This window comes from Peromyscus eremicus, chromosome 3 (assembly GCF_949786415.1).
Source record: "Peromyscus eremicus chromosome 3, PerEre_H2_v1, whole genome shotgun sequence".
In the NCBI taxonomy this organism is placed as follows: Eukaryota; Metazoa; Chordata; class Mammalia; order Rodentia; family Cricetidae; genus Peromyscus; species Peromyscus eremicus.
Genome location: NC_081418.1, coordinates 95593764 through 95664157, shown reverse-complemented (window position 1 = coordinate 95664157; position 70394 = coordinate 95593764). Strand labels below are relative to the sequence as shown.

At 46.3% G+C, this 70394-nt stretch overlaps 5 protein-coding genes and 1 pseudogene across 9 annotated transcripts in view; 2 read left to right on the top strand and 4 right to left on the bottom strand.

Moving 5' to 3' along the window:
* Window positions 1–18063: 18063 nt before the first annotated feature.
* On the bottom strand, window positions 18064–20141 carry LOC131905962 (N-acetyltransferase family 8 member 2-like). Its single transcript, XM_059256754.1, has 3 exons — window positions 19996–20141; window positions 19739–19883; window positions 18064–19340 (listed from the first exon to the last, which is right to left on the bottom strand). The coding sequence occupies exon 3, from the start codon at window positions 19264–19266 to the stop codon at window positions 18586–18588; it is 681 nt and encodes a 226-aa protein (XP_059112737.1). The 5' UTR covers window positions 19267–19340; window positions 19739–19883; window positions 19996–20141; the 3' UTR covers window positions 18064–18585.
* A 1445-nt stretch (window positions 20142–21586) lies between these two features.
* Window positions 21587–23358, top strand: LOC131906439 (small ribosomal subunit protein eS7-like; annotated as a pseudogene).
* A 7260-nt stretch (window positions 23359–30618) lies between these two features.
* LOC131905961 (probable N-acetyltransferase CML1) lies at window positions 30619–34191 on the bottom strand. Its single transcript, XM_059256752.1, is given in 2 exon segments — window positions 30619–31476; window positions 31478–34191. Coding segments are annotated over 2 exon segments (702 nt in total). The 5' UTR covers window positions 31499–34191; the 3' UTR covers window positions 30619–30795.
* Window positions 34192–36801: 2610 nt separating this feature from the next.
* Tprkb (TP53RK binding protein) lies at window positions 36802–49608 on the top strand. Of its 4 annotated transcripts, none has more exons than XM_059258064.1 (5): window positions 36802–36892; window positions 43361–43523; window positions 46586–46708; window positions 48283–48459; window positions 49291–49608. In XM_059258064.1, exons 2-5 carry the CDS (start codon window positions 43383–43385, stop codon window positions 49375–49377), a joined length of 528 nt encoding a protein of 175 aa, XP_059114047.1. In that variant the 5' UTR covers window positions 36802–36892; window positions 43361–43382; the 3' UTR covers window positions 49378–49608. The 4 variants fall into 4 exon arrangements, with proteins under 4 accessions (XP_059114047.1, XP_059114048.1, XP_059114049.1 ...); XM_059258065.1 differs by having other exon boundaries at window positions 36829–36892; window positions 43364–43523; XM_059258066.1 differs by lacking the exon at window positions 36802–36892 and adding an exon at window positions 37138–37408 and having other exon boundaries at window positions 43364–43523.
* Window positions 49609–52186: 2578 nt separating this feature from the next.
* Window positions 52187–53128, bottom strand: LOC131905960 (probable N-acetyltransferase CML1). Its single transcript, XM_059256751.1, has one exon. It carries the CDS (start codon window positions 52975–52977, stop codon window positions 52309–52311), a length of 669 nt encoding a protein of 222 aa, XP_059112734.1. The 5' UTR covers window positions 52978–53128; the 3' UTR covers window positions 52187–52308.
* Window positions 53129–66927: 13799 nt separating this feature from the next.
* Dusp11 (dual specificity phosphatase 11) overlaps window positions 66928–70394 on the bottom strand; it is a 14498-nt gene continuing 11031 nt past the window's right edge. For both annotated transcript variants that reach the window (XM_059258061.1, XM_059258062.1), the window contains exons 6-9: window positions 70181–70227; window positions 69680–69755; window positions 69280–69459; window positions 66928–67384 (exon numbers count right to left, since the gene is read on the bottom strand). In XM_059258061.1, coding sequence (XP_059114044.1) covers window positions 67189–67384; window positions 69280–69459; window positions 69680–69755; window positions 70181–70227 — 499 coding nt within the window. In that variant the 3' untranslated portion in view covers window positions 66928–67188. The remainder of the gene's footprint in view (window positions 67385–69279; window positions 69460–69679; window positions 69756–70180; window positions 70228–70394) is intronic.

Sequence of the window (70394 nt, the reverse complement as noted above, 5' to 3'; positions counted from 1 at the left end):
AGGCACCTTGGGAAAGGATGGTCCGCGAGTGAAGGAGTGGCTGGTGCTAGTAGAGACCTGGTTATACAGGACCCACATCCCATCCAAGTAGTAGACATCACATTCCAGGTGCATGTGAGGCTATGAATATGCTTTTAGCTGGGATGCTAAATGACAGCCGTGGTGGGGAAACCATATTTGTCTTTGTTCACTTGAAACATGAGTCAGTCATGGCAGAAAGAGGAGCTGTGTATAGAGACCTGTGGATGGTCTTAGCAAAACAAGGGTCCTCCGTGTGCAGGCTGCATGCTGCAGAAGTCTGTGGTCAACCAGATGTCCTAGAAATTAACACTCAGTGCTGGTTCCCAAGAGGAACCCTGACATATAGCTGAGCTAGGGACAGGTTCAAAAGATATATATATTTTTTTAATTACTAAGGGGTCTTGTTTGCCCACAATGTTGTGGACCTAGTGGCCTTGTGCAGTATTGGCTGAGGAGACATCAGCAAGAGCAGCGTGCCTTATGGCCTGTCCAGTAAGACAAAGGCCAGACAGTGAAATCTGCACCACTTTGAGGTGCACTGGGGGCAGGAGTGACCAGGGTCAGCACTACTCAGACAGCAATGAGCAGGAGGTCGGCCTCAGAGATGCAGAGAGGGCACAGCACAACATCTAAGCTCATGTAGGGACAGGCTAGTCTTGGAAGCTCAGGGGTGGTCTGTAAGTGCTGCCTGCAGATTCTTCATGGCAAACCAGAGGCTGCAACCCAGGTCCTGGTGGAGGCTGTGATGTTTCGGGATGTTTATCTTCAAGCTAGGGTTCCAGGTTAACCATTCTCATGATGCTTGGGAGAAAATGGGTGTTACATAGCAGTTTCCAAAACAGGATGTTTATAGAGAGGCAAAACAATGAAATGCTGCAAGGAGAGGAGAAATACTCCGCTTGCTGGAAGCTTCTTAAACTCAAGAATTAAGCAACTCAAGAACTTCAGGAAGTCCCTGAAACTGACTAGATTGACTATGCTTCCTCCTCAAGCATATAAGTAAATATGAGCAATAAGCAGACTGTTGGGAGACTCTAGGACAAGTTGAACTACCTGAAAGAAATGGAGATCAGCCAAATTACCTAGAAGAGATTCAGACCTACTGAGCCATTTGGAAAGAATACTCTCCAACCTGTTGAAGTATTGGTATGCAATTCACTCAGGTTTTCCTGTTTTTGTGATCTGTCACCCACGATGGGGTAGGTTTTGATGATGCAGCTGTTTTTGAATCATTCCTGCTCCTGTAAGTAACCATTCACCAATATTTCTGTACGTGACCCAATAAAACTCATTGGTTCACTAAGCTGGACTTTGAATGGTGTCTGTACTTTGGCCTGTCACCAGCTCTGTCTGTGGTAAGTAGGCATGTGTGTGTGTGTGTGTGTGTGTGTGTGTGTGTGTGTGTGTGTATTTGAAGGGACTCTAGCCAGTCTGAGCATGACAAACATGGCTCTGGAAGGCCTTGCCCTTCCCCCATTCCCTCTGCCTTGCTAAAAACCATTCGATTACATTCTAAAGCTAGCAACCAAGTCTATTCCCTTCTTTGGCCACTTCTCCTCAGGCTGACTACCAAGGCCCAGCTATCAAAATATTGAAGTCCAGCAATCAGAAGCCCCCTTTGGCTCACCTAATTAACATGCCCAATTAAAACGAAACACCTCATCCTAATTTGGGGTTCCCCCTGGTACCTTTGTAAATGCCATTTTCCTATGTGCCATGTCTGTCTCCTCTCTACCCAGAGGCAGTCCTTTGTCCCCCTCTGAGACAGATATCCCTGCCCCCTTTCCCTTGTTTCCTTCCCCTTCTCCCTCATCCTCTCTCTCCTGTCTTTGTCTCTTATTCCCTGCTCTCTGTCCCTCTGGGGCAAATAAATCTCCTTTGTGCTGAGAACTTGGTCTTGGCGGTCCTGAGCCAACACAATTCCCTTACAGTATTGTGTCTTCCCAGGAATATTATCACACAACAATGGCTCACCCTGTCTCAGGACATTTTGATATTGTCTCTGACATGTGAATGCTAAGCAAAGTTAAACTAGGGGCCTGAAGTGGGGAGCAGAGGCTGTGATTGTGGCCATGCAGATTCTGGGTCATATCACCTCCAGAAGAAACAGAAGTTAAACTGAAGGGCTCATGGGTTTTACTGACCCTCTGTGCCCTCATATCCTTGGTGGCTTCTTCCAAACTCAGTGGCCTCAGTCACAATACATCTTGAAGGCATGTTGGACCTTGTGGTTCTTCTGATACTCTGTGCCCAGTGTCCTCTTCCTCCCACCACTGGCCTCATGGGTCCTAGGCTGCTCTCTAGCCATAATGGCAGCTGCACTTGCTTTGTTTGCCACCAGCTGAAAGATGAGAGGTCATGCCCCACAATTCCTAGTATCAGAATGTCTTAGTTAGGCTTTTATTGCTGTGAAGAGACACCATGACCATGGCAACTTTCTTCTAAAGGAAAATATTTAATTGGGGCTGGCTTAACAGTTCAGAGGTTCAGTCCATTATCACCATGGAGGGAAGCATGGCAGCACACAGGCAGACATGGTGCTGGAGAGGTAGCTGAGAGTTCTACATCTTGATCTGCAATCAGCAGGAGGAGATAGTGAGTCACTGGGCCTGGCTTGAGCCCACCTCCAGGGACATACTTCTTCCAATGAGACCACACCTCCTCCAGCAAGGTCACACCTCCTAATAGTCCCACTCCCTGTGAGCCTGTGGGGGCCATTTTCATTCAAACCACCACACAAAGCATGGTTAGGTGGTCAGTATCAGTGTTATGCACCCTAAAATAAAAGTGAGTGTGTGAATGTGTGCTTGTGTGTTGTAACAGGCTGCAGTTGTAACAAGGCCCCAGACCTTGGTAGGCACCAAAACCTTAGCACAACTGACTCCATGATAGAAGTGCCATTTAGGCCGTAAAATTTAACACATATACGCACCACCTGCCAAAAATAAAACGAAGGCCTAATCCATTAGTAGAGTTCTGAGAGTCTCAAAATGTACTGACCCTGCTTTTTAGCTTCTGTTCTGCTTCTGGATAACTGTTCTTGTTAACCAAATGATGTCAACCCAGGACATGGTTTTCATGGTTTTTGTGCTTAGAAGCTCATCCCGAGGAAGGCTTGGGGCTACTGTAGGATCCCGAGCATCTAGTATAGTCGGCAACTGACTAATGAAGACTTCCTGTTGGTTCAAACCATGTCTGAGCAGTCTCCTCTGGTGGGCACCCACAACACAGTGACAGCCAGTCTCTAAAGCTCACTGGCTCATTACAGCCAAAAGAAAACCCACAGCAGTGCCTCAGGAGCCCTGTCTGGTGGGGGCCTCTTAGCGCAGTTCCTGGGTCAAAACCTCACAAGTGACAGAAGCTCTGGGGACGGTGGCAGAGCGGACATGACAGATACTGTTCACCTGTCTCCTTCACGCCCACAGTGGAGAACAGACAGTGGTATATGATAAAGAGTGCAGAGGTAAACCCTCGGGACCCAGCGCCTCGTTTGCTTTCTTGACGGCTTCCGGTGGTCCATGCTTTGTGTGCACTGTTTAGTTTTCACTATAGCACAAGAAACTAGGATGGAGGAAACCCACTCATTCTGTTTACTTAAAAAAAAAAAATCAAGTCAGAGGATGATGGCATATGCCTTTAATCCCAGCACTGTGGAGACAGAGGCAGGTGGATCTCTGTGAGTGCAAGGCCAGCCTGGTCTACAGAGTTCTAGGATAGCCAGGGCTACACAGAGAAACGCTGTCTCAAAAAAAAAATTCAAACTAGGCATGGTGGAAGACACCTGTTGCTGTGGGATGGTCTGTATGTCAAATGTGTTGCTGATTGGTCAATAAATAAATCACTGATTGGCTAGTGGCCAGGCAGGAAGTATATGCGGGACTAACAGAGAGGAGAATTGAGAGAACAGGAAGCTGGGTGAGGGAGACACTGCCAGCCGCCACCATGACAAGCCGCATGTGAAGATGCCAATAAGCCACGAGCCATGTGGCAAGGTATAGATTAATAGAAATGGATTAATTTAAGCTGTAAGAACAGTTAGCAAGAAGCCTGCCACGGCCATACAGTTTGTAACCAATATAAGTCTCTGTGTTTACTTGGTTGGGTCTGAGTGGCTGTGGGACTGGCAGGTGAGAGAGATTTGGGCCAGGCAGGAAAACTCTAGCTACACCTGTAATCCAGTGTTCAGGAGGCTGAGGCAAGAGAGGATTGAGAGTGTGAGGCCAGTCTGGGCTATGTAGCAAGAAATGGTCTAAAAAAAAAAAGATTTTTTTTTTCAAACCTACAGATTAAACATAATTGATATGGCAATTCTGTGGTGGTGGTGGTGTTGAGAACAATAGAGACTTTCTTAGCTTGGGGGACTAGGGTCCTGGAAAACTTGATAGTCACAAAAACACCTCTGGCCAGTGGCTTTGGGGTACTTGTCTCGAGAATTCCAAGACTGAAATGTGTGGAGCACAGAGGGTGAGTTTTAGAGACAAGATCATTATAGCTTTGTAGTTAGAAGCTTAAGAGGAAGACAGACATGCCATTTGAGTTAACCTGGTGTGGAGGTCAGCCAGAGGGCAGAGAAGCAGACATATGAGGGGAACTGGGGCATCACAGAAAGAGTAAGGAAGCCCAGGGTACCAGCAAATGTATACTTAGGCGCTGGTCAGTACCATAAGGGGACAGAGGGGCAGACCCAAGGCAACCTCATTGCTGTCATAGAGACTGCACTAAGGGCTGAGGATTCTGGGGAAGAAAGGTACACTACCGTATTAAAGGGCTAATTAATTACTCCTCTTATCTCATCAGTGAGCACTAAGGTAAATCCACCATCCTGAGGGATGGTCCCTTGGACAGGTAATTGACAGGTACAACTGGATTAACTCTATTTTAAGAAAATTATTTTATTTTTAGTACAAGTTTGTGGATAGGTGTTTTGCCTTCACGCGTGTCTGTGTATCTGATTTTCCAGAGGTCAGATTGCAGAGTCAGATTGTCCAGGCTATTGCATTCTCTGGAACTAAAGTTACAGATAGTTGTGAGCTGCTGTGTAAGACTTGGAATTGAACCTGGGTCCTCTGGATCACCAGCCAGTACAGTTAACCACTGAACCATTTCTCTGGGCCCTGGATTAACCCTCAAGCTAGCAAATGATGGCACATGTCCATTCTTTTCTTCAGGAGGCAATGGCTTTCCCTTAGTGGCCCTCAGATCTACTGGAACGCTGCCTCTTCCCAAAGCAGCACCCTCCAAACAATCAAGTGTGGGATTATCGGCACTAGCCACCACACCCAGATTCACTTCCATTTTATCTTATTTGGGGGGGGGGGGGGGGAGGTAGAGAACAAGTGTGCCACAGTGTGCATGTGAAGTCAGAGGACAATTTTCCATAACTAGTTCTTTACTTTCACTGTAGCTGCGGGATCCTGGCATTGAACTTGGCTTCCCCATAACGGAAAGAGTGGGACTGAGAAAAGGCACAAACTCCCTAGTGGTTTTTAATACCAGAATGCTGCTGTCTGTACCCCTAATGCCAGAGCAGGGCAAGGCTGCCCCCCAGCAAGCTTGTAAGCAATGCCAGTTTCTAAACACGTTCTCCACTTTGGACTGCCACACTGCTGTGCAGTTGATATGTACATATATTAATATGAGTGTTATAAAGATGATCTGTGAAGTGTTTACTTCTCTCCTGGGGATGTGTTCAATCCTTGTGAGCCTCTGACCAAGAAAATGAATAAACTGTTGCTATTTCCCAGGAAGAAGTTAGCAGAAGCGCCCATGTCTCTCAAGGGGGGTAGTTTTAAGCCCATTTAGGAGTGTTCTCCACATGAACCAGGTAAGTCCAGAGCCTGTGTTGGTTTTCAAACACTGCCCATTTCTAGCTGGAATGTAGTGCTGGCAAAGGGTATGTAGGGGCTGGGGATATGGCTCAGTCAGAAAAGCACTCGCCACACAAGCATTAGGACCCGAGTTGGATCCCCAGCATTCATGGTAAAAAGCCAGGCATGGTGGCCTGCCCTTGTAATCCTGGCTCTGAGGAGGCAGAGACAAGAGGATCCCTAGGACTCTCTGGCCAGCCAGTGTAGCCTAGTAGATGAGTCCCAGGTCCCAGTGAGAGACTCTGTCACCACAAGAAGGTAGATGGCTCCTGAGAAATGACATCTGAGATTGACCTCTAACCTCTGTACCTATATGGGTGTGTACCTACACTGGAACAGCAACCTACACATACACACACACACACACACACACACACACACACACACACACAGACAAAGACAGAGAGAGAGAGAGAGAGAGAGAGAGAGAGAGAGAGAGAGAGAGAGAGAGAGAGAGAGAGAGAGAGAGAGAGAGAGAGAGAGAGAGAGAGAGAGGAGGGAAGAGAAAGACAGAAAAGACAGAAAAGACAGAAAAAACAGAGTTGTTCCATGGGTCACATGTATTTGACCTTGGATGAAAAGCCAGCAGGGGTAGTGTGGAGGAGGGGCTGTGTAAAGCAGGGGTCACTGTTGCTCCCAGGCTTGGGAAGGACAAGGAAGGCTGTGAGTCAGTATGGAGGAGGTGTCTTTGGCACAGCCCACCCACCATTCAGAACCCAGCTTCATTTGAGAATCCCATGGCTCACAGGCTCTGTCTGTGGCCTCCTGCTGCCACCCTCCACTTCACCCCATGCCAGCCTGTGCCTGCTCAGCAGCCTGGAGCTGTGCTGACTCATGGCCACTCCTGGCTCTGGGTTGTTTTTCTGGCTTCCCTGCATCTCCATTCAGTCACCATGGAGAGGGAAGCATGGCTTTCTGGGTCAGTTGCTTTGGGGACAAAATGTAGATGCATCACAACTGCCTGTCCTAGATGCCTTCACAGCCCTTTGTACCTGGGCCAGCACCTTCCCCTCCCTCCCTCCCTCCCTCCCTCCCTCCCTCCCTCCCTCCCTTCCTCCCTCCCTTCCTGTGTCCTAGAGACTGGCCTTCTGTACTGCCAGGGCCAGAGCAGCAAGAGGCCACTTTTCAGCCTTCACTTGGGTTTGGCGTGTTGGGGATGGGGTGGGAGGCCTGGAAGAGATTGTGGGGGGGGAGGGAAAATAAGCTGGTGCTCTGCCCAGGACCTCCTTGAGGACAGGGTTTATTCCCAGCTGTCAGGGTTCCCCAAACCTTCCCTCCCTTCCTGTCATCAGACTTCAAACTTGTGCTCATCCTGTTCAGGCCTGTAGCCACAGCATGCTGGCTTCGGAGCAACCCGGGTGTAGGTCCTGCCTCTCACTGTGGTGGTTAGCTCCTCATCAGTCATTCAGTTCCTGAGACAAGTCACCTGCAAAGTGAAAGGTTTGTTTTGGCTCAGAGTTTTGGAGGTTCTTCCAGGACTAGACCCTGCTGCCCCCAGGGCTTTAAAGGAGGGACACAGATGGCTGAGACACTGGCTCAGGAGATTGTCCTTAAACCCCTGGGCTGGATGGGATGGGAAGAGATGAGTCCCAGGTAGGTGGCCTCTGGATTTCTCTCAGCAGAGCACCAGACTAGGCCCAAAGTACATCACAGCAAGGGCAGGGCTGGCTGAAGGTGTGTTGGTTTGAAAGAAAATGGTCCCCATAGACCCGTAGGGAGTGGCACTATTAGGAGGTGTGGTCTTGTTTGTTTGTTTGTTTGTTTGTTTGTTTTTTCCAGAGCTGAGGACAGAACCCAGGGCCTTGCGCTTGCTAGGCAAGCGCTCTACCACTGAGTTAAATCCCTAACCCCAAGGTGTGGCCTTGTTAGAGAAGGTGTGGCCTTGTAGGAGGAAGTGTGCCACTGTGGGGGGGGGGGCAGGCTTTGAGCTCTCATATATGCTCAATCTATGCCCAGTGTGGTACACAGTCTCCCTCTGCTGCCTAAGGATCAAGACGTAGAACCCTCTGCTCCTTCTCCAGCACCATGTCTGCCTGCATGCTGCTGTGCTTCCCACCATGATGATAATGAACTAAACGTCTGAAACTGTAAGCCAGCCCCAATTAAATGCTTTCCTTTATAAGAGTTGCTGTGGTCATGGTGTCTCTTCACAGTAATAAAACCCTAACTAAGACAGAAGGACAGGAGTCCTAACAGGTGCCCTTTACCAGCAGCAGGGATGGATACCTCAGTGAGAAGCTGACACACTGTTCTCTGTTTGTCAGAGTGGAATAGATGGGAGAAGGCTACCTAAAAAGGAAGTTATACCCTTCGGTCCTGGGACAGCTCCTGTACAGAGACCTCCCTCAGGCATGTCTTCAAATGTATGTGGTCACATAGGCCAGAGCCTTCTTCCTCCCAGAGGCCCGATGAGGTGCACACTCGTGGCTAGCAGGAACATTTGCCCAGTGGGTCTTGCAGGTGGATGCCCATCTTGATGGGGAAGAGGACAATTTTAAAAGTATATATCTAGATACTAACTTCATAATATATTCTAAGTTTACCTTAGAAAATTATATTATTATTATTATTATTATTATTATTATTAATATTATTATTATAGCACTTAGGGCCTCATATCTGCTGGGAAAGTGCATATGCTATATTCCCAGCCCCAGACCCCAGCACATACTTAATATTTAAAGACCTCAATGTTTTCATTTTGTTCTGTTTTTCTCTATTTTTATTTTCTGTGTATGGGTGAGTTAGTGGCTGAGCATTTTTAAGTAATATTAAGTCTCTGTTCAGTTATTCGGGAGCTGGCGGACAGGACAGAAACTTCTGCCAATAATTCACCAAGGTAGTTGTGGTGGTTTGGATGAGAATGGCCCCCATAGGCTCATAGATTTGAACGCTTGGTCACTAGGGAGTGGCACTATTTGAAAGGATTAAGGAAGTGTGTCACTAGGGGTGCACTTGCAAGTTTCAAAGGCTCATACAAGCTAAGAGTCTTTCTCTGCCTGAGGAGCAGGATGTAGCTCCCAGCTACTGCTCCAGTGCCATGCATGCTGCCATGCTCCCTCACACAACGATGATAATAGACTAAGTCTCTGAAACTGTAAGTACGCCTCCAATTAAATGATTTCTGGGAGTTGCCTTGACTAAGACAGTAGTGTTAGGTGACATTTCTTTTCCTTTTTCTTTTTTGGTCTGTTTTTGGTGTTGTGGTCTGTGAGAAAACATATCTTCCCAGGAAAAGTCAGGTGTAAAACACTTGGCACTGATAGAAAGTAAGCAAAGGTGAATCTGAAAGGAACAGTTGCATCACCCTGCAGCCAGTGACAAGGCATGCAGCCCAGGCCAATCCAGCGGGTTGCTGTCTGACCTCTGCAGGCCCACAATCACCCGCAGGTGAAATGGCTGAGGCCATGCCATCCTGTCCCAATTTATTTTATGTCTGCTTAGTCACTTCTCAGGTTTCCACCCTGCACCAGCCACATCTGCCTTGGCAATGCTTCAAGGACTGTCTGTGACCTTGACCACGGGCCTTGAAAAGGAAGTAGATGTTACTGCACTGCTCTGAGTCCCTCGCAATACCTGCCCTTTCTGAGAACTGATATAATTATGGTTTCACCTCTAAAAACACTGTAACCCTGAGCTTGGGCACCAAGAGGCTTTTCAGAGGCCTGAGCTCACTCTTCTTGGTCTGTCTGTCAATGAAAAAAAGGACTCAACACTTCTAATTTGCTCAATCAGTGTGGTTGTCAATAACTATCTCCTGTGGATTATTTCATAGGTACCACACAAAGTAAATAAATGTAATAAATAAATGTTCGAAAACAACCAATCAACCAAAAAACGATTGTTTAGTCAATTCCAGGTGTGTTGTACAAGTTGTCTGAATCAATGCAGTTATTTTCTTCAGTACCTAACCAAATCAACAAATTAATACAATAGCCTGGTTGGTTCTGAAGGAAAGAGCTCAGGGACGTGTGCCCTAAAACAAGAAGTACTCAGCAAAGACCCTTCTAAAGCCATACCCTGCACAGTGAATACCTCTGCCAGGCCACCTGCCAGTGATTGTTGGTTCGAGGTGGGAGTGGCCATGTTCTGATAGCTAAACTTGAACTTACTATGTGTGGTCAAGGATATCTGATTTATTAAGTCTTATATAACCCTTCCCATGATCCTTAAAACCTCCTTTGGGGCTGGAGAGATGGCCGAGTTGTTAAGAGTACTTGTTTCTTTCTGGGTTCAGTGTCCAGGACCCATATGGTGGCTTACAACCATTCCATGGGATCTGACATCTTCTGACCTCCGTGGGCACCAGGCAACCACGGGGTACGTATATACATGCATATAGTCAAAGACTTGTGCACAAAATATGTTTTAAACAGTTTTGTCTGAGATTGAAACATGCCATCCTGCAGGGACGCTCCTTAAGCAGGAAGGTAAACAACTCACAACAGCTTCAGGAAGTTCCTGAAACTGACCAGATTCACCCCATCTTCCCCGGCAAGAGAAAGCAATAAAGCTGCAAAGAAGACTCAGACCAGACCAGCTGCTGAGAAAAAGCAGAAACCTGCCAAGCTGCCTGGAAGAACTCTCCAACCTGTTGTACTGCCTATGCACGAGTCATTTCTGCTCCTGTAAGCACCCCCGTCCATATTCCGGTAAGTAGCCCACAATAAAACTCACTAATTCATCAAGTTGGACCTTGGGGATATCTGTACTTCTGTCTGTCATGGACTCCATATTTGAGGTGAGTCGACGTGCATTGCATCTCCTCAGGAAAAGTTTTGTCACACAACAAAAAAAAATCTAAGAAACCCTTCTCCCTGCCTCAGCCATCGGAAAGCACAGTTTGGCAAGACACACATGTACTTTGCAATTGAAAGAGTTAAATTCCTCACCGGGATCTGGCCTGACACCCAGTGTTTGCTAAAGTATTACTTGAATCTCCCTAAGTAAAGCAGGAGATAAAGTATTTGCCTTAGGAATTATAAAACATGGAAATGTAAAGCCTGTCCCAGTGGGGTTATAACCTCAGCCATGGTAAAGCATGAGGCAGTAAAACCTGTCACACCGGTGATTAGCACACAACACCAAATGTGTCCTAATCTTAAGATTGTAAACGCGCTGCCTATTCTAATTGGCTGACCTTAAACTCTTTTGTAAACGTGCAGTCCTGCTTTTGTGATTTTTGTGAACGTTTTGTTGGTCCTAACTGGCTGACCGACAAAATGGTTGAACCCAACATCTCTGTATTCCTGATGTACTGTCTGTGTGTCCCAATATTGCCTCTGCTCTTCTATTCCAGTGGGGAGTGAAGAGCCCCGGTCGAGATAAAGATTTTTTTACTTTTGCAACACTACTGCCTCTAAGTCTTTGGTCTAAAATTGGGGCTACAACAGCAATGATCAGTGGCTCCCCATGAACTTTATTCATCTTTGGAGAATATGCCTCTGTTTACCAAGATGAGAAATAAGAATCAAACTCTCAGGTTAGCCCTTTCCAAAGCATCTCATTGTGGCATCACTGTCACAATCTCAGTTTAGGACTGGGTGGTGACAGATTGAAAGTGAGGAAGGGAGCTGGGCGGTGGTGGCGCACGCCTTTAATCCCAGCACTCGGGAGTCAGAGCCAGGAGGATCTCTGTGAGTTCGAGGCCAGCCTGGGCTACCAAGTGAGTTCAAGGCACAAAGCTACACAGAGAAACCCTGTCTCGAAAAACCAAAAAAAAAAAAAAAAAAAAAAAAGAGTGAGGAAGGGACCTACCAAAGGGATGTCGGAAATCATAGACAGGACATGTGGTCAGGGTTAGAAAGAGGGACCTAGGTCCTGTGGCCTCTGGCTCTAGGTCTTGTGTGAGCTGCATGGCCTTCCAGGAAGCCAGGGTAACCATGGAATTCAAGGCCCCACTGGGGTCCCATTAACAAGTGTGTGTATGTTCCTCTGGAAATGAACAGGATGAGGGACACAAACTGAATGGACACGAGCCATGCAAGCATGTGGCTCTGGCAGGCTTGCCCTTCTCCCCCATTCCCTCTGCCTTCTAAAAACCATTCGATTACATTCTAAAGCTAGCCACCAAGGTCCATTCCCTTATTTGGCCACTTCCTCCTCCTGAGGCTGACTACCAAGGTCCAGCTATCAATGTATTGAAGTCCAGCAATCAGAAGCCCCCTTTGGCTCACCTAATTAACATGCCCAATTAAAAATAAACACCTCATCCTAACACGAGGTTTCCCATTTTACCTTTATAAACCGCCATTTGCCTATGGGCCACGTCTGTCTCCCCTCTACCCAGAGGCAGTCCTCTGTCCCTCTGGGACAAATACCCCTGCCCTCTTTCCCTTGTCCCCTTCCCCTTCTCTCCTTTCCCACCCCATCCTAGCCCATTCTGACACAGACCTCCCCTTCCTCTCCTCTTAACAATTACACCTGCAAGGTCATTGGCTGCCGTTTTTCTGCCTGAGTCAGAAAGCGGCCACTTTAACTTTCTTCCCTGCTTAATAAAGGATCTCTCTGTGAAAACCGGTGTTTGGGTGTGGTTTGTGTTTAATCCAGGGTCTGGAGGAAGCCCCTGCTGTGCGGGGCAGAGCGGGGGGAGAGGGGGTCCCCTTCACAAACTATCTCGCATATTTCAGAAGTCAATGAAGAATTCATTGGAGTTTGCCAGTCTCTTCAATCTTTCTGAGCGTCTAGCACTATGACAATCCTTCTCTTTGTCTTTTCTGTCTCTCATATTTAATTCAACAAGAGAGCTGAGCAGCAGGACTCAGAATATTTGGACCCCAGGGTCCTGCTTTTGTCAAAGCTTCTTTGCATGCCCACATATGTACACCATGTAGCATTCATTTCTTTCTGGCTGTGGACACTAGGGCACTCTCACTATAGGAACTGTCAACCCCTGGAGTCTCAGTCATATGCCCATACATTGAAAGTGTGTGTGTGTGTGTGTGTGTGTGTGTGTGTGTGTGTACTCGTCTGTGGCAGTGTACATGTAGAAGCCAGGAGTCCACACTGGATGTGTTCTTTAGTTACTTTCCCACGTTGTTGAGACAGTGTTTCTCACTCACTCACTGGCTAGACTGAATGGCTCCTATGCTTCAGGGATCTGCCTGTTTCTGTTTCCCCAGCACTGACATTACAGTTACGTGCTGCAGCAGCTGACTTTTTATAGGACTGTGTAGCTGAGCTTGGGTCTTCCTGTCTGTGTGGGAAGCACTCACTTATCCACTCAGCCATCTCCTCAGTCCCTCCTGCACTTTCTCTGAGCACTAGGTGAGCACAGACCACAGTAGGAGCCAGAATTAACTGGGTTTCCTTACAGGTGCCCACATCAGCACAGAACATGATCTATAAAAGCTGGATCATTGGAAATCCCTGAACCACAGGCTGGTAGCTCCATCACAGTCCCCTCACCACCCCCAACAACTGTTTACTACTTATATAACCCTAGAGAGGGGCCCCATGGGCTTGTTAAGTTTAATCTGAGACGTCTAGCCCCATAGATTTCAGGACCCCAATAGAAATATAAAATGTCTTTGAATGCATGGACGCTAGCAGCAGTGAGAGAACCACCCGAGTCCAAGGATACTAATGCTTCACAGACATGGTGCTGGGAATGGAACCCAGGTCTTCTGCAAGAACAAGTTCTCTTAACAACTCAGCTATCTCTCCAGCCCCAAGGGAGATTTGAAGGATCATGGGGAGGGTTACGTAAGACTTAGTGAATCAGATGTCCTTGACCACAAATAGTAAGATCTAAGTTCAAGTTCAGCTATCAGAACATGGCCACTTGAACCAACAATCACTGGTAGGTAGCCTGGCAGAGGTATTCACTGTTCAGGGTGTGGCCTTAGAAGAGTCTTTGTTGCTACTACTTTGGAAGAAGTCTTTGGCTTTACCAGAGGCCAGGCAGGATCAAGGAACTCCAAATTGGTGCCTAACACAATTGTCATCATGTAGGAGTCATCCAGCAACTGATGGAGGCTGATGCAGAGACCCACAGCCAAACATTAGGCAAAGTTCGGGAATCCTGAGAAGGAGAAGGAGAAAGGATTGTAGGAGCCAGAGGGATCAAGGACACCACAGGAAGGCTCACACAATCAGCTAACCTGGGCTCATAGGCACTTGCAGAGACTGAAAACCCAGAACCTGAGAGCCTGCGTGGGACTGACCTAGGCACTCTGCATATGTTACAGTTGTGTAGCTTGGTCTACTTGTGGGACTCCTAACAGCGGGGACAGGGGCTGTCTCAACCCTTTTCCTGGCTTTTGGGGCCCTACTCCTCATACTGGGTTGCCTTGCCAGCCTTAATACATGGGGAGGTGCTTAGTATTATTGCAACTAGATACGCCATGTTTTGTGATATCCATAGGAGACCTGCCTTTTACTGGATGGAGACGGAAGAGGAGGGGACTGGGGGGTGGGATGGTGGGGGAGAGGCTGCGGCTGGGATGTAAAATAAATAGATGAATAAAAATAACATTAGAAAAATGAAAATAATAAAAAGAAGGGTCTTTGCTGATTACTTTGTGCTTTAGGATGCTCATCCCTGAACTCTTTCCTTTAGAGCCAACCAGCTTTCTGGTTGGTTAATTTATTTGGTTAGGGACTGATGAAAATGACTGGGCTGACTCTTACCACTTGCATAAAATACCTAGCATTGACTACACAACTGTTCTTTCGTTTATTGTAATTTGTTTTAAAAGTGTGTTACATTTATTTACTTGGTGTGAGTATATGTGTGAGTGCGCATGCACCACGATGTGGTGGTCAGAGAAAAACTTGCTGGAGTAGGTTCTCTCCTTCCATCATGTGGGTCCTGGAGGTGGAACTCAGGTCACCAGGCTTGGCCACAAATGCCTTTTCCTGCTGAGCCATCTTGCCAGTCCTACAACCATTTTAAAGTACATAGTCCAACAGTGTTAAGGACATCTACATGCGGGTGGGAACCAGCTCTTGTGCCGTCCCTTCCTCAGTCCTTCAGCCTTGAGTCTGTGTCCGTGGGTGGAGACTTGCAGCTGAGCTCCGAGGGAAGCCCAGGACTCAACAAAATACTTGGTACTGAGAAGCTTCAATAAACGACACAATTTATATGAGGAACAGGCTCAGTGGGCTTTCATTCCTCTATGGAGGAGATAAAATTCTCCCTAATATATTCAACCACACACTTCAAGCTACAGAGTTTAAGCTTCAGGTCCTTCTCAGCCTTGCCCTGGTTCTTCCAGTGAACCCTGTTTGCGTTTATAAGTTGCTCTCCTGAATGTAGAACTGTTCATGCCTCCGGCTCCACAAGCCTAAGATGGATGCTGAGGACAGAGATTTTGTTGAGAAACGTATACATTTTATATTTAGACTAGGCTTCACAGCCTGGTGGGGGTGGATTCAACTTGGAGCCAAAGTGGTGCAGCCACTGGCTTGGGCCACAGCCACTCAGAGTTTGCTCTTTCCAACCTTTGAGATTCTAACTCTGAGTTTAGACCTTTCCAACAATTCTATTTCCTTCTAATTTTTTTTAGATGTAAGGTACCCAACATGAAATTAACCTACAGTTACACTGTAAGACTTTGCGGCCTTTGGTCCATCAAAAGTGTGCCATCACCATATTTCTCAAATCCCAAGCATTCCCAGCAGCCCAAGAAGCAACTTGAGCTCTGGCAGCCACAACTTCCTGCTTCTGTCTCCCCAGACCCTGGCACCTCCATTTTACCAGGTTAACTTGCCTTATAGCACAACTTCCTGTTTATCACGTGGACTTCCCAAGTCTATGACTCCAGTGCTCAACTACAACTCAGGAAGTCTTCCTTGTCTTAGCCCACTCTGACTCAGGGATGTCAATCCCATGCACATATACATGCAGCCATCAGCACAGCATGGCCCCATCTTAGCATCCTTCGGGAAGAGATGGAGAACCCTTATACGGATTTGGCTCAAGAACACTGAGGACATTCCTTCCCCTCCTCCTGGAGATGGCTCTTTGGCCCCTGCGGGTGTAAGGAGCGCCATGTCCCCTCTTCAGTTCAGTAGGCAACATGGCAGCTGATGCTCCCCCTGTGGGGAACACAGGTCATGGCGCAAAGAAACTCTCCACGGCAGCCAGGGTACCAACAGGCCAAGTTTCCTCTCTACTCATTGGCCATCCTTTTCTCTCAGCTGAAGTGCAGTGCTGAACCCATAACGGCAATGGCGAGGGAACTAGAAGAGCAGGAGAATGTCAGTGGCCATCAGTGTGGCAGGTTTGATGGGCCAGCAAATTCACTGGCCTTGAGCTGTGACCTGTGTAGAGGAAGGGCGGGGACTGGGGCCGGGAGGTCCGGATGCAGTTCTGGGGCTGTGTTTCCAGAAGCAGGGTCCCTGAGCAGGAGAGATCCCCAGTGTACTGAGTTGGAGAGTCACGCAGTTTCCCCGGGAGCCGGGACTTACTGCTTACCTCCTTCGACAGTCTCTCCATCCTGGACCTGCTTGGCCTGTTCCTGTCATTTGGATCAAGTGTGGCTTACCCAAGTGGGTACAACGTGAGAGTATAACCATCTTTCTTTGTGCCTGTGTTAGTGTTTTGTGTCCGATTTCCCCTGGGGATGTGAACAAACATCTGTTGACACTGTACAGGACACCAGGACAGACCAAAGAAACGATTCTCCTGAGTCAAGTTTAAGGAAACAGTTTACTGGAGTTACTTAAGAGTATGGGTGATATGAGTTCGAGGCCCGCCTGGGCTACAGAGTGAGTTCCAGGAAAGGTGCAAAGCTACACAGAGAAACCCTGTCTCGAAAGACCAAAAAAAAAAAAAAAAAAAAAAAAAGGGTGACCCAGGCAGCTACATTAACTGAAATCCCGCCGCTGCATGGGTAAAAGCACACAAAATCTGCAACACTGGGGTTCCTAAGAGTCTTCTCTCTGCTAGAAAATGTTTAATGCCTAGGTGAGTTTAGGGAGAGCTCGTGAGAGCCCTTTCCTGAGTCTTCCAAGGCTTTGTCAGCCCTCCATGAGAGGATGCTTCAATTCAGACCAAACACTCTACCCACTGGAGATCTTAAATCTCTATGCACCCTCTTCCACAGCTCTCCTAAGCCTTGGAGCCCACGGTATATATACATCTATTTTCTCCTATTTATCACTCAATATCGGGCTGTACCAAAGGAACAGTCACTTATTCTCAGCAATTTGACAAGTTACAAGTTCCTGATATAACCACCACCCACTGTGAAAGGTCTCCCTTCACACTGAGGCTGGTACAGCAGTCATCCGTGGGCATAAACAAATGTTTATTAAGTGGACACATTATACTTAATAAAAAAAATAAAACAATAGTGGTCGTCTCCTTGCTAGGACCTACAACCTCCACAGCCACAGGACTTTGTGTTGACCTGGAGTACTCCCTAGGAGTTCCCTCTTTGGGGCAGGCCTTCAGTTTGATCAGAAAGCAGCTGTTGGCACACATAACAATGCCACTACTGTACCACTACGTACATGGTCCTGGCGTGTAACAGTGTAGCACACAGGATCTGGAACCAAGCAAGACTATCTGTAACAATCCCCCCCGCCCCCCAGCAGCCTGCATTGAGCCTCTTGACACTGGAAATCCAGTCTGCAGACAGAGATCCTCCAGCCCACCTCCTGCTGGACTCCTCCATGTCTGAAACCGAAGCACGTGATTCTAGTGTTGACATTCAGTCAAAACCAGTGGCGACATCATTTGTGGTTTGGGGGACCTCAGGCATCTCCTTCCCAACAGAGGCTGCCTCCACCTAGCACTGGAATTTCCACCCCACAACCTCAGTTCTGAGAATGCCTTTGTTCCAACTCCTGAACTGCATCTTTAACTATTGTTCCAGGGGTTTCCTCTTATCTGTAAGACACTTAGGCTTGGGCGTATAAAACCTGTTTACAGAGGATAACCAGGATCACTGGACGCCACTACTGCCCAACTCAAGCAAGTGTCAGTTGGTTCTGGGATTCCTCTCTAGAGTGATCTATTCATGACACTTCTTGATTCCATAGCCTCCTCCTGGATCCACAAGGATGCTCCATGTTTGGAGCATTTAGTTGTGGTTTTCCACAAGACCAGGACCAAATAAGACCAGGGGGGTCACTACACCCAGGAGAGGTCATTCAAAATGTCTCTCACTGCACCAGAGGTCATGCCCCACCCCCACCCGTCCCCCCTCCCCACTCAGCCCCACCCCCTGGCACAAAGGTGGCTTAGGAGTAAGTTAAATGCTTCACTGCTCCGGTTCTCACAGAGGACAGGTCACCCTGACCCATGACTGTGCCTCTACCAGAGGAGGCTCTGTTTCTATGCAAGTCTTAGATTTTCCCATAAGTGACAAGTTCGGTGTCCCAGGAAAACCTTTGCTCCTTTCTGTGTTCATTTTGGCCTCTCCGCAAACATCCTACATCTTGACTGGGCTGCTGGAACTTCTGAGACCACCTAGCTGAAACTGATAGCTGATAGACTCATACAGGAAATGTGTGCAGTATCGGCTCAGGCTGGGTTCTGCGCTGTTATCATCACAGCACTAGAAAGATCGAAGAGTGACTTAAAAGGGCAGAATGGGACCCGAAGCCAACACCCACACCTCACCACCAGCAAGGCTGGATCTGAAAGGAAGGGAAAATGAGCTCGTGTGACTGGCAGCAGCAAACTACCAGGGTTTGCTTGTTCCTACAGCAGAACGAACTGGAGCCCCAGAGACAAAGAAAACGATCACATCCCTGGTTCCCAAGCAAAAGGGAGAAAGTAAGTAAAATGAAAGACAGAGAGAGCCATTAACCTCATGGTTATGCTGGTAAAGTACTCGTCTGTCTTCTGGAAGCCCATGGCCTGGTAGAGAGCCAACGCGCTATACTGCACAATGCTAGTCTGAAGGACAACATCCCTGTAGCCCTGGTCCCGTGCAAACTGGAGGACAGTTCTGACCAGGGCTTTCGCCATCCCCTGTCCTCGATGCTGTGAGGACACAGACAGGCGAAAGAGCTCCAGCTGCTTCCTCCCTGATGGGGGAGCCTTGACTGGCAGACAACCCACTATACCCACCACCTGGTCCCCAGACACAGCCACCCAGAAGGAGCCACGTGCATTCAGGTAGGACTTGGTGATGTCAGCCAGGTCTGTATGACAACACGTAGCCACATACTCTCTGCAAAAAAGCCAGACAAGGAGCCACAGGCAAAGGAGCATGAGGAAGCTGCACACTGTGGCCAGGAGCCAGGAGCCAGACACCAGGACTATGGTTACGAGCACCCCAAGTAAGGACAGGAGGGTTCGAGGCAGTGTCAACATATGACGGAAGACAGCAGGGACATGCTCCTCCATGCCCCTGGAGAACAATTCCAGGACCCTTTTGTGGTCCCTCTCCTGGTACTGGCGGATGTGATAAGGAGCCATGGGGAGACTTCTGGACCTCAAATATCAGTGATCACAAGGGACATCGAGACCTTCTTGCACAGCTTCCCTGAGCCCTGCAGGAGACAGAGGAAGCCATGTCAGTCTCCCAACCCCCTCCGAGCCTCCCAGAAACCGGGAGATTCCATTCATGGGTGTGCCTCTGTCAACACCCAGGAGGAGGCAGGAAACTACTTCTGTGAGAAAGCATCAGGTCAGCATCATCTATCACACACACACACACACACACACACACACACACACACACACACACACGCCCACGCCCACGTTTCCTCCCTTTTCTAGCCATGTGACCTTGGGACATGTCCCTTGACCTCTCCGAGCCTGTGCATCTTCATCTGTAGATCATGGTAAAACAACACCTGGTTTCCAGGTTGCTTTGAAGATTTAATCCAGTAAGCTATGTGCAGACCCTTCCCTGTCACACTCCTTCTCCGATTACAAGCTATCTGACCTTTGGTACTGAGGTGGCACACTGTGGAAAGATATGCTGTTCTGAGGTCTTTGTTTCCTTCTTCAGGGTCCAGACACTGAAAACTCCTGTATTCCTAGGCGCACGTTTCAGCAAATCCTCTTTCCAGCAATTGGGAAGATTTCGTCTACACAAAAGCAAAGGGTCAAATCAAAAACACTCTGCCCATGGGTCCTCAGGAAGGTTGTGGGACTCCAGACCCACAGAGACCCCCAAGTCTCACCTCTCTGCCCTCTCACCTGGTACTACAGATCCAAGAGTGTCCAGGATGGCCTCAGCTTCTGACAATATCCAGGAGAGCCCACCAGGGCCTGATAAATCTCTAGGGAGCAGATCTGGCTTGGCACTTAATTGGCTGACTCTTGGACAATCATAAACCAAAAGTCAAGAGCTGAAATGTGACACGGGCCGGGCGGTGGTGGCGCACACCTTTAGTCCCAGCAGTCGGAAGGCAGAGGCAGGCGGTTCTTTGTGAGTTCGAGGTCAGCCTGGTCTCCAAAGCGAGTTCCAGGAAAGGCGCAAAGCTACACAGAGAAACCCTGTCTCGAAAAACCAAAACCAAACCAAACCAAAACAAAACAAAAAAAGTGACACAGGAGGGAATCCTCATCTGTTCATCTCCTGACCCCACAGGATTCACCCGGAGAAGAAGCTGGCTCCGGTTGGCCCCGAGTTTCTCACCATTGTAGGAGGCCTCCCCCTTCCTGTTCCCTGTCCTCAGGAATGCCTGTCACTGTTGAGGGTGTTCACCTGTCCCCAGGCCTCTAAGCACCCAGGGGCTCCTTCTATGTAAAACACCACCCCCACCTCCCCACGTGGCTGCTTCCCTGCCTCCTCCCGAGAGCCCCCACTCGGCAGAGTCCAGGATGTTCTGGAAAAGGGCAGTGAATCTTCCCTTGGTGAATATTTTTTCTTTTCATAGGAAGAATCTGCGGGTCTCTAATGAGAACCATGACAATGGCTAAGAACATGACACCGCTCAGAACCTCATCTCAAAAGTTCCACCATTGCGGGAAGGGCACCTGTTTCTCTCCTGGTCAGCCACCTAGGCTCAGCCTTGAGGACAACTCCTCGGAAGGAAAGTGCTCTACCTGGGAGGGCACTGAAGGCTTCCGGAAGTGGCGGACTTGTTTCCGAGGGGGACGATCTTCCGGGACTGAAGGTGAATTCGGCTCTCAGAGCCTGGCGCGAGCGAGTGCTCCTCCTCTCGTGTTGACACTTACCTTGTGTGATGGCGCACAGATCACAGATCCCCCAGCCCACGTTTGCTGCGCTCCCTCCGAGCCAGGGCTGGAGAGCACAGGCAAGGGGTGCGCGGGCTCCACGGCGCCCCCTGGCGGCAGTGCCCGAGCTGAGGCGGGAGGAGGGAGCCCAGGGACTTGTGCCCAGAGCAGCCCTGGGAAGGCAGCCTGCAAGAGACACAGTGCCTCTCTGCTATCTAGGGCTTCACGCATAGTAGCCACACAGCCTTTGCCCTCAATCACGTTATTTTTAATTTAAAAAAAAAGCACATTACAGCTTTAAAAGTGTATAATTCTGTGTATTACAATGGCCGTTGAGGTCATGTTTTGAAAATAGTCCGTAAGAATCATGAAAAAGCAGAAACACCTGGATCAGTGTTACCCTCACACAGAACACATATTCATGTGTGTGAATGCGTCAGACTCTAATTCTTTCTACTATCTTTGGTAGATTGTTGACCCGTGTCAGATATTTGTGGCTACCAACAAAGGACTTCGTCAAACAAACCGTGAAAATGAAGAGGAAAACTACTGAAAATGTGTTCAAGCATTCGAAGGGAAAACTAGTGTCTGAAAACAGAGGAAGAACATGGCTGAGGAAGAAGGCAGGTCAGATGTTTCAGACGTAGAAAACATTGGTGCCTTGTCTTGTTTTGCTATCAGGGGTTTTGAAAACTATCTCAACAGTCAACACTTCAATTCCGGTAACATTGTAGAGGTCTGGAACAAACGATACCGAACATCTCACATGGAAGGTCATTCTCTAAAAATCCTTCCTGAGATAAGTACCTAAGGAAAAAAAAACCGGTTCGGGCTGGGGAGGTGATGGAGTGAGCAAACTCTTGCTGTACAAGCATGAGCACCAGGGCTGGGATCCCCAGCATCCAATCACAGGCCGCCTGTACAAGCATGAGCACCTGGGGATCCCCTGCATCCAATCACAGGCCGCCTGTACAAACATGAGCACCAGGGCTGGGATCCCCAGCACCCAATCACAGGCCGTGGGGAAGAGCCACCTGCCTGTAATCCCAGCATGAGGGAGACAGAGTTCCAGATTCCAGAGACAGATGGCTAGCCTGTCTAGATGAATTGTGAGCTCTAGATTCAGCAAGAGACACCTTGCCTCAAAATCTAAAGTGGGAAGTGTTGGGAGGGAACACCTGCTGTCAACTCTGGCATCTGTGCACACGCACCCCTCTACACATGCCTACACATATGCTTATATGCACATACACTGCAACATAAACCCCAAAAGCTTTACAATCTGTGTTTTCATAATAATAGATGAGAATCAATGCTGTTGTTGTTTATTAATAACCAACCAATTAATAAAAATTTATTATTTTTGGACTCTTATTTATTTAGCATATAAAATAATACAGCTTATGACATTTTCATATATGTTTATCACTGGATTTTGCTTGTATTCATTTCCTAATAATCTCTTCTCTATTTGGGGAAGTTTTAAGAAATATTAATGCAATTTTCAAAATTATGTGGAAAAATTTACCTGGGAGTATTTATAGATAAAAAAGAATCAGGAGGTGCAGGTTTGTGTAAAATATAACAAGAAGTGATAGATGCACGCATTCTCTACAATATTAACCTTGGGCTGTGTAGTGATGGAGTATGAAACTCTCTCTCTTACTTTCTAAGAGAATGGAACTTTTGCTGTACCTCACGGCCAGAGTTAATAATATACCTTGAGGTCTCTTAAGACTGCCATTCTACTATGTACTCCAACTGTTGATTTAACCTTCCTTTAAGAGAACAACGTGTTTCTAAGCTAGCACTCTGAAAGGACAAGGCCATGTTCAGTTCAAGTGCCAAGACTGTGAAGCAGCTGGCATCTCCCAGGCACGGCTTGAGCTGGAAATGAACTCAGATCTCAAGGTTTAGCCATGGGAACTCAACATTACCATGGCCAAGGTTGATGAAGTTGGTGGGGGTCATAACTTTTGTGCCAGTTCCTTAGCTGAAATCTTCCCAGAAAATCTAAGTCAGGATAGCTTGTGAATTGGAGAAAAGGTTTAGAGGGAAACACATCGTCTTTATAGCTCAGAGGAGGGTTCTTCCCATGCCGGCTAGAAAAGCCATACAAAAAATAAGCAGATGCACCTAGAAGCCATGCTGACAGCAGTGCGTAACACCATCCTCGAGCACTTGGTCCTCCCAAGTGGAACTGTGGGTAAGAGGATCTGTGTGGAACCAGATGGCAGCCAGCTCCTGATGGTTTGTTTAGACACAGCCCAGCAGAACAATGGAGCACAAGGTGGAAGCTCTCTCTGGTGCATTTAAGAAGCTCACAGGCAAAAAGTTAATTTTGAATTCCCAGAGTTTTGGTTGTTAAAAAAAAAATGACTGGATAAAGTGTCATTCATAGTTGAAAGAGAGAGAGAGAGAGAGAGAGAGAGAGAGAGAGAGAGAGAGAGAGAGAGAGAGAACAATGTAATATTCATCCTTACTGGCCTTGGATTTCCCATGTAATCAACTTGTACAGCCTAAGCTAATGTATAGCTGCAATCTTTGTTTTGGATTGTTTTTTTTCAAGACAGGATTTCTTTGGAGCCTGTCCTGGAACTCACTTTGTAGACCAGGCTGGCCTCGAACTCACAGAGATCCACTTGGCTCTGCCTCCTGAGTGCTGGGATTAAGGGTATGCACCACCACCGCCCGGCTGTATAGCTACGATCTTAAGTTATGTACCATTATGTACCGTTCCATGCCCCTGACCCAGAAAATGCATATGTATCATTTGCTGAAAACAACAAATATAAAAGTTAAAAGCAGCATTGTAAAATTTACCATAAAGGTTGAAAGCAACATTTATGGGTATTGGTTGGTAAACAATGATGTTTGTTATCTGGCTCAGCTGGGATCAGGTGGAGACAGTGACTTAATCTTTTGTAAGACTGTTAAAGATTTCTGTGAGGCAGCGATCCTCAACCTGTGGGTTGTGACCATTGGAAAACACATATTTCCAGTGGTCTTAGGAACTGAGAAACTGCTCAGTAGCAAAATTATAGTTATGAAGTAGCAATAAAATAAATTTATGGTTGAGGGTCCATAAGACCATCAGGAATATGTGTTTTCCGCTGGCCGTGAGCACCCCACATGTTGAGAACCACTGCAGTGTAAAGGATTCCATTCCTTCCCCCATGTGGCTCTTTCTGTGCTGTTCAATACTTAGAGAGTTAAGTCCTTTGTGAGGGGCAGACACCCGGACACACAGAGCTCAACACACATACACAGTCATCAGGCACACACAGACAGAAGACACAGACAGGGACAGATTCACAAGAAAGCCTTCAGGCAGCAGAGATCCAGACTTACACAGCGGAAAGACAGGACAGAAGACCAGAGGAGCAGGAAGTAGAGAATTCAAATCTGGACTCCATCTTGGTTAAATGACTCCAGGGAAAGTGCTTTTATTTCTTCCCCTAATGTGACACCTATGCATTATCTGTAACTTTGAGTTAATCACTAACGTATATAATCCACGCAGGGCTGGAGAGATTCCTAGGAACACTGCTGCTCTTCCAGACAGCCTGGGTTTCACCCAGCACACACATGCTGGCTCATAACTATCCATCATTCCAGTTCTAGGAGATCCAATGCCCTCACTTGCCTTCTGTGAGCACAGTAAACACACCTGTGGTGTTCACACATAAATGCCGGCAAAACAACACTCATATACATAAAATTAAAACATGTCTTTAAAAATAAATAAATGAATATTAAACTTATCAAGTACTGGTAGAATGTGGTTTGAAGTTGGTATCTAAATGTATTTTAAAATGGAATCAAATACAGTTTTGGTTGTTTTGTTTTTGAGACAGAAATTGAGGTAGACAAACTCACCTCCAACTCACCATATAGCCAGGCTGGCCTTGAGATCAGACCAAATTTGGTTTCTATGTTCAGAGAATTTAGTTTCTTATACTAATAACTGTACTTCAGTGGAACATTTGGATTGAGTGATGAATGTCACCTGCTCTAAATATTTTTAAATTACATTTATCTATCTATCATTTATTTATTATGTTGTATGTGTATGGGTATTTGTGCACCAGAGCCCATGTGTAGACATGGACTACAACTTGCTAGACTCTGCTCTTTCCTTATCCATGTGAGTTACAGGAAAAGGTCATCAGGCTTGGCAGCAATCATTACCTGCTGAGCCATCTCGCTGGCTCTGTTTTGAATGTTTTGATCACTTGTAACTTCATACCATTAACCAAATTGTTAAATGATTTCACATATAAATGCTTGCATAAAACAATTAGCACATAAATATATCAACAAGCCATAAATTACCATTCCTCCTCACAGATATTCAAACTGTCATCACAGAGGACAGTATTGAGAAGTTATTTGATGACGTCATTTGTAGAATATCAACAAAAGAGGTTCTGTGAAATCTCTCAAAATCTCAGCATTAAAGAAAACATTGACTTTTTCCTTCCCTGCTTATAAACTTAATATATGTTCACTATATAAAAGTTTGAAACAAAGATTAGTATAAAAAAAGACTACTCCCAGTCCTGCTTTTACTTCAAAGGTTTATGTTGTTTTTGTGTGTCTGAGTTGATGCTGTGTGTGTGCAGATGCTGGCCAAGGCCAGATGAGGGCATCAGGTCTCCTGGAGGTGGAGATCCAGGCAGTTGTGAGCTCACCTGACAACTTCTAACCTTTTGTAACTCCAGTGCAAAGGATGTGATGCCTTCTTCTCTCTGCGCCACCAGGCACCCCCACATTCCACATACATACATACATACATACATACATACATACATACATACACGGAAGCAAAAACACTCATTCACCTCAAGTAAAACAAATCTTTAAAATAACCATTGAAGTGTGATGCTAGCACATGCTGACCAGTGAGAGGCCTCAGGACTCTGGCCCTCATCAGCCTTTCCCAGTGCTCCTGGGCTCCATGCTTGTGCTAGGCACTTAGTGTGCACTGTTTAGTCTTCGCTGTTCCTCTAGGGTACTAGAGAAAGGAAACAGATTTGCTCTTTCCTGACTTCAAAATAAATTTCACACTAGGCGTGGTGGAGGACATCTGTAATCCTAGTGCTTAGGAGCCTGAACAAAGGAGAATTGAGAGTGTGAGGCCAGTCTGGGCTATGTAGCAAAAGACTGTCTCAAAAAGGTTGTTGGGGTTTTTTTCCCCCAAAAAAGCTACAGAATAGAGCAGAAACAAAAATATCTAAGGTGGTATGTCTTGTACCTTTCACACGAGTTCACCACTATATACTGCTCGCCGCCTGCTCTCTGGGGCTCTTCCATTTACCTGCCTGCACACACACCTGGTGCTTGGTCTTCTTAAAAAGGATGCTCACTTCCTGGCCCCTCTCTCTACATTGCCTGTAGTTGCTATGTCTTTTAAAAATGAAGTTGAGATTTTTTTGTAAAGATAGCCCTGTCTTTCAGGACTCTATGTAAATGGTTACTCAGAATTATCTGGAACAGTTTATTCATGAGTACAATCAGTGGAAATGTCTTGGGACCACAGCACACAGTGTGGTTACTTCCTCCCTTTGCCTCTCATTGGAAGGCACACTCTGTCTGCTGGTCCTGTTAAGGGTGAATCAAGTTTTAGACACTTGGTTGAGGGGAGCCTGGTCTCTCCACTATAAGGGCATCTCCACACAGCTGTGCTCAGCGTTGGAAAATCTCTCAAACTCCAAGGGCTGTGCCAGAATTAAAATTCAGATCCAGTGATCTCAATAAATCCACACCATCTCTTCACAGACTCTCAGAAACATTGAAGTGCTGGGATCGTGGGTGAGAACCACCACACCCAGATTCCACTTTATAAGAAATTTTATTTGGGAAGGGGTGGCTAGAGAGCCCCAGCGAGCACGTGCATGTCAGAGGACAACTTTTGAGAACTGGATCTTTCCTTCCACTGTGGGATCCTGGCATTGAGCTTAGCTTCCCCACAGCGGAAAGAATGGGAGAAAGAAAAGGCACACATTCCTTAGAGGACTTTGGTATGAGCATTTGTTTGCCTCCTAATGCCAGGGCACAAGTTAGCCTGCTCCACAGTACTCCTAATGCCTGTACATGGGGGAAGCTGCCCCACAACCCCTGTAATGCCAGAGCAGGGCAAGGCTGCCCCCCAGCAAGCTTGTAAGCAATGCCAGTTACTAAACACGTTCTCCACTTTGGACTGCCACACTGCTGTGCAGTTGATATGTACATTTATTCATATGAGTGTTATAAAGATGATCTGTGAAGCGTTTACTTCTCTCTTGGGGATGCGTTCAATCCTTGTGAGCCTCTGACCAAGAAAATGAATAAACTTGCTATTTCCCAGGAAGAAGTTAGCAGAAGCGCCCATGTCTCTCAAGGGGGTAGTTTTAAGCCCATTTAGGAGCAGTGTTCTCCACATGAACCAGGTAAGTCCAGAGCCTGTGTTGGCTTTGCAAACACTGCCCATTTCTAGCTGGAATGTAGTGCTGGCAAAGGGGATGTAGGGGCTGGGGATATGGCTCAGTCAGAAAAGCACTCGCCACACAAGCATTAGGACCCGAGTTGGATCCCCAGCATTCATGGTAAAAAGCCAGGCATGGTGGCCTGCCCTTGTAATCCTGGCTCTGAGGAGGCAGAGACAAGAGGATCCCTAGGACTCTCTGGCCAGCCAGTGTAGCCTAGTAGATGAGTCCCAGGTCCCAGTGAGAGACTCTGTCACCACAAGAAGGTAGATGGCTCCTGAGAAATGACATCTGAGGTTGACCTCTAACCTCTGTACCTATATGGGTGTGTACCTACACTGGAACAGCAACCTACACACACACACACACACACACACACACACACACACACACACACACACAAAGACACACATACACACACACAGACAGAGACAAAGACAGAGGGGGGGGGAGAGAAAGACAGAAAAGACAGAGTTGTTCCTTGGGTCACATGTATTTGACCTTGGATGAAAAGCCAGCAGGGGTAGTGTGGAGGAGGAGCTGTGTAAAGCAGGGGTCACTGTTGCTCCCAGGCTTGGGAAGGACAAGCAAGGCTGTGAGTCAGTATGGAGGAGGTGTCTTTGGCACAGCCCACCCACCATTCAGAACCCAGCTTCATTTGAGGAGAATCCCATGGCTCCCAGGCTCTGTCTGTGGCCTCCTGCTGCCACCCTCCACTTCACCCCATGCCAGCCTGTGCCTGCTCAGCAGCCTGGAGCTGTGCTGGCTCATGGCCACTCCTGGCTCTGGGTTGTTTTTCTGGCTTCCCTGCATCTCCATTCAGTCACCATGGAGAGGGAAGCATGGCCTTCTGGGTCAGTTGCTTTGGGGACAAAATGTAGATGCATCACAACTGCCTGTCCTAGATGCCTTCACAGCCCTTTGTACCTGGGCCAGCACCTTCCCCTCCCTCCCTCCGTTCCTCCCTCCCTCCCTCCCTCCCTCCGTCCCTCCCTCCCTGTGTCCTAGAGACTGGCCTTCTGTACTGCCAGAGCCAGAGCAGCAAGAGGCCACTTTTCAGCCTTCACTTGGGGTTGGCGTGTTGGGGATGGGGTGGGAGGCCTGGATGAGATTGGGGGGTGGAGGGAGAGTGCGCTGGTGCTCTGCCAGGGACCTCCTTGAGGACAGGGTCTATTCCCAGCTGTCAGGGTTCCCCAAACCTTCCCTCCCTTCCTGTCATCAGACTTCAAACTTGTGCTTGTCCTGTTCAGGCCTGTAGCCACAGTTACACCCATGCCATGTTCCTGCAAACAAGAGCCCACGATAGAGGAGAGCACTCACCTTGATCCATCCAGTGCACCCACCAAACCGTGTGAGACAAACCAATGAGACTCACATAATTCGAGAAATCCGGAGGCTGCTTAAAGGGTAAAGGAATTTATTAAGGAAGAAGACTCACTACAGCACGGGAGATTTATCATTGGGTCCTGGAAGTCCAAGGTACAGTCCCATGCTGTTCTTCTGCCTGGGTCTGTCTCAGCATCCAAGCCCACGAGGGAGAGGAGAGGGCGGCCTATGTGCGACTCAGGTCTTAAGGGTAGCCTGGAGCCATGCCCCAGGGGCAGGTACTTCAAGGTCATAGGTAGGTTGGACAGTTACCTGCTACATCTCTCGGTCATAGATAGAACAGGTGTCCACTATACTCACATCTTCATGAGAGAGGGTAAGTTTCCCACTCAAGAGCCCAAGGTAGACTTCCAAGATGTGGGAGGTAGGACCAAACCACTGGGTGATTCCATCTCAAGAGGGCACCCAGATGCTTGAGAAGACAGTGCTAGTATGCACCTTGCAGAGAATTGTCAACTCTTAAGGTTTACACAAATCTCCAAGGAGCAGAGATTTTCACAATGACAAGCATTGAGGATTTTCCTGCAGAAATATGAACAGATGTCCATATCCCAGAGTGGGCACTATCAGACCTGATAAATTATTTCACCAGTCTAGTTTAGTTGAATTAATGAGTTTATTGAGATATGTATAGGAATATGAGCAAGGAGTTACTTATAGGAGCATGGACAATACAAAGGCAGCGTCATCACTGAAAAGCCCAGCCCAGCATGGGCCATGACTCACAAAGGATGCATCCTGCAGCCCTGGATCACTTGTGGGCAGCTCTGAAGGCGAGTCCCTGCTCTCCAGCAATTGCTGCTTACCTTGGGGTGGGCCTCAGTGAATCACTTAACTTCAGGTGCTTCCTGATCTTGTAAGTTGTCTTACCCCCTGGGCCTTGTGTTTCACTTACCGCCTGAGTCTCAGGAACCTATTTTCTCATTTTAGAAAGTAAGTAATGTTTCACTGCATAGGAAATAGCTACACAGCGAGTTTACCAAAGACAACATTGCTATAATATAAAGAGATAAAGGCACATTTTTTTTTCTAATTTCCAAATAAGGAGACTTCAGTGACTGCATGCCCAGGTGTATGTGGTGTATGTGGGGTGTGTTCTGCCTGTGTGCATTCCCACACTCTATTTCTGAGATCTCTCTGCACAAGGACAACAGGACTTTTGGGTCCCAAACACAGGTGGCAGTTAGAAATTTACTTTCCCTGAAGCCCTGTGGTAAATGAGATTTCTTATTATTTTGTATAAATCTACTTGTCTCCTTAATGAAAGTCTCCACTCTGAGGACATGAACCTGAGCTACAACAGTTCAAGGCCCTGGTATGTTCGTCTTTTTTTCCCAATAACCCTTCGATGCTTGCATCAGTCTCCAGCACTCGGGAGCTCCTGTCTTGTTCCTGGACTGGGCTTAGCTGAAATGAAAACCTGTGTGAGTGAAGACTGTGTAACACAAAACTCAGTGTATACATGTATAAAACTGTCAAAGAATTAAAAAAAAAAGTGGACTCAAGGGATCAGCCACTAAGTCTGCGAAGGTCAATGGCCACAGGCCAAAGTTCATGACTTCCTGGAACACAGGAAGTCTTCCATGTTCATTTCCCACATTTACATTCAACCAATCATCCTGAGGCTAGGTGAGCTGCTCCCTCCAGCCCTGCAGAATCTTCTGGTCTACAGAATTAAAAGGGAAATACATGCAGTAGTATTTTGCATTAGGAACAAAAAATGTTGCATTGTTCCTAATGTAAAGTAATATAGAGCTAGGTGTATAAATCACAGGCAGTCCAGAAACCCAGAGTGCAGCAGAACCCCCAAACCCCCACCTCAGCCATCACATGCATTAGAATCTGGTGTGCACCAGCAAGGAGCTTTTATTGTTCATCACACTGACATGACAAGGTTCACTATTTCCTCTAGAGAGGAGCAGGCCTGCTTGCTGCACAGGAGCATAGGTCCCAGCCCCACTTCCTAGGCAGAAGGGAGGGAATACTTTAATTGAATTGTAGGAATATCCACTAACTTCCAGAACATACTCATGAAATACTGGCCTGTCCTCCGGAAGCCCATGCTCAGGTAGAGGGTCTCAGCACCTTGCTGTATGACACTGGTGTCAAGGACAACATCACTGTAGCCCTGGTCCCGTGCAAACTGGAGGAGAGTTCTGACCAGGGCTTTTGCCATCCCCTGTCCTCGGTGCTGTGAGGACACAGACAGGTGAAGGAGCTCCAGCTGCTTCCTTCCAAATGGGGGATTCTTGACTGGCAGACAACCCACTATACCCACCACCTGACCACCAGACTCAGCCACCCAGAAGCAGGAGCCACGTGCATTCAGGTAGGACTTGGTGATGTCAGCCATGTCTGTGTGCAAACACTTGGCCACATATTCCTTCCAAGGCTGTCTGGCAAGGAGCTGCAGGAGTAGAAGCAGAAAGAAGATGCACATAATAGCCAGCAGCCAGGAGCCAGACACCAGGACCATGGCAAGCAGCATTCCAAGTAAGAGCAGGAGGGTTCGGGGCAGCGTCAGCATGTGGCGGAAGGTGGTGGGGATATGCTCCTCCATGCCCCTTGTGAACACATCCAGGACACTTTTATGGTCACTGTCCTGGTACTGGCGGATGTGATAAGGAGCCATGGGAGACTTCTTTCTGGGTCTCAAATCTTGGCATCCAGGAGAGACAGCTATACCTGCCTGCACACCTTCCCTGAGCCTGCAGAAGAGAGAAGCCATGTGAGTCCCCTGACCTTCCCTCCCAACCTCCCAGGACCCATGTAGGCCCTGTTCAGGGGGGTGTGTTTCTGCTGTCTCCAGAGAAGCAGATTTTAACACTGGGAAGAGACATTGTGTCAGCAGCACAAGATTACTCCTCTGGCTCCTCCTCTTTCTAGGCCCTAGTCACGGGGTGCTGGATATGTCCCTTATCCTCTCTGAGCAGGTATGTCTTCATCTGTAGATCAGGAAGAAAGAGCATCTGGCTTTAATGCTATGACTTGTATGCAGCATGCACATAAACTGTTCCTTCTCTGCTGTTACTCAGGTACAGGCTCTTTGGTCTCTGGTACTGAGATGGCACCTTTGTGCGGGAAGATGTGATCTCCCAACAACTGTGTTTCCTCTTCAGGGTCCCTACAGCAGAGCTGTGTTCCCAAGCTCAGGTTCCAGCAAAGTCTCTTCTTCCCCCATTAGAAGGACTTGATCCACTGAAAGGCAAAGAGTCAAGCCCCAGACACCCCACCTTTAAATAGTGTGATATAAGTAAGCTCCAGCCTTGCCTCTCTCTCCTCTACCCTGGGACCACAGAGTCAGGAGTGTCTGGAATGGTTCCCACTTCTGGGCAGCAGACTGGGGAGGTAACTCATTGGTGGCTCCAGAATCACTGTAAACCAAATGCCAAGCAGGGACTGGAGCGTGCCAGTGGAGGTGGCACACATCCATTTTCCTTGGGACCCCACGGAATACACCCAGACAGGCAAGCGCTGGCATGACACACTGGGCCCCGCCCTTGGGAAGGCAGCCATCTGCTTCCTGTTTCCTTCACTTCTCAGTGTCCGTCTCCAATTCCCAGCCTGGTTGCCTGAATGCACCTGCTAGGACAGGGGTTCTCAACCTGTGGGTCGTGACCCCAAGGGTATCAAATGACTTTTTCATAGGGGTTGCCTAACACCATCGGAAATTTCAAATATTTACATTATGATTCATAACAATAGCAAAGTTACAGTTATGTATCAACAAAAATAATTTTATGGTTTGGGGAGTTACCACAACATGGGGAAATGTATTAAAGGGTCGCAGCACTAGGAAAGTCGAGAACCACTGTAGGAGGAACCTGGGTCTGGCCACTTGCCATGTGATCACACCTCCTGGCTCAGGAAGGGCCTTCATAGTAGGGCGCATCCCTCAGCTCTATCTGCTCCTAATAAAATGGACCTGTAGTCCACGCTGACCTCCCCATTCCTTATCCATCATGTGGAGGACACAACTGTTGTGCCTCATGGGCCCTTTTCAGTCCCAGAATATCCATTTTCCAAATGCCAGTCCCCAGGCAGAGCAGTTGCTGGAACTCTGAGCCATGTTCACATCCAAGGACCTTCTCACACCAGCCAGAAGCAATTACCACCTCACCCATATAGGCAAGGGTGTCTCAACTGGTTCCCTTCTCCACATAAACACGAGAAGATTTTTTTAAAGAAAGTATGAGAATATTTTTTGTCATGAAAAAAGAGAAAGTAAGTATTTTATTTATTTGTATTATTTATTTATTTATTTTAAGATAGGGTCTCTCTACATAGCTACGCAGCTATTCTGGAACTCACTATGTAGACCAGGGTGGCCTCAAATTCAGAGATCCACCTGCCTCTGCCTCCCCAGTGCTGAGATTAAAGGCATGTACCACCATGCCCAATGAAAGAGAATATTTTAGATAATGAAGGATTTTTGTATGGTAAAATAGGATTTTGCCCTAGATAAAATGATTGGATTTTTCCAAAATGAAAAATAAAAAAAAAATATGAGGGCAAAACCAGGGAGCAGTCAAAGTGAGGAACACAACAAGGTCTGCTGGAGCTGTAGTCCTGTGCTGCTCCTGGGATTCCTTAGGTCAAAATTAAGCACATCCACACATCCTAAAAGCCAGGGCTCTGTTTAAAACAGTGAGTTCTTGTAAGATAGTAATCTGCTCTCAGCATTTGCAAAAATGCTTTAAAAAAAACAAAAAATGTTGAATTAAGATAATTACTTACACTTTTTGTTAAGTTTGTCAGAATTTAACTATTTAGGAAATCCAGTCTTCAGTCAATGTTCATTAAGTCTAATTTGTTTATGTTAATGTCTTTAAATAACCACTTGAAAAATAACTTTTGTAAGTAATTATTTCCATATAAATTTAATACCCCATGTATCTGTGTGGAGAGATCTACGTCTGAACTTGTTTACAGTTAAAGACATTTAATTTAAACAGAATGATCAACACCTGTTCACTTTTATACAAAATTCATCATGGCCATTATAACTGTTTTGATATTTCTGTTATTTTAGCCAGCACCATTCAGAATTAAAAACAAAACCAAATCACAATCTTGCCATTTGGGCAGTCATGCTACTTAAAATCCTGTTCTATATGTCTTCACCTTGACAAAAGACATACCTTGTTTCTGTATACATAATTCACTTACTACATCTATGTGTGATCATTAACACTGTTCCCCACTATGGGTCCAAAGTTTGTTTTTAAATATGCTGTAGACCTATTATTACCCTACCCTGCCACCTAAATTTTGCACAAAACAAAACACAAAAAACCCACTAGACAGATAGATACGGACAAATAATGGGGAGTAATGGAGAGGGGGCACTTTGGCTTTGTGTCTTTCTTCTATGTGGTGATGCTAACTGTTGTTGGCATATATATATATATATATATATATATATATATCCCTCTTGTATTACATACACTTTCTAAAACAGAGCAGTTAGGAAGCACTTTAAGAACTGCTTTCCTCCAACTCAAAATTGTTAACACTACCACTCTGTCTTAGGCCTGTGTTCATGTGCTCCTAACTCTATCGGCTATTCTCTTTAAGCAAGGATAATTCAACATGCCCTAACAGTGTACATTCTGAGCAACGCTTCCTAATGATCACCAGGCATTAGATACCGGGATTTAAATAGATAAGTAGATTTAAAAGCATCTATAGACAGGTGCTAACTTTTAATTTTCATTACTATTATAGTGTGTGTGCCATGCTTAGTGTGGAGGTCAGAGGGTAAGTCTGTGGAGTTGGGTCTCTCCTTCCACCTTAGGTGGGTTCAGGAGATTTAATTCAGGTCTCAGGCTTGCTAGGCTATCTCCTGGACCAAATACTTAATTTTTAAGTTAGTTTTCCTTAAATATTTGCTCATTAGTTCTGTCTTGTGTTCTACTTTAAGAACGATGTAACTACTGTCTGCAGACATTCTGCAGAAGTACAGCCTCTAGTGGGGAACCCTGTTGGTGTTTTTGGAGATGCTAGAACACCACCAACAAGAAAAACAAATAGACTCCAGGCAGGCCTAAGAGACATTTCTTCTACACCTCTTAGTTGCCTTAAACTGGACAGAAAGGCTTTATTGGCACTGATTCCGTGACGTCTGTCACTTATTCCCACCCTCAACACAGAATGAGATCAAACCACTGGGACAGATCTCATCCCAGGGATGAGAGATAAGATCAAACCACTACATCAATCAACAGTACCTTGCGAGAACATTCTTCAGAGATGTGTAAGGTGTCAGAGTCAGAATCAAGTCACACTGGGCATGACGCTGCTTGTTGGCAACCCCAGCCCTTGGGAAGCTGGACTAGGGAGACTGACAAATGGAGGTCAGTCTGGGCCTCATGGGACCCAAACACAAATCCAAGTAAGAATGGAGTCACTTGTGACAGACTTTCCAAAAGGAAAGCCAAGAAGTTAAAGAGAAATTTTTTTGTTTTTGTTTTTTGTTTTTTGTTTTTTGAGACAGGGTTTCTCTGTGTAGCTTTGCACCTTTCCTGGAACTCACTTGGTAGTCCAGGCTGGCCTCGAACTCACAGAGATCCACCTGGCTCTGCCTCCCGAGTGCTGGGATTAAAGGCATGCACCACCACCACCCGGCGAGAAATTGTTCTTATGCATGGTTACCTGACACTGTTTTCCAACTCTGGTTCATACTTTTAGTTTCAGAGAAAGGCATATTTCAGAAGTTCTCACTCCAAGTCATAGCTGCTCCTGCTACATATGGTGTGCTCTGAAGTACATCTTTACATGCTAGAGAATTCTCTTACAAGTAAGAAGCCATTCTGACAATCAACCAGATGCATGGTGTCAAGATGTCATCTTTCATATGATACAGATTTCAGAGTTACCACTAGCAGTGAAGAATGACTGGGGACAGATGGAGACACTTTCATATTCTGTATTATGAAGACACACTTGTACTCCGTACTGTAGAAAGGAACCAAAATGTACATACTATTAACTTAGCATGGACACACTCTCATTTGTTTGGAGTTAACTTCCCAGCCCAGCCCAGATACCTCTGAAGGAGGCCCTGAGTTTCAAGAAGTGCCTGAGTCCAAACATCCCAGATGAGAAAAGAGTACAAAAGATAACAAAACAAACACAGACATCACCTCTCAGAAATGTGGTTAACTACCTGACCAGGGAGGCAAAACAGAGCTCCAGGATGATTGGCTGTCTTTGCCTCCAGCCCTATGTCCTTCTCTCTCTATAATCTGCTGGCTACAAAGGAGATGGAATCCGTGTCTCTAGAATAATTAATCTGCTCTCTTCTCAGACTGCTGACTCTCTGGATAAATGGTAATTTTAAGATTCAATCCTCTTCTCTATTTATTGGGTTCTCTGGCAGGTAGCATGAACCAACATCCAGTTTCACTACCTTGGTGGCCCCATCCTTCCCCAAGAGTAGTGCCCTGGTCTTGCACAACTGCCTGAGGCAGATGGCTTCAGGGAACTTCACCCCAGCATCCTTTCAGAGAAGCCTCACTACCCTCCGGTTTGCCCAAAAGGTTTGCCTCTTTCCTCTGTCACAGCTGAGAGAGTCCACTTTGTCACTAGGCGTCCAAGCACGGGAGGTTCTCCTTCAATGTAAGACTTCACCACACTGCATCCTCACTTCCTCCCAAGAGCACACTCAAGAAATTGAGTCTCAAAAGCTCTGAAAAACTGTGACTCTCGTCCTGGTGAATATTTTTCTTTTCACAGGAAGAATCTGAGGACGTTAAACACAGCCTAAGAACAAAGCTGACACTCAACACCATACCTCAACTTCTAGACCCGACCTGTGGGTCCTTTGCACTTCCGACACAGGGACGGAATAGAACCAGTTCTCCTGGGCGTCCTCAAGCCGCTGCAAGTAGTAAGAACAGTCAGCTTAAGTTTAGACAGACTACAGTGGACTACGCCCACCAGGATCCGGAAACAGGGTGCCTAGGAACCTGTCTACCTGATCAACGATCCGGAACTTCCGGAAGTGGAGAGCGTTGTTTCCGAGGGGACGATTTTCTGAGACGGACACGAGACTGATGGTGAGTTCCGCCGGCGCGAACGACAGCTCTTTCCGCGCGGTCACAGTTTTGTGGGCGATGGCGTGCGTCTCCCGTCGCCAGTGTTTGTCGCGAGCCCTCCCGGGCCGCGCGCGGGTGGAGAGCCATGTAGCCTCCGGAGCGCAGCTCGGGCCGGAAGGCCGCTCGGTTGCGCGCGCCGAGGCGCCCCCTGCAGGCGATGCCGGGGGCTGATGACGGAGGAACCGCGTGCGGACCGCACAGCCACAGCGAGGCCGGCGCTGGGAGGGAGGCGCGTCAGAGAGTCGCCCCGGCCCTGCCCGGGCCAGCGGCCTCGGCGGGAGGGACCGAGGCAGGAAGTCCCGAGGACAGGGACGCCCCGTTGGGAAGCCTGGACACTGGAAGCCGAGGACAAGCCATCGTGGCGGGAGAGGAGTCAGGCAGGGACCAGACGCTGCATGCGGGACCCCGGGACATAAAGTTAGGTTCTTAGCCTCAGCTCTGACTTGCTCCTGAAGGACCCTGTGACCATCGGGATAGGTTAGAATTGCATTCCTGGTGGGCAGGGCCTCGATGAGGATGCGCTTGGGGTGCTATTGATGAGGGGTGAGTCAGAATTAGAATTGGAGGTAGAGCCAGGACATGGGCACTGGCCGTGTTCTAACAGTGAGAGGCATCGGCCTTAGACCACCTTCTGTTGCTAATACCACACCACCTCATGGGGTGAGGTCTTTTGTTGTTCATTTTGTTTTTCGAGACAGGGTTTGTGTGTGTAACCCCAGCTATCCTGGAACTCACTCTGTAGACAGGGCTGCCCTGAAACTCAGATCGGCCCGCCCCCCCTGTCAGGGAGCAGGTTAGAAGACTAGGAAAACTTGGATTCATGACAATCGCTCGGGCGATATAAACCATTATTTTGATAATCATATTCCTGGATTAAAGATTTTTGAGTGCAAAGTCCTAATTGCTCCGTAGATAAACTATTAACTTTATAATCACGAGTGTATTAATGATTTTTTTGTTTTTAGTACAAAGTCCTAAACACCTTCTGAAGTCCCCACCTGACCCCACTTTTTAATCTCTCACATTGAGAACTAAATTTCAACATGAATTTTACAGGCGTCAAACCAGGTCGATATTAAGTGATGATCCCAAAGTTTCTCTCTTAAGTGAATCTTATATCAAACAAGAACAGACTATTCTGAGGCTTTCTAAGAGTTCTTTTCCCTTACTGTTAAAATACAGAGCAGGGGTTTGGTTTCCAGTGCCCATATTGCGTTTCACAAAAGCCTGTAACTCCAGTTGCATTGAATTCAGTACCTTCTGGCTGCCACAGGTACCAGGCAGGTAGTAGTACACAGACATAACACGCAGGCAAACACTCAAGTAAAAATATTGAAACAGACACTTAAAAAAACAGGGAACATCATTTTCTGATTATAAGTACTTACATTTTATTGGATGACTGTGGAAAGTTCAAAACATGTACAATAAAATATTTTAAGAGTACAGTAAAAATCACCTAATCTCAGTACTCAAGATGTCTGTATTTTGTTGTCTCCGGCATTTTTTTTTTCTGTTCATGTTTTTACATGATAGAGCATACTGATAATACCATACCATACCCTGTCTCAATTAGATGTTAACATGAAAAAAGACTGTGTCAGGACATTATTTACAAAACTTTTTCTGTAACCGAGACCCTCAAACAGAGATAACTTCAATTATGTTTAAGTTTTGTGGGTTTTTTATTTTAGTATGTGTATGGATTTTTTTTTTTCAAGACAGGGTTTCTCTGTGTAGCTTTGCACCTTTCCTGGAACTCATTTGGTAGCCCAGGCTGGCTTTGAACTCAGAGATCCACCTGGCTCTGCCTCCCAAGTGCTGGGATTAAAGGGGTGCGCCACCACCGCCCGGCATGTATGGTTGTTGTTGTTGTGTGTATGTGTGTGTGTGTGTGTGTGTGTGTGTGTGTGTGTGCATGTCTGATACCAATAGAGGTCAGAAGAGGGCATTGAATACCCTGGGACTGGAGTTACAGATGGTTATGAACCACCATGAGTGTTGGGAGTCAAACCCTGGTCCTCTGCAAGAGCAGCAAGTGTTCTTAATGGCTGAACCAACTCTCTAGCCCTGTGTTTTCTGAGGCAGGATCTTATGTAACTCAGGCTAGCCTGGAACTGGAGCTTTGTAGTTGAGGATGACTTTATATTTTTTCAGATGAAAATGTAACTTTATACACATTTAATAGGGTAAAATAGGATGGGCATAAACAAAGAAGAAACTCAGGAGAAAGAGTCAATGCCATTTTGTTGGCAGGGAGGAAAAAGTCAGAAACTGGAACAAACTAGGATGTTGAGGAAATCATTCCAGGACTGCCCTCTGGGAACATAATGTTAGGATTCAGGTGCCAGAGTTAAGTATTACCCACTTAATCTGCACATGTAATAAAGGGTCCCAAATTCTGTTTAGTATAAGAAGTTTTGCATTAACTCTCTAGCAATCATTGGCTTTTCAGAAAGTGATGGGGCAACTTTTAGAGGTGGTTTCCATTATGCAAGCACTATTTTCATCTCAAGTACAGTTAACCAGTGATGCTGTCCTCAGTACCATTAAGCTGCTAGGCAAGTGTGCCTTTCAGTGTAATACAGAACTGACATTCCAGGTTTTGTTGTTTTGTGGGCCTAGCCTTTGCTGACTGAGCCATCTCTCCAGCCCACATTTCAGGTTTTTAAATGGCAACAGTAATTGTATTTTGGTTTTTATTCTAGATGTTCACTATAGTTTTGTTTTTGTTTTTTTGAGACAGGGTCTCACTGTGTCTCAGGCTGTCCTGGAACTCACTGTAGACCAGGCTGGCCTTAAACCCACAGAGATCCAACTACCTCCGCCTCCTGGAATTAAAGGCATGTGCTAACATGCCTGGCCGATGCTCCACCATAGTTAAGACAATAGTTGATACACATAAGTGAAGATAGTTGGATTTCAATGATAATCATGGTAATTCTTGAAATAATGCTTATACAAGATGTACTGGTATTGATTAATTGGCATTTTACACATATCAACCAAGAAAACTAAAACAAACAAAACCCCAGCTATCAAAGGCAGTCGACCCTAAGTAGACCATGATACTGTATTAAAAATGAATGTACAAGTACTACGAAGAACACTGGTTTACCTGGGGCAGGGGGATGACTATTCCATACTCAAGTCAACCTTGCCAGTCCTCCTTATCAGGAAGAGAAACTAGTCTAGAGAAGCCAGTAAATCTTTTGATAGTTTTACATCTGTAAGACCAGGATAAGACTACATCTTCGAATCTAAAGAGGATGAAAAGGCCCTCCTTCAGCCATGCTCCGTGGCTCTGGAGGAGCTTCATGTGCACAGAGTTCAGCTGTGTTTACCTGTGTATGACACCTGAGCCTCAGGGGTAGGTCTTCATAGTTTGCACAAAGATAAAAGTAGGCACGAGTGTGATGGTGACTGTAGTTCCCGCACTGGCAGTTGTCTGCCAGTCCTTCAGTCTAGTGCTGTCTGTTCATTGATTCCACAGAGGTTATGTTGAATGAGGAAGACTGTTCCTGTCAACAGGACTGTTTTTCACTGTGAATGATTTTTTTACTGTTTTAAAGATAAAACAAACATGTTCACTACTGTTCTTAGGCACAATGATTATCTGTTTGAAGGGTATGTCTCAAACAGTCATCTTATTAATCTTCTCTCCAAAGCCTTTTTTGAGCACCTTATGTACCTGATCAAAGCTCCAGCCCAAGGAGTTGCCACCATGTATCTGGTCACTCCTCTTCCAAACCTCACACCAACCAGTGAAGAGTTAGCCTGACTAGCTGGACAGACAGACCATCATCAGATGATTTCCGCCTGAGCCCAGAGTTTCTGTCCTGACCCTGACACAAAATGACTTCAGGGGTCCCTCATTTAGTTCCCACTCTACAAATTCCATCCTCATCATCTTACACAGGTGTCACCGCAGAGTTCACATTGGAGGTCTTGTCACCCACGGCCTCTTGACTAGTGCTCCAGGGACCAAGGTCAGCATTTCATGTGTTTCTTCTTTACATAAACTCAGTCTCATTTGTTTGGAAACAGTCTGGATATGGTTTAAGATAAATATTTCCTTTCTGAATGATGGGAGCAGAAGCCTCTGTTGAAGTGGCTAGGTGGTGGAGACAGCAGTTTGGGCTTGGATTACTTTGTTTACCTACAGATATTCAAGAGAAGGGTAAAAACACATTTTTCTTTTCAGGTATTTTTCTAGACTGTAAAGACCCATGCACCCCACCTCCTCCAGCCTCGAACTTCTGATCCTCCTCTTCTGACCGCCTCAGGACTGGATCGTAGATGAACACCATCACACTGGTTTCATACAGCGCTTGGGATTCACCCAAGCTTCTGTGCATGCTAGTCTAGCACTCTACCAACTAAACCCTTCCTCAGCCCTTCTTTCCAGTATCTTTTCTTTATAAGCAGCTTTTAATTATTTTAAGATTTTTATTTTCAGTTTCTGTATATATGTGTGTCTTCATATGTATGTGCACATTGTGGGTGCCCTGGGAGCTGGAGTTCAAGGTGGTTGTGAGTCACCTGATATCATTGTTGAGAACCAAACTCAGGCGCTCTGCACGAACAGCAAGTGCCCCTAACTGCTCAGCCATCTCTCCAGCCCCACGAGGAGCTTTTACAAAAAACTCCACAGTTAGGCTGGGCATGGTAGAACAAGCTTGTGACCCCACGGCTGGTGTCAGGGAAGCAGTAGGATTGGGAGTTCCAGGCCAGCCTGGCTCAGAACACGAGAATAACAGAGATTAAAATGATACATTTAGCCACATTTTGTTTTTCCTGTGGTTTTTGCTTCATGTTATTACTGCTTTGGCAGATCAACACTGCAGCATTGATTTTGTGTTGTTTGAAGGCTGGGGCTGTTGTGTTGAAAAGTGAACATGGCCTTGTGCGTGTTTGGCAAGTGCTTGATCACTAAGCCATTTTCCCAGCCAACATGGCAGCTTTTAATGGCTGTTTAGTCACTCCAAACCTTGCCACTGGCTGCATAAGTTGTTCTCAGCCTTTCAAGGTGATAAAAGGACATCTTATTTTATCGTCCTCAGACTTCCAGTTAGTTCCTTGAGAAAGATAACAAGAAATGGATCCTACAGATACAAAGGACGACTAGAGCCTAGCAGATTGGCCTACCAAAGACTCCGTCAGACTCTAGTGCTGGAGCAGGAGCCCAGGAGTAGAGTGTGTGCTTAGCCTTTGCAGGGCCCTAACTTCAGTCTCCATTAAAAAGATGATGGTTGAAATTGTTTTTAGAATCTATTTTTTGTAACTATAGCATGTCTGTCATACCCAGGACATCATTCACAGGAGGTGAGCCCTCACACTGAGCACACCCTGTACTTCTTTTACATCTCCTGTTCATCTGAGATACTGGGCATAAGCCACCACACCTGGTGAGAAGTATTTAACAGTCTTACGCTTTATGTCAATTCCATGTTGGAAAATAAATCCTTGAGTAAAGTATGTTACTTGAATATTATAAATTATTTTTTTAATATTGTGGCCAGATTTTGTTAAAGTATAAATAAAATCGATTAGGAATTTAGGAAGGATACGGTAAGTAAAGATCTTACTAATGCCGTAGGTAATCGGAGATCCATCGTTTTCTGGCATTCTGCACTTGGGTGTCTGCTGGGGCAGTAGTGTCTTGACCATGCCCAGAAGCTGCCCATCTTGCCAAACAGGGCACCATCCATTTCCTTTGGCTTTTTCCCAGGAGCAGGAAAACTAGAAACAGCTCAGCACAGTTAGGAAGACATCTTATGAAAATGCCAATGATGCTTTGGAAATGGACTTTTCTACTTTAGCTGTTCTGTAGTTTATGAAATTAAGTTGTTAGCTCTAACCATCAGCTTGACAATAGCCTTCAGGGTCACCTGAGAAAAGAGCCTCAATTGAGGAATCGTGCAGATCATATTGGTCTATTGACCTTTCTGTGATGGATTGCCTTGACTCTTAATTGTTGTGATGTAGAAGGGCCTAACCCACTGAGGGCAACCCCTGGGCAGATGGTCCTGGACTGTATTAAAAAAAGCTAATTAACCAGAAGCCAGTGACTGAGTCAGCAAGCAGTGTTCCTCTGTGGTTTCTGCCTTTGAGTTCCTGGAATTGTAAGCCAAATAATCCCTTTCCTCCCCTAAGTTGCTTCTGATCAGAATGTTTCATCACAGCAACAGAAATGAAGCTAGAACAGAAACAGGGAAGTGGAACACAAGGCGTTTATTAACTTGTTACAGTTGAATGTATTTTCACAGGCAATTCTAGGGCCTGGGGAGGAGGAGCAGGAGGATGGAGGTACAGAGCAAGGCTAGGACAGCAAGACTATCAGATGAGGGAGACAGAGGAGAAGCCGGATGGGGAAGATGATACAATCTTTTACATATCAAATCCTGTTGGTCTTTTGTTTTTGTCCAGTAGAGTCCTCCTTGCCTATGACATGCAGTTATCACAGCAGTTGGATCTGTTTCCTGAATGCAGAGTGACCCTTCTGTTATTTAAAGATGTGAAAAATGCAGGAGACCTGAGAAAAAAGGCCATGGAAGGATTTATCAATGGGTCATTGATAAACCCTAGTGTGGTAAGTACAAAATATGAGAATGAATTAACCAGGCATTTAAGAACATGCTCATTTTACCCTAAAATTCCCTTATATTCAGGTAAAAAGTATTTGCTCAAGTCATACTTGGTGTTTTAAATTTAAAACAGCAATAGAGTCTGAAGTGCTGTGTCCTGCCTGAGGAAATAGGAAGGGCTGTGGCCTAGCTGTGCCCACGCGTGTTTTGGCAGGTGCTTCTCATGTGTGTGAGCCTGCAGAAGAGTCATACTGCCTTCTGTTGCTGTGAAGAGACGCCATAACCAAGGCAGCTTATAAAAGAGAGCACCTAACTGGGGGCTGGCTCCCGGTCTCAGAGGGCTCGTCTGTGACCATCCTGGCAGGGAGTGTGTCAGGAGGAAGGGCAGGCATGGTGCAGGGGCAGAAGCTAAGAGCTCACATGTTGTTCACAAGATAGATACAGGGAACGCACCTGGACCTAGTGTGGGCTTCGAGGTTTCAAAAGCCCATCCCAGTCACGCCTCAATCCCAGTGACACCAGTGAAACCTCAGAGCTCATCCCAGTGACACACCTCTCCAGCAAGGCACACCTCCTGTGATGGCTCTTTTTGGTTGTCCACTGACTACATCTGGAATGAACTAAAATCCCAAAATGGCTGGCCATACCACTGAGGGAATTTTTGCTTAATTGGATCATTTGAAGTCATAACACTTGTAATCCAGATCTTTTGAGTTGGGAATATCCACCTCTAATTAGACCACCTTTTCTGCTTGGAAGCCTATATAAAGGCATTTAAGAACATGCTAATTTTACCCTAAAATTCTCTTATATTCAGGTAAAAAGTTTTTGCTCAAGTCATACTTGGTGTTTTAAATTTAAAACAGCAATAGAGTCTGAATGCTGTGGGCTCTTGTAAAATAAAAAAAACAAGTAATTTCTTACTTCAAGAGAGAAGAACCACAACAGTCACAAACAAACCAAAGCCAAACCAAACTCCAGCTCTGTAAACAACACAATGTCCAATGTCTGGGATCCACTCACGATCACTGGGCTCCTCCAAAGGCTTGGGTCACTTCTCCAGCTCTGCCCTCTGCAGCACACACAGCTGTCTTCCTGTTCAGACAGGCTCCACTCTGCCACTGCTGATGTTCTTAGTGGTCACGCCATGGTACTGGCCTCCCCAAAATACTGGGGTCTTCTGCACCTGGGCCACACCTTCACCAATGGCCTCTCCTGGCCTCTCACAGTGCCAAGCCTCAGCTGTTCTCCGTGGCCCCTTCGTGCCTTCAAAACCAGTACCACCTGGGTGACCTAACACTACTACCAAGTTCAGCTGCCAGCATGAGGTACAACCTTGACTGTCTGGAACAGTCTCTGTGCTCTCGGGAAACACTTCCCAGAAGATTTCACCTCAGTAATGCTGGTCTCTTCTTAATCATCACTAATCTCTCAGTTCCAGCTGACCAGCATCAATTGTCCCAGTAACACAAAGGTTTCTTTTCAGTAGTGCTGGTCTCTGGTTAATCGCGGCTGACTCTTCTGTCCCAGCTTACCAGATACCACAGATTTTTCCCACAAAAGGCCCTGTAGAGCCTTTGCTTCCCTCTGCAGCTTCACAAGCCAGGCCTCCATTGTCTGTGTTGCTCTCAACATCCTTATCTTCCAAGCTCCTACGGAACAGCACACTGAGCTCTCAACACTCGGTGGCCTTTCTAGCCCAAAGTCACAAAGTCTTTCCACAATCCTCCCCAAAACAACATGGGCAGGTCTGTCAGATCAATACTCCACTATCCTGGTACCAACTTCTTTCTTAGGGTTACAATTGCTGCAGTGAAACACCGTGACCTAGGCAACTTGGGGAGGAAAGGGTTTATTTGGCTTACACTTCCACATCACTGTTCATCATTGAAGGAAGTCAGGACAGGAACTCAAACAGGGCAGGAACCTGGAGGCAAGAGCTGACACAGAGGCCTTGGAGGGGTGCTGTTTAATCACTTGCTTCCCATGGCTTGCTCAGCCTGCTTTCTTATAGAACCCAGGACCACCTGCCCAGTGGTGGCACCACCCACAGTGGGCTGGGCCCTCCCCCATCAATCACTAATTAAGAAAATGTCCGCTGTAGCCTGACCTTATTGAGACATTTTCTCAATTGAGGCTTCCTCCTCTCCAGTGACTCTAGCTTCTGTCAAGTTGATATAAAACTAACCAGTCACCTCCCAATCCTTCCTAAACAATCTACCAGTTGAGAACCAAACATTCAAGTGTATGAGCCTATGGAACCATTCTCATTCAAACCACCACAGATGGCAGAGTGGTTAAGAGTACATATTAAGGCACAAGGTTCCCACTTCCTGTGACTGAGGAAGTCACAGCCATCTTTGTCTAGCACGTAAAGATGTGTCCTGTTGTGTGCATTGTGCATATCCTGACAGAACCTGTAGTCCCGCAAGAGCAGAACTGTGCATTGCTTCCCTCTGATAGGTAAGACAGGTAGCAACTTGCCTGATTCCTTATGTGGTAAGCAACAGGGCTGGGATTGAACACTACCCCACACCCACACACTCACCCCCCAGGCATGGTTACCTCATCTGTTACATGATCAACACTGATTTCATTGAGTATGTGTGAACTAAAGAAAACAATGCTGTTGAAGTTTAGGATGTGGCCTGTTCTGTATTAGGCTTCAAGAATCTTGCAGCTTTAAAATTCTATAATATTTTTGTGTTGTAACAGTCCTCAAGGCCATAGGGTTTTTTGTTTTGTTTTTTGTTGTTGTTGTTGTTGTTTGTTTGTTTTTCTTTTTGGTTTTTCGAGACAGGGTTTCTTTGTGTAGTTTTGATGCCGGTCCTGGATCTCTGTAGACCAGGCTGGCCTCGAACTCACAGAGATCCACCTGGCTCTACTTCCTGAATGCTTTGATTAAAAGCGTGCGCCACCACCGCCCGCCTTGAGGCCATAGTTTTTAAGTACAGTCCATAAGAATGGTGATCATATAATCAGCTGGACTCGAGTTCCCTCAGGTCGGGCACATGGTGCAGGAAGCTCCTGATTCTCTCTAGGTTAATCTTTGTTTTCTCTCTGCTAGATTGTCGACCCATTTCAGATACTTGTGGCTGCGAACAAAGCCGTTCATCTGCACAAATTGGGAAAAATGAAGACAAGAACTCTGTCTACTGAAATTATCTTCAACCTCTCCCCAAATAATAACGTAATGTGGTGCCTGACTTTATTTTCCTTGGCCTTGTCATCGTAGCGTGCGCCTCCCTGCCCGGTGTAGTACTGGGGCCAGATTCCTCCAAGCCAAAACAGTTCCGTAGAGAGTCTAGACAGACATTTAGTACTGCTAATCATAGTACAGCTGTGGGGTCAGTTTCCTGGTCAGTCAGAGTTTAAACTACATGAGGCTGGTATTCTCTGCCCTGCCCAGGTGTTAAACGGACCCCTTGAGCATTTTTGCTTAAGAAACTGGTAGAAACCCACATGATCAAATGTGAGATGTAGAAACAGTTTGTGTCACTCTCCCTGTAAACTCCTAGAGATGGGATGTGTGTCTTGTTTATAGTTAGTACCAGGAACTTCCTGTGACCAGTAGAGCAGTTGACACCTGCTCACTCACTCACCCAGGCTATAGAAAGAGTCATGGTTTGAAATCCTCATAGGGCCAGGCGGTGGTGGTGCACGCCTTTAATCCCAGCACTTGGGAGGCAGAGGCAGGTGGATCTCTGTGAGTTCGAGGCCAGCCTGGTCTATAAAGTGAGTTCCAGGAAAGGCACAAAGCTCCGCAAGAAACCCTGTCTCGAGAAACCAAAAAAAAAAAAAAAAAAAAAAGAAAAAGAAAAAAAAAAAAAAAGAAAAAAGAAAAAGAAAGAAAGAAATGGAATGCTCTCCCAACCCCCGTGTGCGTGCATGCGTACATATGTGAGTGTGTGGGAGTATGGGTGCCTGAGTGCCACAGTGTGCTTGTGAAGGTCTAGAGGATGACCTCAAGTGTTGTTCCAGACAAGGTCTCTGTTTTTTGCCACTGTGTACATCTGGCCTTCAAGCTCCTTGGATTCTTCTGGGGTTACAGACAATTGCTGTTGGGTCTGGCTTTACATGGGTGCTAGGGATTTGAACCAAGACCCTCACACTTGTGTGGCAAGTGCTTTACCCACTGAGCCATCACCCCAGGCCAAGAGTGCTTTTTAAATGAAAGTGTTGAGGTGATGGCATTCTGTGTGTGACATATGAAAAAGATGTCTGAACTCTGCTGATGAAGTTTCAGTATTACTACTGCTGTTAATAACTACTAGGTACTAGTATCATCCCAGGGAAAACTGGGAAGCCTATGGCAAGAATTAAACCACACTTAGTTAAAAAGTTTATAAAGTGCGGTCAGCATGGCAGCAGAACTCTCCATTAATAGAATCATTGGAAATAATTGAAGACGTCATTCCTGCTCAAGACCCAGCTGTAGGGGCAGAAGAGACAAATGTGATCTTGAGAAGCAGATGAATGAGGCAAAGGTTAAGATGCCCGAAGATAAATGACAACAGGAATACAAACTATGGTCAGGAAGGTCAGGTGGAGATAGACGCGGGTGTTTATGTGCAGAGCCGAGCAGTCAGGGCTTGATCTGGAGGAGCGAAGTGCAGCTGTAAGGAGAGGCAGCAGCAGTGGGTGCTGGAAAGGGATCAGTGAAGGGAGAGTAGGCTGTGAGAAGCAGGGAGGCTGACTGAGCAGGCCGGGAGCTAGTCCAGATGGAAGACGCTGGCTCATTTCCCTTCGTTTTTTTTATCTTAGATTTCAGAGGCTTTGAAGAAATTCGGTACCTCAGAAAGTGATACTTCCGTTCTGATCGTTTACATTGAAGAGGGAGGAAAACAGATACACCAAGAACACCTGATATCTCAAGTGGAAGGCCAGCAGGTGCCTTTGGAAAGCCTTCCAGAAATAACAAAGCTCGCAGAAGTCAAAAAGGTGTGTAGTACGCATTTGTAAGAGTTCAGTAGATGAATTCCCCTGATGCTGTGTGCTTGTCACTGTTACGAATGATGACGTAGTCTATTAACTTTCTAGTTAGCATACAAGATAATGGTATTCATTACATTTCATATTACTGCTTTCTCATATCTGCCTCCTCTCTCATTCCCAATACCTTTTAAACTCTTAAGAAATAGTGTGGGGGGGGGGGGGGAAAGAAATAGTGTGGGACTAGAGAGACGACTCAGCAGTTAAGAGCACTTGCTGTTCTTCCAGAGGACCTGGGTCTGATTCCCAGCATGCTCCTAACTATCTGGAACTCCAGTTCCCGGGGGTCCAGTGCCCTCTTCTGGCCTTCATGGCAACTGCTCACATGTAGTATACATACACAGAGGCAAAACACCCTTACAAGTAAAATAAAGAGAGGTTTAGAAATACTAAAATAATTTTACAGACACTTGGAAAGTATGTGTAAATGAAAAGAACTGGGATGAATGTAATTCACAATGGAGTCATTGAGAATTGTAAGAAAGGGGATCTCTTCCAATATTCAGTGACTGTATGAAGTTAATATCTAGATGTGGACTCTTAAAATTGATACAAATGTGATTTGTATGTTCAGGAAATTTGTTTTTTCACATCAATAACCACACTTAAAAAGGATATTTGACATGAGTGACAAATTACCACCTCCTTTGAACACTTTAAACATATTTGTGATTTCAAATCATTAATGCCATAATAACATGATAATGCCACATGTAAATGTGTCTATGATCACAATGCAGGGACATGCCAGCACTCACAGATTGTCATTCACTTTTACAGATATATAAACTGTCATCACAAGAAGAGAGTATTGGGACGTTATTGGATGGTATCATTTGTAGAATGTCAACCAAGGATGTTTTATAAGTTGCCTGAAGTATCAACAGAAAATCTCCAAGTTAATCACTAGCTGTTCTTTCCTGGTTATAAAATTAACATACTCATTGCTGGAAAAGGGAAAAGAAACTACCACCAGCCCTGCTTTCTTTTCCCTTCTTAAAGACACCCGTCTCTGGGTTTGCCACTGTCTCCTTATCTTCTCTTTGTTTCAGTACGTTTTATTTTTATACACTTGGAATAAAAAGTTCAAGCACCCAGTGAAGGCTATAGTGTTCAAGGCTCTTCCTCAGTAATTCATCCATCCGTTTGCATCTCACTTGGTACTGCTGGCTTTTCCACATTTCCCTTCTAAGCATCTGGATCCTTAGTATTTTAAGTATAAGAATTCTCTAACTCTAAACCTGGTATGGCGACTCACTCCTACAGCCCAGGTACTCGGGCAGCTGAGGCAAGAGAAAGCCACAAGTTTGAGGTCAGCCAGAGATAGGTGACAAGTTTCAGATCAGCCTAAAGTACATGTCAAATCCTATCTCAATAAATAAATAATAATTCAATTACTTCTCATAGCAGCCTTGTTAGGTGGGTATGTCTTTGTGCCCACTTTACACACGAGGCAACTAAAAGGGTGTATCAGTATTAACTAACTCTCTCAGAGTCCTGGTACTAGTATAAAACCATATTCGATGGTTTCATTTTTTTTCTCACTTTATTTTGTATCAGTCAAGATAGGCCTGGTCAAGGGTCAGCAAAGCTCTGTGAAGAGCCAGAGAGGTGCTGTGCTCCTCGAAGGCTGTCTGGCTTCTGCTACAGTTACTCAACACCACCTTTGCAATCTGAAAGCTGCCACAGAGGACACATACATAGTGAGCGGCCTCGACTCGAACTAGTGGTGTGCGGCGCTGGAGTGGAGGCTATGGTCTGTGGGCCTGGGGTTAGTTAGGCCGCAGTGACAGCCAGTCCCTAAAGCTCACTGGCTCAGTACAGCAGAAGCAGCTGTTATCTTCATGGCAGTGGGGGTCAGAGGAAAAACCCACAGCAGTGCTGGTGGAGCCTGTCTGCTGGAGGCCTCTCAGCCTGGCCTTTTAGGTTATTACACAGCTGGGCAGGAGCGCCAGGAACGGCATAGTAGCTTAAAAGCACACACGTGGAAGTGACGGATACTGTTCACCTCATTTCATTCGAAGAACTTCGGAAATGGTGAGTCCGTGTCCTTCCCACATGCACAGCCAGTCCCACCCCTTTGGTCCCCTCTAGAGCTCCTAGTCTGCAAAGCCATGGTGCCCTCTCATATGCAGTTCTGGAGTTGTTCTCTAGGTTCTCCGTACCCAGAATCCCCTTCTGAGTCACAGCTGAGTACTCTGGGGGACAGAGGATGATGCAGAGCAAGTGACACTTGCCCAAGATTGTCCCAAAGGAAAAAAGTCTTGATTCCTCTTCCAACTATTATGGAGAGATGCTGCATGGTCTCAGCATCCCTGCCTCATATGGGCTGTCACAAGGGACCACATTGAGTGTACAGCTGGAACTTTAGCTCAGGGGAGTGCAGACCCCTGGAGTGGATACTGGTGGACTTTGGGTTATGGAGAAGGTCTCCCAGAAGCCCAAGGAGGCTGTTCTAGGTGAGGATGGACAGAAACTATAATGCGGTGACCATCAAGGCTGGGGTCAATGAGAGCCACGTAGCAAGAAAGAGTGAGGCATATAATCCCAGTAATCAAGTCACCCGTGTTTGGAATGGCATAGCAAGGCGTCTTTGTGTAGTTGAAATTGGTCCATAACAAGGTTTGTCAGCATGCCAGGGCAAGGCTTGGCTTTGTTGGCCCCTCTGGAGTTAAGCTGTATCAGAGGTCATGTCACAATGAAACAGGACCCCAATATTGTCCAAGTGTCACAAATTACTGGCTCAGGGGTGCCTGGAGCTCTGTGATCAGCAATCTGTAGCCTAGGTTGGGAGACAGCAAGATAGCCCACATCTCTAATACCCATGTTACAGATGAGCTAGCTGAAAAGAGGGATAGCCATGCATGTACGAGCACAGAGCCACATCCCATCACAGCCTTGTATCAGAGGTTTTCAAGATGCACAATCAGGCACAAAGCACCTGAACTTCTGGAGTCCCCGAGCCTTTGAAGTCAGGCTGGGTTCAGCCTAGATTCCAGGAATACCAGCTGTAGGGTGCTCCCATCCCCATATCCTCTTAGAAAGGCAGAGCTATATACTTGGCCTCCTTAGAGTGGGGCTGGCATGTGAGACGGCCCACGACAATAGCCACAACAAGCCTGGCCACCATGAAGTGTCAGTTATATCCACTTCTTCCCCATAGAATCACTCTTCACTCCATCCTAGTCGACTTCCTGCCCTGCTATGACAAGAAGCATCTGTTGATCATTCTCTCAGTTCCACACCCAGCTTCTGGTCTGTGACCCTACAGAGTTTGTAAGCACAAAAATACATTTGTCCCCCAGTCTGGCATGTTCTGCAGGTAACACCTGCAGTGCTTGGAAAAGCCTGTTTGTTTTTGCTTTGCCTTAGCTTTGGCTGCTCTGCCAAGCTCTTGAGCCTTGCCCAGCTGGCCTGCTGGAACAGGACAGTACACAGATATTTGGCATTTTGGGCAGCTTAGGTTCTCCCACATGTGTCCTGAGGCTAGGTGAGCTGCTCCCTTCAGCAGAAACTTGTGGTCCACAAACTCAAAAGTGAAATACATGCAGTAGTATTTTGCATTGTTCCTAATGCAACAGTAATATGGGGCTCAGTAAATAAATCACAGGCAGCCCAGAAACCCAGAGTGTAGCAGAGCCCCAAACCCCCACCTCAGCCATCACATGCATTAGAATCTGGTGGGCACCAGCAAGGAGCTTTTATTGTTCATCACACTGACATGACAAGGTTCACTAGTTCCTCTAGAGAGGAGCAGGCCTGCTTGCTGCACAGGAGCATAGGTCCCAGCCCCACTTCCTAGGCAGAAGGGAGGGAATACTTTAATTGAATTGTAGGAATATCCACTAACCTCCAGAACATACTCATGAAATACTGGCCTGTCCTCCGGAAGCCCATGCTCAGGTAGAGGGTCTCAGCACCTTGCTGTATGACACTGGTGTCAAGGACAACATCACTGTAGCCCTGGTCCCGTGCAAACTGGAGGAGAGTTCTGACCAGGGCTTTTGCTATCCCCTGTCCTCGGTGCTGTGAAGACACAGACAGGTGAAGGAGCTCCAGCTGCTTCCTTCCAAATGGGGGATTCTTGACTGGCAGACAACCCACTATGCCTACCACCTGACCACCAGACTCAGCCACCCAGAAGCAGGAGCCACGTGCATTCAGGTAGGACTTGGTGATGTCAGCCATGTCTGTGTGCAAACACTTGGCCACATATTCCTTCCAAGGCTGTCTGGCAAGGAGCTGCAGGAGTAGAAGCAGAAAGAAGATGCACATAATAGCCAGCAGCCAGGAGCCAGACACCAGGACCATGGCAAGCAGCATTCCAAGTAAGAGCAGGAGGGTTCGGGGCAGCGTCAGCATGTGGCGGAAGGTGGTGGGGATGTACTCCTCCATGCCCCTTGTGAACACATCCAGGACACTTTTATGGTCACTGTCCTGGTACTGGCGGATGTGATAAGGAGCCATGGGAGACTTCTTTCTGGGTCTCAAGTCTCAGCATCCAGGAGAGACAGCTATACCTGCCTGCACACCTTCCCTGAGCCTGCAGAAGAGAGAAGCCATGTGAGTCCCCTGACCTTCCCTCCCAACCTCCCAGGACCCATGTAGGCCCTGTTCAGGGGTGTGTGTTTCTGCTGTCTCCAGTGAAGAAGCACACACTAATAGTGGGAGAATGTCTGTCCAGCAACACCTGACTACATCCCTATTCACCCAGTAAAAGCCTTCTGCATCCCTGGGTACATAAACACAGCACAGTGCTGCAGATGGACCCCATGTACCCATGTGTTCACTGTCTGTGGACTATACATCACAGGCATTCTGTTTCCAAGTGTGTATCCTGAAAGATCTCCTTCCCAAGGATCATAAAAGTCTACATTACAGAGTTGGTAAAACAAAACCACCCTTCGCTACAAGCCCTCATCCTGGAACCCCCAGGTAGGTTCTAGGACTCCAGGCCCATGCTGAGACCCTCCCCCAGAGTGCTGCACTTACCTGCTACTACACAACTAAGAGTGTCCAGAATGGCATCAGCCTCTGGTAGCATGCAATAGAGATAGTCTAGGTCTGCCTAACAACTGGTGAGCTGACCTCAGTTGGCATCTCATTGGCCGGCTCCTGGATATTTGTTAATCATAAAGCCCAGGGTCACAGAGCTGGCCAGTGTAGCAGGGAGGTCACCTCCATTCACCTTCTGAACTCTGGGTTAATGATTTGTAGAGCAAAGTAGGGTGTGGATGTCCAACAGTTTCCACCCTCATGGAAGGTCTGCCACCCTGCTTGCTATTCCCTTCAGGCTGCAGCTTCTCTCTGCCCTCTCTGAAGGCCAGCCTGGTCCTGCACGTAACTGCTTGGAGCAGCCCCCACACACACTGGGCTCACAGCAACAGGGTCCTTATAGCTGGACTTTCCTCTGTCCACACTGTGCCTGGTCCTGATCAAATGAATCCTAGGGGTCCCCACATTGCACTCCTGACCCTCTTCCTCACCACCAGCCTTCAGTCAGCCATGGTGTCCTTTTCAGGCCCAGCTCTGCTGCCATCCAGATGGCAGGCCCTAGACAGGGGACAGCTGCATGAGCTCTGGGACCTGCTCAGAGCTTGCACACCATGCTTCCCACATGGGTTAGCTGAACTGTTGCTTCCCTAAGATGAGCGAGAGGGACACCTGTCTCTATAGACCATCCCTGTGGAAGGTGTCCTCTGCCTCCAACCCTGACCTGAAGGCCAGTGAGAGCTGTCCCCACTTCCCCCAGGCCCACAGGAGCCTGGCAAGCAGGCTCTCAGAGGTGGAGAGGAGGTCTGGCAGGTTCTTACTTTAAGGAAGTTTTCAGGCCAGGGGAGAATGGGACACCCTCAGAGCTGTGACAAGGACCAGAGAAAACGCCGAGATGGCAGCTTGGCAGTGAGGCTTCCCAGAAGGATGACCAGAGCCAACACCTCAGAAAAGGTTGGTCTCCTGAACAGTGGGGGGAAGAGAAGCAGGGATGCTCCAGAGACAGCCCTTGGGAAAAGAGGTTCCTTCGAGGAGCTCGTGGCTAACACCAGCAGGGACCTGGTTACACAGGACCCACACCACAGTCAAGTAGTACAGATATCCTATTCCAGATGCACGTGAGGCCGTGAGGATGCTGGGAAGCTAAGTGACAGGTGTAGTAGCCGAGGCATGTGGATGGTCCTGGCAAAACAGTGGTCCCCACATGTGCAGGGTGCATGCTGCAGGAGCTTCTGGCCAACAACATATCTTGCAAGTTAAGTCAGTCCAGGCTCCCAAGAGGAACTCTGTCCCATAGCTGAGTTAGGCACAATGACAAGCACTTTGTTCCCTAATTTCTCAAAGGTCTTGTTTGTCCAAAACACTGTGGACCTAGTACCTTTATTGTTTGCAAGGGGAGCCTTGTTCAGTAAAGACTAGGGAGACATCAGCACTAGCTGTGCGCCTAAGATTCATGTCCCCTGCCATTATGACACAGGCCAGACAGTGAAATGTAGCACCTTGGGGTACATTTAGTGCAGAAATGACAAGGGTCAGCACCACTCAGCTAGGGATAAGCAGGACAGCTTCCCAGACTTCAGCCTGCAGCAGAGCATCTGGGCTCACGTTTGACTTAGGGTACAACTCAGCAGAAAGCCCTGGATTCAGTCCCCAGCACTGCCTTCCCACCCCCAAAAAACAATTGTTCTTGTATAATATTAGAGGGACCAGCCTTAATATTATACATCACAGGGGCTCAGGAGAGAGAACTACTAACGGCGAGGACTATTTTCAAGAAACAGAATCTCAGCACACCGAGCTCTATAGTCCACTTGCTTTAATTCCTCTGGCATAACATCCTTTATACCCAGCTTCAGTTCTGTTCTCGTGTCTAGCTCCTTTCTTGGCTGATTTCTCTCTATATTTATCTACTGCTTCCTCTAAGTTCTATCTTAATTCTTTTGTCTTAACTCTGCCTCATCTAGGTCCTTTTCATCTTGTTCTTACCCAGCTAGTACTTTCCCATCTGGCTCTTCCTCATCTTCCATCTCATTTCTCTAGTACTCTCTTCTAGCCCTTCAATCTAATTCTTCCTCATCTCAGTTTGTTCCTCTCAAGTTCTTACCTGTCTAGTTCTTCCATTCTCTTTTCTCTTCTCCATCTCTCCGTGCCCTGGAAGTCCTGGTATATAAAGCCAGGCTTCCAGAGTCAAACGGAGGGGTGATAAGAATCACATAGGGAGCCAATAACCGTTAATTATCATTTGCAACCCCAAAGGGAAGTGACCAATGGGGAAATGAATTAACTAAAGGCTAAATTCGGGTAATATCTAAGAAGAGGGAATCTTATGTGCTCAACTATAGTCTTAAACGTGATTAGTAGAAAATGTTAAGAATCTGTAAGTTGCTAGGTCAATGGGAGAAAATAAAACTGTCTTCTTTTTTCCTGTGGCTCCTATCTGTCCAAGCTATCTGCCGTTTTTCTACAGGGTGGGGGAAAGTGTGCTCAGTCGCTAGGCAACCTGTGTACAGCTAGATGCCTCTGGTGATAGTTAAAGGGAGATCTGGAACCAGAGGTAAGGTTTGGAAAGGAGGAAGTAAAGCTTAATTGGCATATCCGCCAGGCCTTCTCAAATGGGTAGCCTGGATGCTTAAGTCTGTTCTTAGAGGGTACAGAGGTATCTCTGATAAGGTACTTTCCTCCATCTAGGGATGGACCTGGCCGGATGCTGCCAATGATGATAATTACAGGGAGGCTTGAACTGGGGTTTGGGCTGAGCATAGCTGTCAGCACAGAAGGTCATCTAAATATTTCTAGAAGTGGTTAGGCAAGGAGTTAGCAGTCTATAAAGTTAGTAAGGCTGTAAGAAAGGAGGGTCCGAGCTGAATTGTGTAAAGCTATTACTTAACGTCCACCTGACCTAGATGGTGTCTCCTTGTGGAATTTACCTTAAATCAGGAGACTTGCATGTGGACTGTTATTACTGCTAGTCCTTGAAAGTGGCCAAGGGAGATATCTGATACCAGAGAAAGCCTTTCCTGAGGCTGTTCTCCAAATACCTGGAGTGTGTATGTCCAGAGAGTGATCAGTCCACACTGTTAGCCCTTCTTGGGGGAAAAGTCAATTGGGAAAACTATGAAGGCACACATGACTTTCGTAACAGAATACAGCTGATATATACCAAGCCAAGTAACACCAAAAACTCCTTGGAATTTGGCTTCCTCTGGAGGAATTCCCTGATTCCTCCAGGTAGTGGCTTTGCCATAACCAGCTGAGTTCTTAGAATATATTCCTGGGGCCCGCAGCAAGCTGTGATGCTGATAGCAATGGAAAGAGCAGTGACAGGTTAAGTAACCTGGATGCAAACCACAGAAACACAGCTAACTGTGGAGTTTCTCTTTATTTGAGTAAAACAGGGAGGATTTATTAAGCAAAAAAGGAAGTTCTCGGTCGCTGAAGGTGATCCAAAAATGCCAACTATTTTTTGTTCTAATTATTTGGGTCTCTTGAAGGTTTCATCATGTAGTCCAGACTGTCCTGGAACTCACAGACTCTTGCCTCTCCCTCCCAAGGGCTTGGGATTAGAGGCACGCAGCACTAACTAGTGTTTTTAAAAACCTGCACAAAGAAAAAAAAAAAAAACACATTGAAAAGAACAATACTAAAAGGTTAAGTTTCATTTCTGATTTGCTGGAATTGTCTAAGGTTTTCAACAAAAGCATGGGGCTGGGGGGTGGGGAATGGTTTCTTGATACACATTCAGTCTTCAGTCATGCTAATGTCAATGAGAGGGTACAGAACACTGCCATCAACCTGGTGTTCCATGAGGATGTAGTCTCAGTGGCACAGCTGTCTTGTGCACTGGGATTATTACTGTCCTCTTAAAGTATTTCCTGGTCTACATTCTGGTCACTGTACAGTGAGCAAACAAAACCTAAGAACTTTCCAACAGGGAGGGAAAATGTGTTTTATTTTTTCATTTTTAACAATAAAGAACCCTTAGAATGCCTCGAGATAGTTTGCTCTTTAGTGTAACTCACTTAAGAAAGATACCTTACAACAGTTAGATACAGCTCCCATTTCTCACCATGAAATTCATGCTGAAGTTTATCAGTATGAGATGTTTTAAACGTAGAGCCTTTACAAGGTAATTTGGACTCTGCCCTCATAAATGCACTAATCCCATAAAACAATTATCAAATTAATTGTTTATCTCCAAAGTGAGTCTGCTTTTAAAGCTAGTTTGGCAAGGTCTATCTTTGCTACTGATCTCTTGCTAATTTGGTTCCAGGATCTCAGGTCAAAATCTCTAACCAAAATAAGCCATTCAAACCAAACCAAACCACCTCCCTCCCTCCGTCTGTCTGTCTGTCTCTCTCTACACACACACACACACACACACACACACACACACACACACACACACACACGAACCCCCCAAACACCTCACCCCATGAGGTGGTGTGGTATTAGCAACAGAAGGTGGTCTAAGGCCGATGCCTCTCACTGTTACAACACGGCCAGTGCCCATGTCCTGGCTCTACCTCCAATTCTAATTCTGACTCACCCCTCATCAATAGCACCCTAAGCGCATCCTCATCGAGGCCCTGCCCACCAGTAATGCAATTCTAACCTATTCCGATGGTCACAGGGTCCTTCAGGAGCAAGTCAGAGCTGAGGCTAAGAACCTAACTTTATGTCCCGGGGTCCCGCATGCAGCGTCTGGTCCCTGCCTGACTCCTCTCCCGCCACGATGGCTTGTCCTCGGCTTCCAGTGTCCAGGCTTCCCAACGGGGCGTCCCTGTCCTCGGGACTTCCTGCCTCGGTCCCTCCCGCCGAGGCCGCTGGCCCGGGCAGGGCCGGGGCGACTCTCTGACGCGCCTCCCTCCCAGCGCCGGCCTCGCTGTGGCTGTGCGGTCCGCACGCGGTTCCTCCGTCATCAGCCCCCGGCACCGCCTGCAGGGGGCGCCTCGGCGCGCGCAACCGAGCGGCCTTCCGGCCCGAGCTGCGCTCCGGAGGCTACATGGCTCTCCACCCGCGCGCGGCCCGGGAGGGCTCGCGACAAACACTGGCGACGGGAGACGCACGCCATCGCCCACAAAACTGTGACCGCGCGGGAAGAGCTGTCGTTCGCGCCGGCGGAACTCACCATCAGTCTCGTGTCCGTCTCAGAAAATCGTCCCCTCGGAAACAACGCTCTCCACTTCCGGAAGTGCCCGATCTCCGCCCAAGTAGAGCGGATCATCGTGAGAGTGCGTCCATAGACTCGTCACCCATGTTAGGGCAGCTTGTGGATGCGAATGCGAACCGAGTCTTGTCGGAACCTTCCTGTGGAAGGGATCCATGCCATGGGTGGAGGCTGGAAACTGAGGTCAGGATTTGAGTCTACTAAAGGTTTATGTTGTGGCTTTCGAAAGATGTCCCCACTTTCTTCCTGTGATAAGAAAAGTATTAACCTAAACGAAATGAGCACACCTTTCCACTACTAGAGACCCCACTGTGGGGCTCTTATTTGCTTTGTGCTGTCCCAGCAGTCACTGGGAGCATCCCTGGATCCCAGAGCCCATAGCGACTTGTTTCTGAGGACCTAACATGAAGTATGGTCTCTTTTATTTAGAGTAGTTTAGGAAGGTGATGTGTAATCCCTGAGCCTACCAGCTGGACTAAACGTGTCATAATTTGTTTTCCATTTTCCTTGGTTGGAGTTTGTCTTCATGATTTTCTTAGCATGGAAGGTGTATAGTGATACGTGCAATCAAGACAAATGGAAAGGTGGGGGTGCTAGGCTGCTGGCATTACTCTCCTAATTAGGATAATGAAGAAAGCACATCAAAAGGGTCATTCTGAATTAGTGATTGGAAGGAGGTGGGGAAGGAAGTCTTGCATGTATCTGAGAGAGCAGCACTTCAGGCCACAGTTTAAGAATCCCAGCTCTCAGGAGGCAGAGGCAGATGGACTCTGTGAGTTCGAGGCCAGCCCGGTCTACAGAGCAAGTTCCAAGACAGCCAGGAATTCAGTGAAACCAGACAGCCAGAAAAACCCATCTCAGAAAACAAACAAAAACAAAACCAACAAACAAAGGGAAAAAATTCTGAGACAGAAAACTGGCTTCCAGGCTTACATACAGTGGTGTGTGTGTATGTGTGTAAGGAAAAAAGTAAAGCAACCCATATGGAAAGTCTCAACCTCAGTCATGGATGAAATCCAAATTCAAAATAAGCTACAGCCTCATATATTACAGGTCTGTGTGTAAAATGGCACAAGCACTTCACAGTTCACTGCTTTAAAATCCCAAGTGAGCACTAGGATATAACTCAATTGCTAAGTGCTTGCCGTGCTAGTCGGAAAACTGAGTTAGAGCTCTAGAACCCACACTTTTTTAAAAAAAAGGCTGTATGTGGTGTTGCATGCTTGTAATCCCAGCTCAGGGGCGGCAGAAACAGTGGCACCACCCAGCTCACTAGCCAGCCAGCCTAGCTTACTTGGTAAGTTCCAGATTACGTCAAGACTTGTCTCAAAAAGAAGTAGATTGGACTGGATGTCCACACCTTTAATCCCAGCACCTAGGAGGCAGAGGCAGGCAGATCTCTGAGTTTGGGGCCAGCCTGGTCTACAGAGCTAGTTTCAGGCCAGCTAGAGTTACATGGTGAGATGCTGTCTCAAACAACGTGAAACAAAAGATGGATGGTTCCTGAGGAATGCTATTTGAAGTTGTCCTCTGGCTTCCATGTACATGCACAAGCATACACAAAGTGAAAACATTTCCCAAGCCAAAGCTTGTGTGAAGCAGGTTCACTGTGCATTGGTTACCAATTTGTACCAAGAATGTCCCCATACAATTACGAACAGGCAATGACGTGCCAGAGGCCTGAAATCTATTGTGAGCTGGCCTCCCAAGACTCAGGAGAGCTACCCAAAGTGGAAGAAATCTTGCCTACACTTGCCCCACTTCCACCACAGCTAAGGGAACCTAGAAAACACACCTTGGATTGTTATAATTGGTGTATATGGTAATATGATCCATTGGGCTAATATATTAAAGGGCCTTCTGTTACTAAGGAAGGCTGGACCTGGCATCCCAGGCTGCTACAGTACTGCTACATCTCGTCACAGGGATGAGCCCAATGATGTTGAATGACCAGGAGTCAGACATATGAAGAGTTCACACTGACACCATTTACATAATACAAATTCATAATGCCACAATAGATCGGTAATTCTTTGGAAAAGGTCTGAGTGGAAAGGGGCTACAGATACCTTCTAATTTCATTGTGGCTTCATACACAGGTACATGTAAAAATATACCAAAGCAATTTTAAATATGTACAGTGTATGCCAATTGTATCTTTAAAATTATTTCAAAAAAACAGTGAGACAACATATCTTTTTTTTTTTTTTTTTTTTTTTTTTTAATCAAAATTGCTAAAATTTGAGTTAGATAGCTCGGTCCATAAGGGGACGGAGAAGTGGGGACAGGTGGATCTCAGGACTGACTGGCCAGTCAGCTTACTCAGGCAAGCTCTCTGCCAATGAAACACCCTGTCTTAAAAACAAAACAGCAGCAGCAGCAGCAGCAGCAGCAGCAGCAGCAACAACAACAACAACAACAAAAACAAAAAACAATGTGGAGCCGGGTGTGGTGGCCCACGCCTTTAATCCCAGCATGTGGGAGACAGAGGCAGGCAGATCTCTGAGTTTGAGGCCATCCTGGTCTACAGAGTTCCAGGATAGCCAGGGCTACACAGAGAAACCCTGTCTTGAACAACCAAAAAACAAAACAAAACCCAACCCCCAAACCAAACCCAAACCCAAGGTGGACAGTGCCTCTGAGGAATTAACATCAGAGGTTGTCCTTGCCCTACACACACACTGACAATACTAATTGTTAGTGAGGGTGTAATGGGAACACTCTTCTTGGTGGGATACAAAACAGTACATCTGTTTGGGAAAGTTTGACAGTTTATTATAAAGTTAAACATACAAGGCAGCAATCCCACTATCCCACTCCAAGGGAAAGAAAAGAGGTTCACATAAAACTCTATACATAAAATGTTTATGGCAGGTTTAAAATTAAAAACCTAAGTATCTTTTAGCTGGCCAATGAATAAGCAATGTGCAAGACAACCATATAATGGAACAACTCAGGAACAGAGGGAAGAGTGACCAGCTGATCCATTCTGTAGCTCAGACCTCAAAAGCAGTATCTAAACGAAAGAAACCCCACCCAGAAGTGCATATGCCAGTTCTGCCTGCACAGCATTTTAGAAAAGATAAGAGAAAGAAATTAGATCAGTGGCTGCCAGGGGCTGGGTTGGTGGGAGGAGCTGTGAAAGTGGGGGAATTGGGAGGGTTGAGTTTGGGACTGTTGTATATTCCTTTGTCTGCAGGCACTGAAGTGCATATAGAAAGGAATGCATTTTAGTCTTCTTTTTAAAAAGTCATCCCAGCTGGGCAGTGGTGGCGCACGCCCTTAATCCCAGCATTCGGGATGCAGAGGCAGGGGGATCTCTGTGAGTTCGAGGCCAGCCTGGTCTACAAAGCGAGTTCCAGGAAAGGCGCCAAGCTACACAGAGAAACCCTGTCTCGAGGAAAAAAAAAAAAAAAAAAAAAAAAAAGTCATCTCAGAACTATGGCCCCTCTTCCCACAGATGAGAGACCATGATATAGCATATGCAAGTTGGTTCAAAAGGCTTGGCAGAGTGTTATGCTGTGATGGAGTTGCATAAACATTCACAACTGCTCTTGTGCATTAAATAGAATATAATCTTAATCCCCATGTTATGCAAATATAAGCCCAAATGAAACCTTAATTACTGATAAATTACTACCTTCAATAACTGATATTGGCGTTCTCAAAAGCCCCAAGTGTTTGTGATCTGTCAAGTCAGTAGAAGAGACTAAGTGTATTAGTCACATGTTAAGGTTAAACAATGTAAGAGCTCAGGACTGCCAGATACAGTATCTATAAAACACCCAAGGTCCTCTAGAATGCAGACCCTGAGGCAAGAATTCAGTCACTGGTATCTTCTTTGAGGTACATAAACAGAGTGGTGAGAAGAAGGTCTTAAGCAAGGTACAAAGCCCTGAAATACAACGTGTTGCCCAGCTTTAGTAAGCCAAGAAGACATCAGGCAGCCTGGCATGGCAGTCTTAGTCTGGACTTTCTCTGGAAATTATGCAAGTAGTCCACAGCAGGACAGGAAGAGCGTCTGCTTGCTGGGCTCCTTATATTCTCCCCGGGGGAGTGGATTTTCCACCCTTCTGGATCATCACCTGACCCTCTGGCAGCGGCTCAGGCAGCCAGATCCCACTGCCTACTGTGTGCCTTTCCCTTTACTTGACAGTGGAGTCACAATATAAAAAGAGGACCTGGTGTGGAACTAGAGGTACCATGTAGGCCCAGAGTCGAGCGTCCTAACTGGCTTGGGAATCTTTGGTTTGGTTTTAGTTTTTCAAGACAGAGTTTCTCTGTGTAGCTCTGGCTATCCTGGAACATGCTCTGTAGACCAGGCTGGCCTTGAGTTCAGAGATCTGCTTGTCTCTGCACAAAGGGGAGCTGTCAACAGGATGGGTTCAGGACTCTGACATGGTGGCACAGAACCTGGAGTAGCATGATATATAAATTAAATAATGACACAGGGTACAGTATATAGAAAGAGAGTATTCATTGGGGAGAGGGCTGGGGGAAAGGACTAGTGATTCCTCCATCTGAGCATGAATGGCTGGCTCAGACACCACAGGACAGATCCCAGCCAGAGTGTATGGTCTAGTATAACCAAAGTGACTAGCATTCAGACAGATGGTGCACAGCACACACTGAAGGACTTGAAAAGTCAGCTTGCAGCCAGGTACAGAAAGCCTTGACAAGGAGAGGAACATGGAACACAAGGCCACAAGCCATGTGACACTTCCATGAGGAAAGGAACACATATGAACTGTTTTCAGGACACAATTCTGGGAAGCTGTTAGTTTAACTGGAAAGAATGTTTAATTAGGATCTCACATGGGACCCCTAATAATGTGAGTGTATTAAAGACATAAGTTAAGATAAAAAATGCAGGCTCCCCCCCCCCCCAAAAAAAAGAGCTAACTCTTAGAAATTAAAATTTAGAGCTGGGCTTGGGAGCCTGTACCTATAGTCCCACCTGCTCAGGAGAATTAGGGCAGGAGGACTGCTTAAGCCTTGGAAGTTCAAGGCCAGCCCTAGCAACATACTGAGACCCCGTGTCTATCTTTTTTAAGCATATAAATAATATATTTATGTATCAGAAAATTTTCTTTTATCTTTTATTGTTTATATAAATCATACAGATATATAGATCAGAAGGGGACTGGAGGTATAACTCAATAATAGAGTACATGTCTAGCATGCACAAGACCCTGGGTTCAATCCCAGCACCTCCAGCCCAATATATCAGAAAAAAAATACTAGAAAAAGAAATTAATGTGAAAAGGTTAAATAAAAATATAAATATATAATTAAATCAGCGGTCTCAGGAAAAAATTCCAACATCCAACTATAAGTTGCCCTAGAGTTAGGGGTTAATGCTAATATAATAGCATTAAATAAGATGGCTCAGTGGTTAAGAGCAATGGCTGCTGTTCTAGAACCCAGGTTCAAATCCCAGCACCTACATGGCAGCTCACTACTGTCTGTAACTCCAGTTCCAGAGGATCTGACACCCTCACACATACACATAGGCAGAACGCTAATGTGCATAAATAAACCTTAAAAATTTTTTCTTGCAATTTACCACATTGAAAGGGCTCACTTGGTGTGTATCATTGTCAATAGAAAGCACATTATGACATTTGAGATAAAGAAGACCCTAAGACTTCAAGAGAAAAATTACAGGGCACAGACAAAGGCTCTAGATTAGAAGATCCGAGATTTCAGCAGCCAGCAGTGAAGTTCCCGAACAGCAGAACAGATGCACTGGAAGAGCCCACCTGCAACTGTAGCTACAGGAGCAGAGGAAGAATCAAACAGATGCATTCTGAAATCACTTACATCCCACCCAGCCCTGAGAAGCCAGTGAAAGACCTAACTGATCAAATGGGAAATTACAGTCATGAACGTTGTACCCTGGGAAACAGGAGACTTGAAGAGGGTTCTAAGGGATGACAAGAGGGAAGAGAACCCAGGTCAGGAGCTATGTCCAGGTGTAATGAACTGGCAGAGTGTTTCCTTTGGACTCAGCTGTGCTTCCTCAAATTCCTACGTGAAAGCTCCAAGCCCCAGCATCTCAAATATCACTGCATTTGGAGACCAAGTCTTTAAAGAGGCAAATACGTAAAGATAAGGTCTCTATGGTGAGCCCTGATCTAATGACCGACATCCTTGGGAAGAGTGAGCTAGAGAGCATCTCAGCCTCATGGCACCTGAGCCTGTCTCAGCACATCACAGAGAGAGGGAGGGATTGAGTGGCAAGAGAGATGTAGTAGGACACAGAAGAAAGAGCACATGAAGACAATGAGGTACCAGCCATCTACAAAAACCAATTCTTGTCGACTCCATCTTTCCCAGCGTCCAGAACTATGAGAAACAGAAAATGCCTATACATTGCGTTGCCCATCTGATACTCCACCATGCAGCCCTAGCGACCAAACTTGGCACCTAACCTGAACATTTTAAGAAGCTTCAGGGAAGGAGTCAAACCAAAGGGCACATCATTCACACCGAGACTGTTTATAATGCTATCAGGTATGGAGGATGAATTTGACGTATCAACGGAAAATGGCCAAATGAATGAGCCAAAAATGTGAAGGAAAGGGGAAGACGGAAAAGAACCCACAACCATGAACACAATGGCTCATGAGACTAACATTTACCTAGTAACAGGAAGGCATAAAAAGCTGGGAGACAACCGTAGGGTGAGTAGGCTGAGCGCTAACTCCTCATGTGCCGGGGAAGAATTCATCAACACATATCACAAACTGGAAAATCAAGAAGTGGTGATCTCTAAGAGTATTACTTAAACAATAGAGGAAAATACATAGAATAAGGCAAAAATACTTAAGCTGGCTACCTCTGAGACTTAACAACTGAATAGCACAGAAGATGCCTTTTACATGGTAATCTCAGGAAAGCTACCTGAGAAAGCACTCATGTGTGCCCTTAAAATAACAATATAACTTAAAAATACTACATAGACACTAGAAACTTTTTAAGAAGCTGCTGCTTCTTTCCACTAGGCCTTTGGGTAGTGGGACATGGACAGAAGCCAGACCAGTATGTGTAAGAATCCAAGCTGTGAGTTATCCAATGGCAAGCAAGGCTTTTAACAAGGTGTCGGTAATCCAAAGAGAGGAGCAGGACAGGTGGCAGAAACGGTTCCTGAGGGGGCGGAGCCCATGCAATGGCCTCTGCTGGCAATGTCCTCCACAGAAGCTGCTTGCCAAGGCGTTCTTTACACCTTCAAGACTGGATGCACCTCTCTACCTGCCCCAGCTTTGCCCTCTTTGGCTTCACAGTTGTCTGCTCCAGTTTCTTACAATGCTGAACCTCCACTGTGTATTCTGGGGAAGAATTCTGCAAGGAGGGCCTTGTAGCAAGAAGCACTTTGACTCTGTTAAATGTGGCAAGTATAATAAGAGTCATCACATGAGTGTAGAGCAACTTGACCAAGCAAATTAGCCCCAGGCTGAATAGAACTGCTGGGACTTCCTCAGGGTCAGACCCCACATGCTCCACACATGTGGAGCGTGTTAGTTGGTCAGTTTTACAAATCCTCAAAATCAGAGGCTTTAAAAGAAGTCAAATTGCCCAGGCATTCACCAGACACTTGCTGTGGACTATGATGAGCAACTTCCTGAGTTCTACAAGCGAAGTAATTAGCACCTCTAAGGAGCCTGAAGTGTGTTCCAGAGGAAGAGCACCATTCCAGTGTGGGAGGCCACTGGGCAGATCCTGGAGAGGGCCTCAGGGTCAGCACCACCCTCTGTCTTCCCAGGTATCCAAGGATGGATGGTCGTTCCTAGTCCGCTTAACCTTTAATATCTACAGAGGTTTTCAAGCCTTCTGGACAGTTCTACCCTGTTGGTGGCAGTTACCCTGTCAGAGAAATGGTTATTTAACCAGCACTCTGGTTATGGGTTAGTTTCCTTTTGTGCAACTTAACAATCAATCAGTCCCTTAAAATGTACACTTCTCTGGGTTAGATGGCTAACCTGGCAGTTGAGTAAGAAGCTGGTCACATTCCAACACTGACCACCAAGGAAAGACCACTGACCAGGGTCCCACAAGTAAAGAGAGTACGTGCCAAAGAAATTGTCTACTGGCTAGACTTTTAGCAGAAACTTTTAACAGTTAGGGAAAAAAGATACCCTTGAAGACTGTGTTAGTAAAAGAACATGGTAAAACACTATGAATCTTTAGACCTACACATAAATATTATAAGCATGGGCAGAGGAAATATACAGAGAAAATAAAAGGCAATTAAAAAATTGGCAAGTTCATAATAGTTTATCCATTCAGAAATCTTTGAGAAAAGCTGAGCCTGTAATGAGAAGTGTTCTGGACTGATCACCAATGCAATTCATCTTTAAACTTAATATACATAAAGGAATAATAAAAGATTATAAAAAGTTAAAAAATGTTTAAAAATTTGTTTAATTCTTTTGACCTGATTTTATTAAAATCCATCCAGCTGTCTTCTGTCCAGCTCTGATCTCAGGCGGCCCTAGAAGAGCCCAGCCAGGTGGGCTTCACTGGGTCCATCCCCAGGAGGCTGGGTAGAAAGGTCTCTGGTAACCACCAGAAGTCCACTTCTTACTCTGGCTTGCTTGACTGCTGTTTGGCTTCACGTTCCAGAAGAATCTTCTTTGTGAATAGTCCTCTCCAGGTGGACCAGGAGGAGGGACAAGGCCTCTCTGGTAAACACTCTGGTTTTGTGAAAATTTTCTTAAAACAAGAAGTAATAAATCATTATCAAGATTAACATTAAAAAAAAACACAAAAAAGATTAACATATAATAAGCTTTATAAAATAAGAGATATTCTGGTTTTACTCTTTCCTACCTGGGTGACCTGGGCAGATAATCACTTATCTTTCTCTTCATTTTTTTATAGAATGGAGCTAGAAGTGGGGAGATGGCCCAGGGAGTAAAGTTCTTGCTGCACAAGTGTAAGGACTTGGGGCTGGATGCCCAGAACCCATAGAAAGCTGAGACACAGTAGCATGTGTCTGCAATCTCTATGACCAGATGGGGGCAGACAGGAGGATCCCTGGAAGTTGAGGACAGCTGGCCTAGCATGTGCAGTGGAACTAAGGAGGCTCTATCTCAGACAAGGTGGGAGTGTGAAGGGGATAGTGGAGGTTACCTTCTCTCTCTCACACACACACACACACACACACACACACACATACACACTCTCACTCTCTCTCTCTCTCTCTCTCTCTCTCTCTCTCTCTCTCTCTCTCTCTCTCTCTCCTTCTCCTCCTCCTCTCTCCTTCCCGCCCCCCTCCCTCTCTCCCTCCCTCCCTCTCTCCTTCCCTCCTGCCTTTCCCTCTCCTACTTAGTCAAATTTAATCAGATGTTTCTTTGGTCTCTATCCCTTCTCATCCTTCTGACTGTTGTTACAGGAAGTTGTAAGCAGCCATGTGGGTGCTGAGAATCAAACCTGAGTCTACTATTTTTTACTATTATAAACAAACTTTAATTTCAGTGGCTTTATAATATGTCACAGTATGGTTATGGTTACTTAGCTGTATCCCCACTCTTAGAATCACAGGCTACTACCAGTTTTCCTATCATCATTATTTGGGGGATTAGCATCTTATAATATATACTACTGTATGCAGAGCACCTAGCTCTGTATGGGACAGTATGATTTAAGAAGTAGAGAGTCTCAGCATGAAATTGACCAGGTATGAGCATCTTTATGGCCACTAAAACTGATTCAAACCAGTTACTCCCACTCTCAGTGTCAACAGCAGCATCTTTTTTGAAAGTCTAACAACGTACCAACTTGCTTTAACAGATGTAGCAGGGAACAACAATAGTTATTATGTATTTTAAAATCTCCACCTCAAAGAATGGAAATTAGAGATGTGGTCTCACCCAAGATTGCACACAGTGTGAATGGCAGAGTAAGGAGACAAGTTCAAATCCAGCCTGACAGTCATGACCCTCAAGTGCTCATAAAAAACACAACTAAATTAATAGCTAAAAGTATCTTCTAAGCTGTACCAGTTATTTTAGGTAGCATCTTGACTAGCATAAAGAAGCTACAGCTCTAGTGAGGCATTATTTTTCTATCGGTCAACAAGGGTGTTTCTGAGAAAGACTGATACAGGAAGAGCAGACTGAGTAAGGAGGATCTGCCTTCCATGTGGGCAGGCACCAGCCTCCTGGCTGGGATTACAGTACAATTACAAAGGCCGAGGGAGGAAAGGCAAATTTACCCTCCCCTGCCCTTCCACCTCTCCCCCAAGGCTCCTCAGGACCACTTAGGACTCCTACAGAGAATTACCATGTTCCCCGGGTCTGAGCCACCCTACTGGCAACCCTGGGTCTACAGCTTACAGAGGGCTTGTTGAGGGGCTTCTCAACCTCCAGTCACACATGCCAATCACCCCAGTGAAGGCCCCCTCTCATCTACCTACTTACTCGCTCTCCCTTCTTCCTTCTCTTCCTCTCTCCTTTCTTCTCTTCCATTTCTCTGGAGAATCCTACTAGACTATTTTAACTGAATTGAGACTTTTTCATTTCCCATTTCCCAAGTGAGATACGATGTACTTCCCTGGTCTGAAGTAGCCTCCATCTCAGTTCTAAGAAAGGGGGAAGCCCAGGTACCTGAATGACTGCTGTGAGTTCTGGGTCTGGGTATGAAAATGCCGGGGAGGTGGTGGATGGCCACCAGGCCAGTTGTTCCGAGGTCCTTGGTTCACAGGCTTGTTAGTGCTGTGGATGTGTTCCATAAGATGTGCTGAGTCTTCAAGACCACATGACCTAGATGTGCTAACATTCCGGTTCCTAAAAGAGAAGTATCCCACAGTGTCACCAGATTCCAGTTCCAGTGGCCAGTTCACTGTGTACTTTGGTGTGTGAACACAGGATCTCAACTCCCCCACTCCTATTTGTTTGGGTTTTGCTCAGCAAGTGAGCAAGATGCCAGGGTAATGTGCTACTTGAATTACACAAAAAAGGCTTCCCTAACCACAAATCTCACTTAGCAAAATGGAAGAAGACTTACTTTCTGACCCGACGGTTCTGCAGGTTTTCAATGTAGTTCTGCCGTTCTATGCAGTGCCCCCGGCACCTGTTGAATACTGCGGAGTGGATGAGGATAACTGTTAGAAATAGCTGCACAAAAAGAAATCTTACCCAGAGAAAGCAAACCGCAGCTCATATTCACTGACTAATCATTAGGTGGTTACATCTCACATATCACTTGCAGATATGTTCCTTCACAGCTTTTGGCAAAAGACGACCTTATAGTACTATTATTTTTCTTTCTTTCTTTTGGTCCTGGAGATCAAACTCAGGGTTGCACGCAGGCTGAGCAAGTGCTCTCCCATGGAGCCACATCCCCAGCCCCAAGACGTAGCTTTCCTTCCTTATCTCTCTTCACTTCCTTTTTGGCATCTTCTATTGGATCATATGAATTTTTTTTTTTCCAAAACTTGAAAAGTGGCTCTACACTTCCACCTTTAGCTTTCATAGGAAGGAAAAATAGTGACCCCCCAATACTTACATTCAATTGCATCATCTGGCCTCATGCCTTCTACATCAATCAAATATCTAACAAAACAACATAATTTGGGTCACTTAAATATACGAAAAGAAAAACAAAAATCAAAACAGGTCTCCACTTACACGTGGAGAGATATAAATCCTAAGAAAATACTACATATCTAATCCAACAGTTACAGAATAACATGCCATGACCATAGAAAACGACTATCCCA

Bases quoted from the DNA above. Each gene is read 5' to 3' on its own strand.
- LOC131905960 (XM_059256751.1), bottom strand. From the start codon at position 52,977: ATGGCTCCTTATCACATCCGCCAGTACCAGGACAGTGACCATAAAAGT.
- LOC131905962 (XM_059256754.1), bottom strand. From the start codon at position 19,266: ATGGCTCCTTATCACATCCGCCAGTACCAGGAGAGGGACCACAAAAGG.
- Tprkb (XM_059258064.1), top strand. From the start codon at position 43,383: ATGCAGTTATCACAGCAGTTGGATCTGTTTCCTGAATGCAGAGTGACC. The intron at 43,524-46,585 runs GTAAGTACAAAA...TCTCTCTGCTAG, and splicing joins CATTGATAAACCCTAGTGTG to ATTGTCGACCCATTTCAGAT. The intron at 48,460-49,290 runs GTGTGTAGTACG...TCACTTTTACAG, and splicing joins AGCTCGCAGAAGTCAAAAAG to ATATATAAACTGTCATCACA.